Source organism: Halichoerus grypus, chromosome 2 (assembly GCF_964656455.1).
Source record: "Halichoerus grypus chromosome 2, mHalGry1.hap1.1, whole genome shotgun sequence".
Taxonomy (NCBI): Eukaryota; Metazoa; Chordata; class Mammalia; order Carnivora; family Phocidae; genus Halichoerus; species Halichoerus grypus.
The window spans coordinates 188,261,328-188,319,934 of NC_135713.1; the positions used below are offsets into that span (position 1 = coordinate 188,261,328).

General features: G+C 39.1%; 4 protein-coding genes across 4 annotated transcripts in view; all 4 read right to left on the minus strand.

Moving 5' to 3' along the window:
• The window catches only part of KRT24 (keratin 24), a 4,703-nt gene extending 835 nt beyond the window's left edge, over positions 1 to 3,868 (minus strand). Inside the window, exons 1-6 of the mRNA XM_036081473.2 lie at positions 3,248 to 3,868; positions 2,349 to 2,431; positions 1,656 to 1,812; positions 1,014 to 1,175; positions 790 to 915; positions 251 to 468 (exon numbers count right to left, since the gene is read on the minus strand). Of these exons, the coding sequence (XP_035937366.1) occupies positions 251 to 468; positions 790 to 915; positions 1,014 to 1,175; positions 1,656 to 1,812; positions 2,349 to 2,431; positions 3,248 to 3,868 (1,367 nt within the window). The remainder of the gene's footprint in view (positions 1 to 250; positions 469 to 789; positions 916 to 1,013; positions 1,176 to 1,655; positions 1,813 to 2,348; positions 2,432 to 3,247) is intronic.
• Positions 3,869 to 21,583: 17,715 nt separating this feature from the next.
• LOC118528850 (keratin, type I cytoskeletal 25) lies at positions 21,584 to 28,313 on the minus strand. The gene is made up of 8 exons (XM_036081477.2): positions 27,598 to 28,313; positions 26,989 to 27,071; positions 26,413 to 26,569; positions 24,145 to 24,306; positions 23,922 to 24,047; positions 23,340 to 23,557; positions 22,655 to 22,722; positions 21,584 to 21,822 (listed from the first exon to the last, which is right to left on the minus strand). Exons 1-8 carry the CDS (start codon positions 28,024 to 28,026, stop codon positions 21,713 to 21,715), a joined length of 1,353 nt encoding a protein of 450 aa, XP_035937370.1. The 5' UTR covers positions 28,027 to 28,313; the 3' UTR covers positions 21,584 to 21,712.
• Positions 28,314 to 37,097: 8,784 nt separating this feature from the next.
• KRT26 (keratin 26) lies at positions 37,098 to 41,794 on the minus strand. Its single transcript, XM_036081475.2, has 8 exons — positions 41,366 to 41,794; positions 40,817 to 40,899; positions 40,262 to 40,418; positions 39,973 to 40,134; positions 39,762 to 39,887; positions 39,182 to 39,399; positions 37,870 to 37,937; positions 37,098 to 37,249 (listed from the first exon to the last, which is right to left on the minus strand). Exons 1-8 carry the CDS (start codon positions 41,792 to 41,794, stop codon positions 37,098 to 37,100), a joined length of 1,395 nt encoding a protein of 464 aa, XP_035937368.1.
• Positions 41,795 to 50,042: 8,248 nt separating this feature from the next.
• LOC118528851 (keratin, type I cytoskeletal 27) lies at positions 50,043 to 54,502 on the minus strand. The gene is made up of 8 exons (XM_036081478.2): positions 54,070 to 54,502; positions 53,531 to 53,613; positions 53,020 to 53,176; positions 52,369 to 52,530; positions 52,154 to 52,279; positions 50,574 to 50,791; positions 50,301 to 50,350; positions 50,043 to 50,185 (listed from the first exon to the last, which is right to left on the minus strand). Exons 1-8 carry the CDS (start codon positions 54,481 to 54,483, stop codon positions 50,043 to 50,045), a joined length of 1,353 nt encoding a protein of 450 aa, XP_035937371.1. The 5' UTR covers positions 54,484 to 54,502.
• Positions 54,503 to 58,607: the final 4,105 nt, after the last annotated feature.

The following is a 58,607-nucleotide window of genomic DNA, read 5'->3' on the forward strand; positions in this document are numbered from 1 at the left end:
TATTATTATTATTATTATTATTATTATTATTATTATTTTAAGTTGGGCATGGAGCCCAACACAGGGCTTAAATTCACGACCCTGAGATCAAGAACTGAACTGAGATCAAGAGTTGGACGCTTAACCAACTGAGCCACGCAGGTGCCCCACTGTGACTTTGTAAACCAAGTCCAGCCCCCAGACCCCTTCTTGGTTTCATAACATAAGTACACCAAGGAATGCACTGATTGGGCTCATGACTTTCACTTACCCTCCCCCTCCATTGAGCAGGCGGCGGTAGGTCTCAATCTCCATCTCTAGGCGGGTCTTGATGTCCAGCAGTTGCTCATATTCTGCCTTCTGGCATTTGGTCTCGCCCCGGATCTGGCAGATCTGCTCCTCCAGGCTGCTGATCTGCATCTGGATTTCTGACAGCTGAGCCATGTAGCCAGCTTCTGTGTCAGCCAGGGTTCCTTCCAGGGAGCTTTTCTAAGAGAAAAAGCAAATCAAAACTCCATGATGAAAAATTCGTTTTTTTATAAGGTGCTCAGAGAAGTACACCTTCAAGTTACAACCTATGTTGTTCTATCACTGTTTCCTTAATTTTTGTTGACATGACTGTTTTTCTTTAAGCTAAATCTTCTATGGAAGTACATTATCTTTAACTGGAATGTCTTGGGCTTTCTACAGCCACAAGCGAGTTCTCCTAATGCTGCTTTCGTTATGTGCCAAGTGGAACATCTTGGCAAAGAAAGAAAATGGGATCGCTTAACTCCCTGTTGGAGATGTTGCAAACCTCTTTGCACTTACCGTGGCCATTTGGGACTGGAGCTCAATTTCCAGGGCTTGCAGAGTGCGTTTCAGTTCTGTTACCTCATTCTTGGCAGAAGTGGCTGCCCCCGCGTCCGTAAAAATTTGTGCTTGCAGTGATGCACTCTAGAGAAAAAGAAAATGCCATCGCTGCAGGCTGAAGAAATGAGAGGAGGTGGCCTGTGTGTGACTGCCGGCTCAGGCATCCAGCAGTGATAATCTACCTGTTTGTTGAACTGCTCCTCGGCCTCGCGGCGATTGTGCTCAGCCAGCTCTTCATACTGTGCCCTCATGTCGTTCAGTGACTTGGTCAGGTCAGTTCCTGGAGCAGCATTCATTTCCACGGTCACGTCCCCTCCGGAGCTTCCTTGCATACTCTTCATTTCCTAGCGTGGAGAGAAAAGGACAACAGTGATAACAACAGAAAACCAAAGACTTCTTAAAATGTGCGTAGCCAACAAAAAATTGAAACTAGGACACTAAAGGCTACCCTCGCTTCCCACTAAATTGAGAAATAATTTGCTCATGACTACTTTTTTTTTTTTTTTAAAGATTTTATTTATTTATTTGACAGAGACAGACACAGCGAGAGAGGGAACACAAGCAGTGGGAGTGAGAGAGGGAGAAGCAGGCTTCCTGCGGAGCATGGAGCCCGATGTGGGGCTCGATCCCAGGACTCCGGGATCATGACCTGAGCCGAAGGCAGATGCTTAACGACTGAGCCACCCAGGCGCCCATGACTACTTTTTTCCTTGATCATAGGAGTTGGAAATCCATTTAGATAGAACTTATTTTATTTTTACAGAACGGATGTGGGGGAAAATAGGTAGGCCAGAGTCATTTAATAATGTGGAACGTGTTCCTACCTCCTCGTGGTTCTTCTTCAGGTAGACCAGCTCCTCAGTGAGGCTCTCAATCTGCATCTCCAGGTCAGAGCGTGTAATGGTTAGGTCATCCAGAACTTTCCGCAGGCCATTGATGTCGGCCTCCACGGCCTGCCGGAGATACAGCTCATTCTCATACCTGGAAAGGACAGCAGGAGGACAGGATAGAGCATTTCAGAGTCCATCCATTCTTCCATATTCAAGAAAAAGATTTTTTGTCTGAGCTGTTTGTTTGCTTACTTACTTATTTTTGTAATCTCTACACCTAACGCTGGGCTTGAACTCACGACCCCAGCTGAGATCAAGAACCCCATGCCTCTCTGAGCCAGCCAGGCACCCCCTTCTGAGCTATTTGATAAACGAAGGCTACTAAGTTTTCTCTTAGGAATTTTTCCCCTGGAAAGAAAATTATGAACCGAATATTAATTCTGTTGACAGCTAATTTTTTTTAGAACAAACATTTCATCCTTAATTTGCCTCTTTTTTTTTTTTTTTTTTTTTTTTTGTTTTCTTATTGGAGTGGAGTGATGGTTTTTAAAATTTACTCTTGGAATGTTTGTAAATTTAGGTCTTGATCCCCTAAAAGATAGTTCTTTAAATTTAGACTAAATGAAACAGACAGATTGCATTTTATTTTTCCCACAACATTTGTTTGCAAGTCTTCGCTTTTCTTACTTCAGTCTGAAGTCATCAGCAGCCAATCTGGCATTGTCGATCTGCAAAACGATCCCAGCATTTTCAATAGTGGCAGTGATGATCTAGAAAAGGCAATAATAGTGAATGCATCATGGATGCTTTCTACCTGTGTCCGCATGCCCACCTGTGAGGGTAGATGGATGTCCTTGGAGTTGGCTTTTAAAGGTAAATTTAAATTTGAAAACTTGCTTAGTAATGACATCTTTATTGATAATCTGGTGTAGTTGGACTACATCTTTCTGCAAAAAGGAACAGTTTGCACATTTACTGGAATAGGCATGGAATGTTGTTTGACAGAGCACAGCCCTCTGCTTATTTCTCTTGCTTTGGAGAATCAGTTATTCTGTAAGTTCTTTCAGAAAATAGTACAGAAAATGAATTTTACTTCTAAAAAGTCCTTAAAAAAATACTTCCCATACAGCAGCGGCTAAACATTTCAGATTCTGCCGCATGCTCCTACAATATTTGCACCCAGATTTTCTAGGAAGAAAAACAGTTTGTAAAGATGATTTAAATCTAGCAAGACACGAAAATATGTCAACCTGCCAGAATTAATCATGAAAATATCAGATTAAGCTAGTGTTGACTCATTGCCACCATTCTTATATGTACATGTTCATTAGCTGCCTCGCACATGATATAAATTTTGCTCTTATGTAGAAATACTCAAATTTGAGATGCAAACAGATAATTAGTGTGGTTGGATGTCATATACAATACTGTCATAGTTAAAACACACCAAGTCCCATTTTACATATACAACAAGCAAATATGTCTCTAAATAATTCCTTGACTTGAAATCTTCATTACGGTATATGATCTGAATAAGAGCAAAAGATACAGAAATAATAGAAACTCAGTAGTGGATAGTGTCTCACCTGGTTCTGGAGATCTTCAATTACTGGATAGTATTTGCTATAATCTTTTCCAGATCCACCATCTCCAGACCCAGGCCCAAATTTCTCATACCACTCCCTGATTTTATTCTCCAGATCAGTGTTGGCCTCCTCCAGGGCTCTGACCTTGTCTAGGTAACTGGCCAGGCGGTCATTGAGGTTCTGCATGGTTTGCTTTTCACCTCCAGAGAAAAGCCGGCCATCGCCAGCACCACCTCCCATCCCACCCCCCATCCCACCCCCATAGCTGTAGAAGCCTCCACTAGCACCAATTCCAGAGCCCCCACCAAAGCCAGAACCCCCACCAAAGCCAGAACCCCCACCAAAGCCAGAACCTCCACCAAAACCAGCCCCAGAGCCTGGAGTTCCTCCCAAACCACCCCCTACTGAGCAGCTACCAAAACCTCCTCCAAAGCTGCCTCCAAATCCACTGCTTGATCCCCCACTCAGGCCACAGCTGCCGGTTCCTCCTCGGAAGCCCTGGGTAGAGCCACCCCCCAGACCACATCTGCTTCCACTGCTGAAGCTGCTTCCACCAGCAGACACCCTGATCAAGCCACTGCTTCCAGCCCTGGAAGAGGAGACACGAGACGAGCAAGACATGATGCTCCCGCAAATGTGTAGCTTGTCCAGGTGAAGAGGAGAGGTGCCAGTGAAGCATGGATTTGCAAGCTGCCTTTTTGGCCCTTATATACACACTTTCAGGGTGTTCCTTTTCTGTGTCACTTCTTAATCCCTCTTATAGTTTTGCTAATCTGCAATTGGATAATTTCTTTTTCGTGAACCCACTCTACTGGCTCTTTTTCTGAAGCTAGGTCAGAGCCTCCGGGCATTTACTATCTCCAGAAAAAAATAAGGTGGAGCAAAGCAAAAACTTTTTTTTTTTTTTTCCAGAATTACAGTTTTAATCTTTCAGAGGTTTCGATGACTTATAATTCTTTCCTGAAAGAGTAATTCTATTCATTTTGCTTCATGATTTCCCAATTGAAGAACACATCCCCAGATTAGCAAATGCAATTAAAATACTTAATATGATGAGAATGGAAATTTCCCATCAAACTCATAACTTTTGTTCATATTATCCTCTTAAAGTTGAAGTTAGCTTTAGCGTCAGCATTAGTTTTAGATTTACTTACTTGTCCTCTATGATTATTTCAATCAGCGTATTTCTAGGGGTACGTTTGTGTTGAAGTTTTCTTTGTATTCTGAGATCAGATCAGGTATTTTCACTGTTAAGAAGAAAAAATTAAATATAATAGTCTTCTCTGTGTGTACTATTAGATCTCAGCAACATGTTTATTTGAGCAGAGAATGTCCGGGAAAGATTGGAAACATTTTTAGATAGGGGTTAATTGTCACTGGTGTGATGGTACAAACATGCTTTTCATTCTGACTAAGGCTGAGATGGTGACACCAACTTCCTTTTTTGGAGTCAAATCTTAAGAAACTAAGATGATGCTGATTTCATCTTTGTTTTAAAGATATCTGTAGAAGGGGATCTGAATCCATTCCTGCTAACCAATGTTATGCCTGGAGTCATTGTGCAGGTACTAAAATGTGGAGTCCCCCCCACCCAGTCTACTTTCTGCTCATGTTTTCTCTGTTTTTGTTGAAAAGATATTTAGAAAAGATATGTATCCACTTCCCATAACTAATGTTATGATTGGGATCATTTTATAGATACTAAAATCTAGAATCCTCCCCAGTTCACTTTCTGCTTCCTGTTTTTCTGTCCCTTTGTACTTTAGATTATTTCCGTTTGCCTCTGCTGGTAGTTTCTCTGGTTTAAAAGTTTTGTTTTGTTTTTTGTTAAGACAACTCCTGTTAAGTAGACTCCCCTTACATGAAGTACCTAGCCTAGTCAATTTCAGAGACAGCAAACAGAATGGTAGCTGCCAGTGGCTGGGTGGAGGGGAAATGGGGAGTTGTTTAATGGATGTAGAGTTTCAGTTTTGCAAGATGAAAAGAGTTTCTGGAGGTTGTTTGCACAATAATATGAATGTACTTAACACTACTGAACAGACACAAATGTGAAGATGGTAAATTTTATGTTATGTTTGCTTTACCACAATTTTAAAAAAGTGTCTTTTAAAAAAAAAAAAAGTGTAGATGTTTCTAAAATCTTTCTTGGCCTCAGCTTTATGCTCAAGTAGCTGACTTTTGCTTATTTAAAACTGTTTTTATCTTGGCAGTCTCTGTTAAACTATGTGTGTGCTTTAATCTTTATCATCGATCTTCTGTTATCCAGCGTTATACCTTCTGTTAATTTCTCCGTGGACTGTCTTTGATTGGGACACACTATTAAATAGGTGATAATTCCCTTTGCTGTGTGGCTCTTCAGGATTTAGCTTTTATGTTTGCCTGCCCTGTTTTCACAGTAGTGGTGTGTTACTGTTCTTCTATGGAGGGTGCCATCTCTCCAAGGTGGACAAGGTGCTTCAAACACTTTTTTTTTTTTTTTAAGATTTTATTTATTTATTTGACAGAGAGAGACACAGTGAGAGAGGGAACATAAGCAGGGGGAGTGGGAGAGGGAGAAGCAGACTTCCCACTAAGCAGGGAGCCCGATGCGGGGCTCGATCCCAGGACCCTGGGATCATGACCTGAGCTGAAAGCAGACGCTTAACGACTGAGCCACCCAGGCGCCCCAAACACTTTAAATTGTTAAGCTGGGAGTAATTCTCATCACACCCTTTTAAGGTAGGTAAAAAATGCACCAGCCGTTAAGGTATGTTGGTCATCTTGCCTCACCCCTCCCCAGAGCTAGGAAACCAGGGAAGCCCAAGCACCATACCAAGATTAATGATATGATGGCAAATGTTGGAAATGAGAAACAATCACTGGGCTTTTCTTCCCTTTTAAACATATGAAATGTAATCTTTCCACGTTCATAAAGGCTGGCATTTGGCTAAAAGAAGGTTTAAAGAAAGGGACAATAGCTAAATGAAAGAAAACTAATGAAACGGAGACATTTCAGAGCCTAGGTAGAAAGAGCTTTATGTGGAAAGAATGAGAAAAAAACAACGTTCAGCAGGATCTTTGGCCTCCGAATTTTGCTTGGGACTTGTGTTTTTAGTGGTCATGTGAGTTGTATCTTTTTCATTTTGGCAGCTTTACTCACCTTCTCTTTGGCGATATCTGGATGTTTGGGTGTCCACTGAAGAAGCTTGTGATGACTGAGGTATTCCATTTTGTGTCCTATTTTTTTTTTATTTTTAAGCTTTCTTCTTGATATAATTTTTTTTAAATTTTTTATTGTTATGTTAATCACCATACATTACATCATTAGTTTTAGATGTAGTGTTCCATGATTCATTGTTTGTGCATAACACCCAGTGCTCCATGCAGAACGTGCCCTCTTTAATACTCATCACCAGGCTAATCCATCCTCCCACCCCCCCTCCCCTCTGGAACCCAGTTTGTTTTTCAGAGTCCATCGTCTCTCATGGTTCCTTGATATAATTTTTAATGCTGACATCTATTTCTTCTTTGTTTTTAAAATTGAGATTCAAAATTAAGTTCTAAGATACTTCTCTGATGCTCTATTTAGAGAGGACTGCTGGGAAGGGCATTTTATAAATAAAACGACCATTACTACCTCAAATTCCTTGCTTAATGAGGCAGTGTATAAATAAATGTAGACATAAACCCACAGGACTTTCTTCTATTCATTAGTATTCCCTTACATGCATTTTTAATACGTTCTTTCTATGGCTCTATGGGCATTTCCTTTTAAATGGGTAAACCTATCAAACAGACTTCTCTTAATTCTATGATTTGCAAACTCTAGAACATTGGTGTTTAGCGGATTGAAGGGTTTTAATCGCATACATAAATACAATTCTGTTCTTGCCTCAAGTGTTAGAATTCTTTAGTAAACACTGGTCCCCATTGTTTTAAGACATCCTCCAAATTTAATACTCATTTTCTTTATTTGAAATAATGACTTGCCAAAGCTCACAGATTAATTCTTGCCATTTCTTTCATTTGTAAAATGAAAGCTTCAAGAATCTGGTGAGTTTCCAGTGAAACAATGTTCAGAGATGCCAGCTTCAGTGCCAGGCATCCAGGAGTTGTTCAATATAAGATCCTTTAAAAGAAACAGAGTGAACCCCCGATGTCCGGGCTCCGCCTTCTCCACCAGCTTGTTTGGTGACACCATGTTGCCACGTTTTGATCTGGGGAGAAAATGACTCAGTTTAGTACTTGCTGAGATTGAATGCTCTAGAATCTCTTCAAACAGCTCAATTTTCTAGTTTTCCTGAAGATCATTGAGTCAGTAGATGGAGAGTTAAAAGAATGGGCAAGTGACTCTGTAGGGGCTGAGGGACTTCTGTCCTCCAGGGTCCAGAGCCAATACAGATTGAAATAAGGCAGAGTTTATTGATTATTTTTGCTTGAAAGGTCCTTTGGACCTTTCTTCATGCCAGAGAGACAATATCTTTCTATTCAGAGAACCCACAGACATATATAACCCAGAGTGTAACATAAGCAGCAAGGCCCTGTCTCCCGTGTCTCTCGCCACAGTGAAGTCCACCCGCTGGGCATTCTCCTCTCTGTCTCTCTGTCCTCAGTCTCCTTTGGCCTTCTGATCTCTGGAAGGCTGCACATCTCCAGTTAAGGAATCCCAGTGGTAAAACAATTGTTTCATAGCAAAGGAATGGATGATATTTGATCTCATGGGCTCAGGAGAAATCTCCACCTGTTCATGTCCCCTGACCTCTTTCTTTCCACTAGGACTGTAGCAAAATTTTATAAGAATTGTTCTCAAATTCTAGTTCTTTGGCTGTCTCTAGATGAGGCCACAGTTTCCCCCATCTGTAAAACGGTTCTACTGGACTATATAATTTTCAAGTTACCTTCAAACGCTCATATTTAGCGATTTGGTTTAGTCAATTACTTCTTGGTCAGATTTAGGAAATGTTTTATATTACAAATGAGGAGGGATTTTTGTTACTAATGTGTAGGCTGCAAAAGTTCAGCACTTGTACTTGAGAAGTGGCTCGAGAGTACTGCTTATTTGGTAGAAATTGTGCCAAATTAGAGGATAGAGTAGACTTAATTCATCTGAATTAGAGGCCCTCCTTAACTGGCCCCTGAGGGAAGGCCTGATAAAGGCAGCTGACTGAGGAAGAGAATGCTGAGGAGGAATTCTTCCAAGGCACTGTTCTCCAATCTATCGACCGATTCTAGTTGGCTTCTCTCTTTCCTACACAAAACTGGGGAAGAGAGAAGCCTAACTAGAGTTTGGTCAAGACAAAGCGGAGGGTAAGAAATGGGCTACTGTGAGCTCTTGGTCAAAATAGACCAACCTCTTTGTGAGCCTGGTTAAAGCAAAGAGAGAAGGATTTGAAATACACAAGATTGGAAACGAGATCGGAAACACAACTGTAGTACAGAAAAGATTAAAATAATTAGAAGAGAATACCATATACTAATCAATGGCAACACACTTGGAGAACTTTTTAGTACTTAGCCAAATTATTACTACTCTGTGAGTGATCTCAGTGCCCATGAGACCAGTCCCTTCAAGGCTCATTCCGGGGACAGGGACTGGCGCAGGCTCAGGCAGACAGCCTATCTGTACTGGCCCCGAGGCATGCTGGGGGAAAGGGGGCACAGGGCTCACCCCAGGAAAGCAGGGATGTCTGGAAACCGGGGCAGAGCTGTGGCCTGGAATGAGAAAGGCTCATGGAATAAGGCAAGTCTGAGTAGATAGCTCACAGTTTTGAGCCAGGCTTGGGAGGGTTGGCTGTGGTGTTAGGGCCCAGGTGGTCACAGGGTGGGAACATGGAGGGAACCCACACAGTGGGTTTGCAGGAACACAGGTTATGAAGCCAGATCTTTCCAGGGAGGGGAAAAAAATGGAGTTTTGCTCTGATATGGGACCTATATTGAATGAGGAGCAGGTCCCAGAAAATAATTGTTCTTCTCTGGTGTCTGTACCCTGGAGGAAGACAGAGGAACTGGGTGCCCAGGGAACGTTGGTTGAAGGGTGCTAAGTAAGCCTGTGTTCCTTCCAAAGTAAGTCCAGGCTATAGAGAGACACACATATTTCTAAAAAGGGCTAATGTTTATGTACTAGCCAGTGACTTATTCACTGTAGGTGACTGATTGTTTCTAGAAGCACTTTGACGTGATTAGTCCTAGAGCCAAGGACCTAGACTATGCCCTATTTTCTTCTCTCTGTGTATCCAAAAATTTTTTTAAAGATTTTATTTATTTGTTTGACAGAGAGAGAGAGAGCGCACAAACAGAGGGAGCAGCAGAGGGAGAGGGAAAAGGAGGCTCCCCGCTGAGCAGAGAGCCTGATGTGGGGCTTGATCCCAGAACCCTGAGATCATGACCTGAGCCGAAGGCAGATGCTTCACCGACTGAGCCACCCAGGCGCTCCTGTGTTTCCAAATTTTACTACCTTTCAAGGCCTGCCTCTTCTTGAACACTTTTCTTGCCCCTCCTTACCAACTCCTAATTTACCAGCTTCCCCATCTCCCCACATGCTTCTTCCTTCTTTTGTTCTAATAGTTTCTACCACTTACTTACCACTTAGCTATTCTTTTATTTTTCCTTAAAATTAAAAAAAGGAGGGGCACCTGGGTGGTTCAGTTGGTTAAACATCTGACTCTTGATTTTGGCTCAGGTCATGATCTCAAGGTCATGAGATCGAGTCCCGCATCGGGCTCTGTGCTGGGGGTGGAGCCTGCTTAAGATTCTCTCTCTTCCTCTGCCCCTCTGCCCACCATCTCTTGGCTTGCATGATCTCTCTAAAGAGAATAATTAAATAAAATAAAAAAGGAGCATATTCATTGCAAAAACACTTAAACATACAGTTTTTCTTTAAAGATTTTAAAATTGGGCACCTGGGTGGCTCAGTCGGTTAAGCAACTGCCTTCGGCTCAGGTCATGATCCCAGGGTCCTGGGATCGAGTCCCGCATCGGGCTCCCTGCTCTGCGGGGAGCCTGCTTCTCCCTCTCCCACTCCCCCTGCTTGTGTTCCCTCTCTCGTTGTGTCTCTCTCTGTCAAATAAATAAATAAAATCTTAAAAAAAAAAAAAGATTTTAAAATTGTACAAGTAGTACATGTTTTTTTCAGAAAAATTGGAAAATGCATATAAACATGTAGCAGAAAATAAAGATCACTCACATTTTCACTACCCACAAACAGCCACTGTTCACATTTTGATGTACATTCTTCCAGTTTTTTAATAAGCATGTATGTAATTTGTGAATAATTATTTTCTTACAAAAGTAGATGATACTGTATTTATTGTCTTGGAACTCTATTTTTCATTTTTCTTAAGAGATGACTGACATCTTTTCAGGCCAGTAGACCAACTCGAACATTCTTATTGGCTGCATGACACTCCTTCAATGGACCTTGATGTGTGTTTGGTAACAAGTCTATTGATTCTTTGTTGTGGGATATTTTATCATGTCTGGTTTTTCAGTATGATAAGACATTGCTAGAAGGATGGGCATATATTAAATAACTGTCCTAGGAATGGAACTGCAGGTTCTAAGAACATACTCTTTTCTGAAGGGCTTTTGATACCTGTTGCTGAATTGTTGCTAATTTCCACTCCGTCTAGCGGTGCCTTTCCCTACACCTTTGTAAAAATGGGTATTATCATTAAACAAAACAGACCCGTTTTGATGTCTTTCTTTGAATACGAGAGATGTTGGGCATGGGTCACTTTGTAATGTTTGTTGGCCATTCATAGTTTATGAATTGCTTATGGGTATCATGTATCCATTTCTTAGCACGATGGTTATCTTTTATTTATGGATCTGTTCATGAGTTTATATACTGGGGACATCAGTCATATATGTCATATATGACAAGGACAGTGAAAACCCGTGGTACCTTGTGGCATTGCTGGAAATTTAGACATAAAGTGATTGGCTGTTGGTGCCGCTTCTGCATCCAGCCTCCAAGAAGGTGGGCTAAAGTTCTTATCTTCTTGGGTGAGATGGGGAGATGTGGCAGGTAGACAGGGAGGATTGGGGGCAGTGTTTAGGGAAGGGGAGTTTGGGGAATAGGAGGCTGAGGATGAGTCAGGCCAGTTAAACAGGCTGTGGATTCCTGGAACTACCGCTTTGTTGGAAGTTGGCTGGTCCCAGAATCCTCTCTTAATTTTGGACAGAGAAGACAGCTGCCAGCAGGTGGCGCCAAACTGCAGCTAGGACAAGATTGAAATCGTGTTGTCCAAATCTGGAGCCCCTTGGCTGGCTGCTGCAGAGTCCCCTGGGGGTTGGAATGGATTTTGTCCATGTTTTATTAAGGTTTAAAAAAATTTTTTTTTAATTTTGTGCTTCTCACTGTATATATATATATTTTTTGATACAGATCTCTCTTTCCCTTCATGCTTTTGTAAAAGCGAAATCCTCTTTGGATTTCTTTCGGTTAGCAAAATCAGGTACAAATATATGTCTTTCGCGGTGCCTGGGTGGCTCAGTCATTAAGCGTCTGCCTTTGGCTCAGGTCATGATCCCAGGGTCCTGGGATGGAGCTCCACAGGGGGCCTGCTTCTCCCTCCCCCACTCCCCCTGCTTGTGTTCCCTCTCTCGTGGTGTCTTTCTCTGTCAAATAAATAAAATCTTTAAAAACAAAACAAAACAAGAAAACTCCCCCAAAACCAAATATATGTCTTTCATAAAAGTGAGGTGGTATAACCGTGAATTTTTGAAAAGTGAGGGATACTTGTATTCACTTATGATTCTATTATTTATTATTCAATTTATTATTATATTCATTTACCAATTATTCTATTTATTCTATTATTTTCTTTTTATAATTCTATAACTTATCATCCTATTATTATCTTATTGTTCTCTTCTGTCATTTATTCTGTCATTCTTTTATTATCGTGTTAGTTTATATTTTACATACCAGTAGTAAGTCAACTTTCGTCAGTTATTATTTGAACATCTTGCAGAAACCACTCTGCTAGATCTTGGGCATCAAACTGACAAGTCACAGTCCCTGATCTTAGAGAACTTGTGTATAATTTTTGTTGTATTTTATATGATCATAGCAAATCTTCTCTTATGTAATTTTCACAATGTTAAGAAAGTGTCAAAAAATAATTTACATTTTTTTGTTTTCCTACTGAGAAACAATAGAGATTATTTGCTGTCCCAGTGGTTGACCTAGTTGTAGACTCTTGGTTGCTGCTGGCTGTTTTATCATCTTCCCTTGTTTACAGATGGTTGCCCTAGTTAGAAACCCTGTTTCCATGTAGCTTGGTTCTAGAAGCTCATACCACCTTCTGTCACAGACTTATAGCCATATCCTGCTACCCAGTGACAGAAATGATGCTTTCCTAGTTTTGCTGCTGAAGTTCTGTGCTGCAGCCCCTCCTGCGAAAACCAAGATCCCATCGGTCCTCTGCATCCAAAGACCTGTGCTACTTCCATAAGGTCCAATCGCCCAAATTCCTTTTCATCACCAACTGTTCAGACCGATGTAGGAGATGCTGGAAAGGAGAACATCCATGTTCCGGCTGTTGGGCCTTCAAGTTGTCCTAGAGCACTAGTGTTGTAAGTAGGGGTATCTGTTCTATATAGAATCCAACAAACTTTTATCGAGCCCTTATTCTTTGACTGATATTGGCTGGGAAACAGGGATATGTTTTGATTGATCTACAGAATTTAAGCTCAGCTACATGCGGTTAAAACTGGCTATGGTGGAATTTATAACTATTTATGACCTTATTTCCGTAGGAAAATGTATTCAAGTTCCAAATGGTCAGCATGGGGGCGCCTGGGTGGCTCAGCCGCTTAAGCGTCTGCCTTCGGCTCGAGTCATGATCCCAGGGTACTGGGATCGAGCCCCACATTGGGCTCCCTGCTCAGTGGGGAGTCTGCTTCTCCCTCTGCCGCTTCCCTTGCTTGTGCTCTCTCTCTCTCAAATAAATAAAATCTTTAAAAAACAAAAACAGTCAGCATGGCATGCTGCGAAAGAATCCTTGAGCCACATTTTTTTTGTACTTCTAGTGCCCCAGTTACTATCTGGCTGTTTATCAGCTGTGTGATGTTGAGAAAATTACTTAACATCTTTGCACACTGGTTTTCCCAGGTATAAAATGAAGACATCGGCTTCTACTTCATAGAGTTACCATGAAGATTGAACAAGGTATAGTTGTAAAGAACCAGGAGTAATTCTTGGCATATGGCAAGTATGAAATGTGTTAGTTAGTCAAATAGAAAAATGTATTAAGAAACCTCTTGGAACATAACCCCCTTTTGAACTGAAGACTGCTTTTGCTTTTAATGACAAATTAATGTAATCAATAACCATTATGTCTTTGCTCATTTAAAAAAAGTTCTGGGATTTTAATCCCTAGGACCAGTTACCTAAAAAATAGAAAGCAAGATTTTGAATATGTTGCAATGCATTATTTTTTATTTTAAAAATCCCACAAAACTATCACCTATAAGAAAGGTTGAGGAGTATAGGTTTCTTGCTTGACTCATCCATTCTTTAATTACTGGATAATATTTGCTGTAATCTCTGGCTGGACCAACTCTGTATTGATTTTGATTTTCAAATCAGCAGCTTGTTGATGCTGTATCCTGGGAACTGAGGTTCCAGATGGTATCCTTTTCACATGGGAAAAGCCCACCGTTGTAGCCTCCGGTCTTTCTATCATGACACCTACCTTAACTGTAGGTGTGTTTATCACCATGGAAACCTATACTTACACCTACACCACTATCTCTAATCTGTGTTAAGTATCATTTCTCAAAAGTTTGTTCTAATGATTCATCACATTCAAGGCCTTTTGCTCCTTTAAATAAGACATCATTTTCTTGTCTAATCTCTCCTGCTATTCATACTTGCATTTCCACATCATGTTTGCAGTTTTCAACCTCACTTACACATGTCAATGTAATCAAATGTAATAATTATTAGAGTTGTGAGAGGCAGTCAGGACATTTCACAGAGAAGGAAACCGAAGTTTGAAAATTATGTTTCCCCAAGACAAGTTAATAAAGAAAAAAAAAAAGAGAGAGAGAGAGAGACAAACCAAGAAACAAGACTCTTAACTGTAGAGAACAAACTGGTGGTTACCAGAGGGGACAGGAGTAGGAGGATGGGGGAATAGGTGGAGGGGATTAGGAGTGCACTTGTGATGAGCACTGAGTAATATATGGAACTGTTGAATCACTATACTATACATCTAATAAAACTACTATAACACTGTAAGCTAACTACACTGAGATTAAAATGAAAAACTTAATAAAATTTAAAAATTTATGTTTTCCTTTATGTAATACAATTCGTTGGTGCTAAGAAACCAGGGTTAGAACCTGGGTCTCTTGATTCTGCCCAACACTCATTTCACTACATCAAATGCTCTCTGACTGTTGACACGCTCTCTTTGTGTTGTCACCTTCACTGAGAGTCTCTGGGAGGGTGTCCCTGACCACCCATTTACCTTGAAGGGATCCTAGGCTGATAGGGGTCACACCTGAAGAGAATGAAGTTTATGAGTAAAAACCATGGATGTCCTCATTTTTAGGATCCCTTACACTTGAAATTCAGTGTTTCCACCTTAAATTCTGACCCTTTGGAGCAGTTTAAAAATTATCATTGGATATTTTATATTTTATTATATTTTCTTTCTTTGGGAAAGAAAAAACCCGAGAGAGGGAGAGAGAGAGAGAGAGAGAGAGAGAGAGAGAGAGGGAGGGAGGGGGAGAGGTATGTTAAAGCAGTTTTTTACAATTAAAATTTTAATCTTTTTAATGAGTAATATTTTCTTATCATTTACCCTAATTCTGCCAGGTTTGCTTCGAGATGTTTACTGTGAAACAAGTTTGGTGAAAGTTACAATTAAGCAAAACTTCCCATGAAATTTACCAATATTCCTGTGACTCCCAGACAATCACACTTGTATCATTAATCTAGAAGCATTCGGTCTTTGCTTTAGTGAATTCTTCTTTATTTTTTTTTAAAGATTTATTTATTTGAGAGAGCGAGCGAGAGACAGAGCGGGGTGGGAGGGGCAGAGGGAGAGGGAGTGAGAATCTCAAGGAGACTCCAGGCTGAGTGCGGAGCCACCGCCTGGGCTGGATCTCACGACCCTGAGATCATGACCTGCACGGAAACAACCAAGAGTCTGATGCTTATCAGACTGTGCCATCCAGGAGCCCCTAGTAAATTCTTCTTAATGAAATGAATATAATTTACTTTCTGTTCATTTTGTATTGATTGGTGACATAAAATTAAGCATGTTAGGTCCATGTTGAAGAAAAGAAGTTTATATGTATCAGTTTCTCTGTTTCCCCACATGTTTTAAAACATTTTGTATAAAATCACCTTTTGTGGAATAAGTTTCAAGGGACTGAAGTTTTTGAAATCCTTGCCAAATTCATAGGGTAGTGTGTTGGGTGTAGAAAGAATTAGACTGGCAGTTTGGAGACCTGAGTCCAAGTCCCATACTGTCACTTAATTGCTATGAGACCAAGGACAAGACAGGTGACATCTCTGAGTCTGACTCTTGATCTATAAATGGTCTTCACACTTCTTATCTTCTAGGGTTTCGTGAAGATCAAATTCTTGTTATGTATCTGTATATTAAAATTCTAAAGTGATCTATAAACAATGTATAATCACCATTCAATTAATTGTGATGCTAGTTTGTTTCCTTGAGTTCTATCTCCAGGCTTTAAGAAAAATCGATATTCAAGGTGAGGAGGAAGGGAGGAGTGAATTTTATGTTTGGAAGATGAATTTTTATATCAGAGTTAAGTAAGTACCCTTTGTATTTTCTCTCTCCTCGAGTTTCTAGGCCTAGAAGCTGAATTGTAGCAATAGGTTAGAAAATGCTATTTTCTGAAATGTCTGAAACATGCCTATTTGTATTGATTGAATTTCCTGTTTTTGCTTTAATTGCCTGGAAAATGGTTTCAGTGCATGTCAATTTTTATTAAGCTTGCCTTGTTTCAAGTATTCTTCACACACACACACACACACACACACACACACACACATCTATCCCTCTAATATAGTCAATGCTTCCAAACACTATTAAATCCCTCTGATCCTGAGCGCAGATTTAGGTACACCCAGGGGTAATTGTTTCCATCTTCTGCTTTGTGTGGGAACTGAGGGGCCTTCTGTGAATGTGTCGCAAGTCTTCTCTGTGACTGGGTTTTGGATATATGCCAGCGCAGATCAGCGGGGACCTGACAGATGCTAAGTATTAAAGAAGGTCTCTCTAAGATAGAACTCATTTTAAGAAAAGATGGACTCTACCATGAGCTGCACTTGACTACAGAGGCTGGATGTTCCAAGGGACGTGGAGGTCTTGAGTGTGGACTGCTCATGCATCCTAGCAGTTCAGGGGTAAGAGTTGTAGGGAATGATTGCTCTGAGCTGAATGCTGAAGTGTCTTGGGGCTCTGCTGTGGGATCCCACAGGCGGTGAAGGGTTGATGTGCCCAAACCCTGCACATTCCAAAGAAAGGTCTGGCCCTTACCCAGCTCCTGAGAGATTACCTCTAAGCCTTGGAAGATCTTGCCTGATTAGAGTGCCTTTGTAGATGCCAGAGAGTTTATGTAACAATGGGATTTATGGTGGGGTCCTTCGGCTATCTTATATCAGTGTGGCCTCTGAAGGGGCTGGAAATTGAGAAACTAAGGTGTGTCACATGGGTCTCCCCTGGCAACATGACCGACCCCCAGTAAAAACCCTGGACACCAAGGTGTTGTGAGCTTCCCTTGTTGGAAAAGCTATATGTTGTCACAAGTCATTTCTGGGAGAAATAAGTCCCAGTTTGTATGATTCTACTGTGCCTTGTCTCTTCTATACCTGGCCCTCTGTGCCTTTGCCTTTGTGGATTTTAATTTGTATCCATTCACTATAAAAAACCATAACCATGAATATAACAGCTTTTCTGAGTTCTGTGAGTCCTTCTGGGGAATTGTTGAAGCTGAGGATGGCCTTGGGGCCCCCAACACACCTACACAGAGCAGAGCTCCAAGAAGAGAGGAAGGGGTGTTTCTTTTTTCATATTCCGATACAACTTCCAAGTCCTTGTAGCATCTTGAGATTTGAGATTATCTACAGCCTAATGCAGAGCATTAAATTATAGTGGAAAAGGTCTGTATGTAGTTTTAGAGGTGGGGGTTAAAGAATTAGAAAAACTAGGGTATAAATGTTAAGGAGACTTCTCTGATACCTATATACTTTTTTATGTTTCAAAGTTACTAAAGTTTTTATGTTTCCAAGTTACTAAATCTCCTAGATAATTAAAAATTTATAGCTATATTCTCTCAGTACTGTGTATAAATATATCCATTTTTATATCAAGCAGCAAGAGGGCCCTAATGAACCAAGGCAGTGATGTTCTTTTTCCCTTTCTGGAAAGCTTTCAGCTGCTTCCTTCCTAAGACACTAGTTCAAGCATGTTACCCACTGCGCCAGGTTGTACCTCCCACCTGAGCAGGAACATCCTGGCCACGCTGGGCACCGTGTTCCTGCAGGCATGAGCATCACAAAGGATAGGATCGGGAGCTGTGCTCTGTTTTCTTTGCAGACTTGCCATTTTGGCAACACAATCATTGGAATTAGGTCATTTTTTTCCTGAATGCTTTTGTTTTAGTTGGCTGATTTATTAAATTCATTGCCCGAGCCTTATCGAAAAGTAGGGAGGATTATTGTTCACCTTTAAAAGGACTGATATGATTATATCTCTCATTCTGAGTACCATGGATGACTCTGAATCCCCTTGGGGACTCAGTAGCCTTTGGAGGAAACATGGACTTGATCATCTCTACGTTTTCCTATGTCTTTAAAGTTCTTGGATATCATGAACTTAATTTTTACATTTCTATTTCTTCATCATGCTAGCTACATTTATTGAGGGCTTAATATGAACCAAACACTTTTCAAACTACATAAATTGAATATTTACTCCTAACAACCCTCTGAAGGAATTATTATCATTATTGTCACCATTTTATAGGTAAGGAAATGGAAGGATAGGGCAGTTAGATAACTTTGTCAAAAACACACAGCTGGGGAGCACCTGGGTGGCTCAGTCGGTTGAGCGTCTGCCTTCGGCTCAGGTCATGATCCCAGGGTCCTGGGATTGAGTCCCGCGTTGGGCTCCCTGCTCAGTGGAGAGCCTGTTTCTCCCTCTGCTTGTTGCTCCCCCTGCTTGTGCTCTCTCTTTCTCTCCAATAAATAAAAATCTTAAAAAAAAAAAAAAAAAAACCCAAAACACAGAGCTGGAAACAGGTAGAGATTATTTTGAATTCAGGCAGTTCAGGGCCTGACCCTTTAACCGTGCTTTGATGTTACCGTCTCTAACAAGTGAGTTAGAGACTGTTTTTCTTTAGTTTGGTATGTTAGTTGGATTCGTTAGTGAGATGAATAGGAGGAGAAGGTATAAGCCATGAGGCTCTGACCTGCCAGGACCACTCAGTTCTAGTCTGAGTTGTCACAGAGGTCTTGGTCTGGTCACTTTTTTGTGCCCTGGAAACTGACCACCCGGAATTGTGGAATATGGTTTTATATGATACAACAGACCATTCCTGAGCCTATAAATAAAAGCTCCTGAAGGCTTTTCTACGGATGTACACAAGAAAACAAAGAAACAAGCAAAGGAAAAGGGCTAAAACCAGGTGTGCTATTTAAAATATTTAACAATCGGGGCGCCTGGGTGGCTCAGTCGTTAAGCGTCTGCCTTCGGCTCAGGTCATGATCCCAGGGTCCTGGGATCGAGTCCCGCATCGGGCTTCCTGCTCAGCGGGAAGCCTGCTTCTCCCTCTCCCACTCCCCCTGCTTGTGTTCCTGCTCTCACTATCTCTCACTATCTCTCTCTGTCAAACAAATAAATAAAATCTTTAAAAAAAAAAATTTAACAATCATATGGCTTGGGCCTGTGGACAAGGCAGGAAAGAGTAGTTCTAGGGGGTTAATTTTCTATTTCCTGATCCAGATAGTGGTTACATGGGTTGTACATTTAATCAAAATGTGTGGAGCAGTACACCTATGATCTTGCGTACGCTCTCTCTCAGATAATAAATGCAAAATAAATGCATTCATTCTTTCATTCATTCAGCAAATATTTAATGTGTATCTACCAGACGCCAGGTACTGTTCTAGGTGCTAGAAATATGATCTTCAACAAAATGGATGACATCCCTGTCATTATTGAGCTCATATTCTAGTTCAGAGGAAGGAACACCAAACAAGAAATAAAACAAAACAAGATAATTTTGTATGGTGATGAGTGTTCTCAAGGAGATAATACAGGGTGATATATTAGTGACTTTGGCTAGAGTGGTCAGAAACAGCTCTTCTGATAGGAATGATAAAAAGGAACCAGCCATAGGGGGATCTGGGGCAAGTGCATTTCAGGCAGAGGGAACAGTTAGTACAAAGGCTCTGAGGCAGGATGAACTTGTATTTAAGGAATAAAATAAAGGGCAATATGGTTAGAACTGAGGGGGAGGGTCAGAGTGTAAGATTTGAGTAGAGGGATGAGAAGGGCCAGGTCATAGAGGTCACATACTGAAACATTAAACATTGTGTGTAGGCGCCTGCGTGGCTCAGTCTGACTCTTGATTTTGGCTCAGGTTGTGATCTCCCTGTCGGGCTCCGCGCTCGGCGGAACAGTGTGGGTTTTTTAAAAAAAGTCATTTTTATTGAGGGGCAATCAATGATGTGCTAGTAAATATTTAATAACCAACTCTCAAGGGAGGAGGGATTCCTGATTTGTAGTGTTAGCCGATTTCTCTGGTGTAAATATCTTCTCCATGGCTGATTTCAAGCTACCAAGGTGACATCACTAAGTGGGGAGTTGGGAAGAGATGTACAGAATTGGTTCTTCTGAGATGGAGAAACAGCTCCCAGATACCACTAGGTGTAATTTACAGAAATTTTTAAATTTGCCCTTTTTATGTGTTTGGGGCTATAAATTTTGACAAATGTGTCAGAATTTACATCTGGCAGCATCATTTTAATGAGGTGGGATTTGATGACAGGTAGGAAAGGTGGTGTACGTTCCTTCAGCACTTAGATAATTACAAGATATTTTTTCTAAGTGGAATTTTCTCCAAGACTATAATGGTTTGTTTCACATAATCTGATGGAGGATACTGTTAGGCATTTTGACTGTAGTGGCCTCTGGCTAAGATTCATTAGAAGAAGATAATAAAAGTAATTCAAGGATAATTCTAGTGTCCTTGAAGGATCCCAGTATCTTTTCTGCTTAATTTTCAGATGAAGCCTGAAATCAAATTTTCATGGATAGATTACAATATGGATAGTCCATCCACAGAAGACCGAGAGTCAATAAAGTATCTAGGGGCAATATTTGATCTGAGAAAATTATGTTTTCAGTTCATCTGATTTATTTCCCTTTACTAGAGATGGATCCATTGGTCAAGAGAGTTATAAGCATCAAGCATACTTTGTAATACAAGTGAATGACTCCATTAATAGAACTGGAATTCTAAACCAGAACTTTTGCTTAACCTCCCTGTACTTGGAATATTGTTTAAATACATATTCAAAAAGGAAATGAGATTTGAAAATTCCTCATTATAAATATCGAATATGAAAAACTGAGTTAGCATTTATTGAATGCTTGCTCCTTAAGTGCATGATCCAATAATTTATTTGTTTAATCTTTACAATAACCACTCGAGAGAAGTAGTAGTATTTGACAGATGAACCTGAATTGCTTACATCGTAGCTATTATGAAAGAGAAGAGGCTTGTTATTATATCACAGCATGGCAGATTGGAGATTTAAGTGGAAGTATTTTTATTCCTTCTGAGTTTGTCTTATTTTGAATTATTGGGAAATCCTCATGAAAATCTAGGGGGAAGCCTGTCAATTTTTTGTAAAAATTTTCATATAAATTAAAAGCTATTAGATGTTCATACATCTGTACCCCAGACACGAGCATTTTATTTTATTTTATTTTATTTTTTAAAGATTTTATTTATTTATTTGACAGAGAGAGACACAGCGAGAGAGGGAACACAAGCAGGGGGAGTGGGGAGAGGGAGAAGCAGGCTTCCCGCGGAGCAGGGAGCCCGATGTGGGGCTTCATCCCAGGACCCTGGGATCATGACCTGAGCTGAAGGCAGACGCTTAATGACTGAGCCACCCAGGCGCCCCAGACACGAGCATTTTAAAGATAAGACAACACCACCAGTGGTAGCTTGCTAAAGGAAGAAGGTTTATTGAATACAAAGAACTGACATTTTCTGTCGGGCAATCAAATGACTCATCAAATTGGTATGTGACATTCTTCCAGATGAATGGGGAGATACCACTATTGATTGCCCACACAGTGCTTATATTTCAGTAACAGAAAGAAAATAGGACAGTCATTTTTTCTTAGGCTTGCTCATTTTTCCAGACATAATGCTCTCTTTTCTTAGAGAGTATCTGGCATATGCTCCCTCTTGTGTCTTAAATTAATTGTTTTGAGATTTCTCTTCCAGGGAGTGGAGCCTGGTGGTGAGTATTTTGCTTCGTTGGTCTACCTCCTCAAGAACTTTTTTAACCACTATGGCTTTGGCCAGATCTAAAAATTAAAATTTAAAAGGAGATTTTAGAGAGTTGAAAAAAGATGAATAAGATCCCGCTAGCTAAAATGTGGAAGCAACCCAAGTGTCCACCAAAGGATGGCAGATAAACAAAATATGGTATATACATTCAATGGAATATTATTCAGCCTTCAAAAGAAAGGATATTCTGACACATGCCATAACATGGATGAATCTTGAAGACATGATGCTCAGTGAAGTAAGTTATCAACAAAAAGACAAATATTGTATGATTCCACTTATAGGAGGGACTTAAGAGTAGTCAAATGCGTAGAGAGAGAAAGTAGAGTGGTGGTTGCCAGGGGCTGGGAGGAGGAGGGAAGGGGGAGCTATTGTTTACTAGTTACAGAGCAAGATGAAAAGAGTTCTAGAGATGGATGGTGTTGCTGGGTGCACCACAGTATGACTGTACTTAATGCCACTGAACTGTCCCCTAAAAATGGCTAAGACAGTAAAGTTTGTGTTCTGTGTATTTTACCACAATGAAAAAATTGAAAAAAAAGATGAATAAGAAATTCTATAAATTAAAGGAATAATAGGATTTTTAATAGGATGGACTATGCAGTAAGCACAAAGTAGATGATTTTTTGGTGAATTTTGATGTCTTGGTTAGCTAAAAGCCTGGTGACATATTACTTTGTTTAAAATTAGTGCATATCACTAAAGTTAGACATCCATTGCACGCTGATGTGTGTACTATAAATCTTTATCATTACCTATTCTTACTAAGCCCTGGGAATATAAAAACAACCAAGCTGGACATTGCAAATGAAATAGTACAGCATACAAACAGAATTTCATTTTAATTACCTTTGACTTGATTTCCCATGTTTCCAGATCCATAATCTTTAGACTTGTAACCTCCAGACTTGCAAGCCCTGTGAACACATATTGTTGGAAACTCACAAAAGAGAGTGATTTAGCGAGAACTCCTTCTTTCTTTCTTTTTTTAAAAAAAGATTGTATTTATTTATTTTAGAGAGAGAGTGCGAGTGCATGAGTGGGGGGGGGGAGGGGCAGAGGCAGAGGGAGAGAGAATCTCAAGCAGACTCCACACTCAGCACAGAGCCCGAAGTGGGGCTTGATTCCATGACCCTGGGATCATGACCTGAGCTGAAATCAATAGCTGGATGCCCAACCAACTGAGCCACCCAGGTGCCTCTAGAGAGAACCTTTTCAATTCTAGATTCACTCTTGCATTTTCTTTAACTGTTTGGTGAGAACAGTTGCAGTGGGTTACACAGCTGGAACTATTCTGCTTTAGCATTAGCATCAAGAGGCGATATTTTTAATTGTCATACCTTTAATACAGGGCTTGTCCCATTTTGGTTTTGTGAGATGTTGTTAATTTGTACCTTGGCGGTCACGTGTTATGTTTAATGTTTAGCATTCACGATAACAGATGCAGTCTTGTCAGTTTACGTTCACTTTCTAGGGATCTAAGTGTCAAGTGGACTTCACTACGGACATCTTCCCCGTAACTTATTTCACCTACCCATCCTCTCCATCAATCAGGCGGCAGTAGGTCTCGATTTCCTTCTCCAGGTGGACCTTGATGTCGAGCAGCTGCTCGTACTCCAGCTTCTGGCCCTCCGTCTCGGTTCTGACCTGGTGCAGCTGTTCCTCCAGGGCCCCAATCTGAGCCTGGATCTGGGCGAGCTGTGCACAGTAGTTGCCTTCGGTCTCGGTCAGGGAGCACTCCAGGGAGTGTTTCTGTCAGGAAACAAGAACGAACCTGAGGTGCAGAACCCGAGATATGCAGACGTTTGCTCTGATAGATGACTTCCTTCTCTTGTTAATTTCGTCTCCAACTGAGTTCGATTTCACGTGGACACGTAGTGAAGAAGACTCCATGGCATTCTTAAAAAGGAGCACATCTCTCTTTTTGGTGGAATAAGCTAGAGACATTAATGTTGCTGTTTTAGCTGTTCTATGTAAAATCCTATTCTTATGTTCTAGGTTCATTGCATAAATATACATGTGGATATATTCTCACTGTGGTTAAGGGCTTTAAAACCAACTGGCGCATATTTAAAACGATACTCTGGGAGATGGTAAGAAATTGTCCTTTTCATACCGTGGCTAAGAGAGATTGAAGTTCAATTTCTAATGTTTGGAGATTGCGCTTCATTTCGGTCAGTTCATTCCGGGCTGAGGTTGTGGCCCCAACGTCCTCAGAGATCTGCTGTTGCAGCGAAGCACTCTGAAAAGGTAGGAGTGAGGGAGCAAATCTTAGTTTTGTGACCATCACTAAGATGCAGAGGAATTGTTTTTTTTTTTTTTTTTTGGACAGGACTCACCTTCTCGTTGAACCAGGCCTCTGCGTCCCTGCGGTTCTGCTCGGCCAGGGCCTCGTACTCGGCCCGCATGTTGTTCAGCAGGATGGTGAGGTCCACCCCGGGCGCCGCGTTCATCTCCACGTTCACGTTCCCTCCGGCCGCGCATTGCAGGACCTGCATTTCCTAGAGGTAGAAAAGTGTACAGCTCAGGTATGCAGGGATCTCATAGAAAGTCTGAGGCTTAGCTTTGGAAGGCTTCTTAGAGTTCGTCTGGCTTCACCTCCCAGGCTGTGCAATGACCCTCCTCTCCTTTTTATATTTCTTTCCCATCTCACGAAGTAGCCTGCTTCATAATGAGAGAGTTCTTCAACTGCTCCAGAGCTCTCCCATCCGGTGAACCAAAGTCCTGCATTTATGACTCCAATTCACTGGTTTTAGTTCTGTTGCACAGAAAGTCTTAATTCCTTTTCCGAATGAAAACCTTAACTTAAGATATTGAAAATGAATTATCCACCATCTCTTATTCTATTCATTTACAGCTGAAATGTCTCCACCTTGGTGGACTGGTCTTCAATCCACTTAGCAAACAGCTTTGATGTGTTCTTGACTCAGCCAGATCCTGAACACAGCATGAACAGGGGCGAGGGGCTGAGTCTGAGTATTTCTGAACAATTGAAATAATTATAAATAAATATTTATGTGTATATATTTATTTATACTTATAAATATATTTGTTTACTTCTAATTAATAAAGGAAGAGTACCATCCTCTAAAGAATTCTAGCTGTTTAAGAAGCTATTAAGCTTACACAGGGACATTAGACACATCTCTATGTGAATTCTGGTTCTGCCTTGTGGCTGGATGAACTTGAGAAAGTTGCTTAACTTCTTTAAATCTCAGTATTGTTATCTGAAAGTTGAGGATAAAAAATCCTTCTCTGGGTTGTTGAAAGGGGTGAAAGAACTATTACTAAAATGACCAACAATATACCTGGTGTATAAATACTAAATAAATGCTAGTTATGCTGCTCATTGTCATCATCGTAGAAGTTGGAATCAGTTTTGCAGTCAAAGTCCACACATGATTCCCTATGCAGTATGTACTGTTGGGATGGAGTGAGTTTCTTCTCTCAGATTGTGGCTGGCAGACATCACTGCTAAGACTGTGTGCGCTGAAATCGTACGGGTCAGCTTCTGTCCCTACTGCAGAAACTCTCCTCTCCACCACGTCCTTATGACGATCAATAATGAGGTTTTCTTTCCTTCCTGCCCCAAGTCCCTCGAGCGATTCTAGCATTCTTTCCTCCCTGGTAGCCCCAGATCTTCTCTATTGTCAGATGTGGTTTTTACTTCAGAGGACTTAGTGAAAACTTCCCCAGTTCAAGCAGAAAAAGATAAAAGAGATGCATGTGGGTTTGCCTGTAAAAAAATCAATGGTATGCGATTTATCAAAAATTTATTAACTACCGTGGATGGGCAACACCCATGCTTGAACCATGGAAATGTTGTTCTTCAAGTAGTTATTTTTATAAGACAGGCTCATGCCTAATCAAATAGCATTTTTAGCCTGATTTCCTGCTTTAAGTATTTGGCTTGACTGTAGAAGCCTTTTGGCTGTTTAAAAATATCAAGTTCATTTTCAAAGAATAAAGATTTTTTTTTTTCAGAAAACAGTGGTTCTAAAAGCAGTCCCAAAGACGTGTCTGGAATAGTGGCTGTAGGATCCGATTTTGAACCCAGCTTCCAATGGTGACTGCTTTGAAGTATATTCTTTATTTGGAAGAAAAGATTTTGATGTAACGATTTATTTTCAGTCTCCCTTTTTATAGACACACCTATTAAGAATATGCATTAATATTAAATGTATATATGTAATGTATGTACAAGGTAAATGTTTAAGTGTTTTGAATCTGCCACTATTATATAGGAATTTAGATCTAGTTTTTGTAGGATGTCCTTACAGTATATTTATTTTATGTAATTAGATGTAATCTCTTAACTGTCCCATTTTAACTTAGCTATAATTACCTAGCCAAACACTACTCTTATAAACCTGATTGATCTGGAAAACAGGATTCTTTTTTTTTTTTTCCCGTGGGAAACTTGATGAGAGAGCAAGGGTGGATTTGTACAAATACTTTGCCATTTCTCAAGACAACTCATGCCTCATTGCCTATTTGACAGTGGGTCTTTAGTACCAATTTCTCATTTAAGAAGTCAAATGCATTATCTTCCGCAAGATGGACGGTGTCTGCAGAGGGATAGCAAAATGCACATAGGCAGTTCTTACCTCCTTATGGTTCTTTTTCAGGTAAGTCATCTCCTCACTGAGGGTTTCATACTGAATCTCCAGGTCTGTTCTGCACAAGGTGATTTCATCCAGAACTCTGCGTAGCCCATTGACATCGCTCTCCACACTCTGGTGAAGCGCCAGCTCATTTTCATACCTTAAGGAACATTCATGATTTTCCGGTATGTCATATGGTGGGAAAAATAGTCACTTATCAATGATCAAGGGCTAGAATTCTGGGATTTTGAAGTGGCAGATTTGGCCACAAGAAACATTTTAAAAGTATACTGCATAAGAATAATTATTTTCTTTAATTTGAGGTATTTCTGTCACAGAAAATGAACTAGGGGATTGGACACTGCTTTTAGAGCAGTTCATACTTTATGTTTCACAGCCAAAATATAAAAAAGTAGTAACATTCTGTTTAGTTTATTTTACATTCTGTTTTAAATCCAAGTGTTTTACCAGTGTTGGAATAAGAGTTGGTAATAGTTAATGGAGGGCTCAAAAAATAAATTCAATTTAATGCTTCATGTTAATTCCCATGTATCTTTTTCACTCTCTGAGTTGACTTACTTGAGTCTGAAATCATCCGCTGTCAGCCTGGCATTATCGATCTGCAGAATAGCATGAGCATTGCTGGTGGTGGAAGCAATGATCTGGAAATGGGGAGTTTGACTTTTAAAGGGCAATTTAGCACAACCAATAAAAAATAAGTTTTTTTTTTTAAGGTTAGGGAGTGGGAATAATAAAAATTAATATAGTTACTAGATAGTGACATTTTTATCATGAGGTTCACAAACTAAATCTACTTAATACTTATTTCCAATGCTACATTGAAATTCCCTTTAAGAAATTAAATATAGGGGGACTCCTGGGTGGCTCAGTCGGTTAAGCGTCTGCCTTCAGCTCAGGTTGTGATCCTGGGGTCCTGGGATCGAGCCCTGAGTAGGGCTCCCTGCTCAGAGGGGGAGTCTCCTTCTCCCTCTCCCTCTGCCCCTCACCCCACTAGTGCTTTATCACTCCTCTCTCTCAAATAAATAAATAAATAAATAAATAAAAATCTTAAAAAAAAAAAGAAATTACACATAGGGATGATCCATGTTTTTAGTATTCAGTGAAGAAAGGAAAAGAACATTTAGAAATGAAACTATGTAAAAATGATCATGAAGTGTAATTTCTTACCTGATTTTTCAGATCCTCAATTATCGGGAAATATCTACTATAGTCGTGATCAAGACCACGGCAAGAACCAGGCCCAAATTTCTCGTACCAGCCCTTGATCTTCTGCTCCAGGTCGGCGTTGGCCTCCTCCAGAGCTCGCACATTCTCCAGGTAGGAGGCCAGGCGGTCATTGAGGTTCTGCATGGTCACCTTCTCGTTGCCTGACAGGAGGCCCCCCTCATTCAGCGTAAAGCCAGCACAGAGATTGCCTCCCCCTGCATTTCCGCCTGATGAACTGCCCCCGAAGGCGCACGAGAAACCGCTTCCAATTCCAGGCAGGCTGCAAACATTGCCCACTCCAAAGCTGGACCCCCCGCCAGAGAGCCTGAGCGATCCTGCAGTAGGACGGGGACAGGCCCTCCTGGATCCACTGGAGAGTCGAAGAGACATGGTATCAGGGCCGATGCGTTGCACAGCTGTCTTGGAGAGAGCCAGAGTGGAGTGCCTCGTCGTCTCAACTGTTTTGTTTGCCTTTTTATAGACAATTCTCAAGTGTGTTCTGGATGAAATTCTGCCTACATAGAGTAAAACATGGCTTGCCAGCCTCAGCAAGTTAGCATAATTGGGTGATTTTTCCTAATTAGTAACTAACTTAGCTGGGCTCCTTTCTGTAGGAGGGCAGTTGCCCTCAGGTTGGTGGTTATCTGAGAAATGGGTCTGGGTGGAGCCATGTCAGTTTCCTTATTGCCTTTTTAAATTGCGAGTGAGTCATTCTTTACTTCCATCCTCAGAAGATAAAACTCATCAGTCCACCACACAATAGAAATCTGGCGTCATGGTTTTGGGCTATTATGCTAATAGATATCTACGTTTCTGAGACTTTTTCTACTTTTATTTTCACAGTTCTTTCCACAGAAGTAGAGAACAGTCCTGTACTTGTTACTCCCCCCAAATTGTCCTTCAGTCACTGGTTTTCCCCTCCCTCTTGGTGCTGTTTCTAATGGGAAGTTAACTTCCATTTTGGCTGACGTGCCATCATCTTCTGTTGACACTTACTTATGCTTGGGGATAGTTGTCTTCTCTTATCCATTTTGGCAATTAGGAACACACCCCTAATTGCTGTTATGTGCTGTGGGACTTCCGAAGGACATTAACATTTTTCCTGACCCTGCAAAATCTGAGGCAAACCTGGAAGGAAATATTTCATGTGTTTTTATTTCATTGTGGGTTAGCTTAGGTGAAAGTCATCAGTAGACTAATTATTTACTGGGTGTGGATTCCCAGATATTTATTGAAAACCCTGAATATTTTGGAAGTTTTTGAGACATCTGGAAATTGACTTGTGGACAAAATTTCCCTGAATATTTATTATGGGTGTGAGGCTGTTACAGATTCATTCATTCATTCACTTAACAAGTATTTATTAAACACCTATATGTGCCAGTCACTGTTCTGGGCACTTGGGATAAGTAGATTCATACATTATCTGTCTTTTGGTGACTGACTTATTTCATTGAGTTTAATGTCTTCAAGGTTCAACCATGTTGTAGCATGTGTCAGAATTTCTTTTCTTTCTAAGGCTAAATAATGTTCCATTGCATGTGAATACCATATTTGGTTTACCCACTCATCATTAGGATTGTATTCACTTTTTGGCTGTTGTGAATAATGCTACTAAAAACATGTGTGTACAAACATCTGTTTGAGTCCCTGCTTTCATTTCTCATGGGAATATACACCATGGTGGAATTAATAGATCATATGGTGATTCTGTTTTTAATTTTTTGAGGAACTGCCATACTGCTTTCCATAGTAGCTGCACTATTTTATGTTCCCATCAATAGTGCACAAGGATTCTAATTTCTCCACATCATCACCAACATTTGTTGTTTTCTTTTTATTTCTTTTCTTGATAGTGACCATCCTAATGCACAGCAGGTGGTATCCCCTTGTGGTTTTGATTTGCATTTCCTTAATGATACATGATGTTGAGCATCTTTTCATGTGCTTGTTGGCCCTTGGAGTATCTTACCTGGAGAAATGTCCATTAAGTCCTTTGCGCATTTTTAGAATCATGTAGTTTGTTTTTTTTTGTTGTTGAGTTGTAAGAGTGTGTTATATATTCTGGATATTAACCCATTATCATTTCACTGTTAAGCAGGTTGAATTTATTGCTCTTTTTATTTTTGGATTGTGATTCTTTTATCTTATTTAAGAAATGACTAATTCTCCAAGATCATATACATATTTTCCGATGTTGTTTTCTAAACATTTAATCATTTTGCCTTTCACATTTCAGGCTTTGGTAGTTGGGAAAATTTTTAAGTATTATTTTTTTAAATTCTTTGATATAGAATCAAATTTCATTTAAAAATATAGATAGTGATAATTTCGTCATATTTACTGAATGGTGCCATACTTTCCCTGCAGTGCCATATTGTCATAAAGCATGTGTTCAATGCCTCCTCTGTCGTCAGTAAAATCTTCATATAAGTGAGGGTTCAATAGGTATTATTTTTCTATCTGTGCCAGAACCATGACATTTTAGTCACAGTTGCTCCATAATATAACATGATATTTGGTAAGGCAAGAACTCCATCAACTCCACGCCATCAAGTCAAATATTCTTTCTCCATTCTTCTTTCATATAAATTTTAAAATCAGCTTTTTTATATACAATAAGATCCCAAGATTTGCCTTAAATCTATAAAGATATTGAGGAAAATTGTCACCCCTATGATATGGTGTATGTCTAGCCAAAAAATTGAATATCATTTCCATTTATTGAGGCCTTAATGTTCTTTAGTAGAAAGTTATTTTTCTGTATGTGCTTTCATGTTGTTTTTTAGAAAATTTCCAGATATTTATCTAATATCATTGTTAAAGATATCTTTTAGAAATCACATTTTCTAGATAAATTTTACTATATAAGAAATGCAATTAATATTCTTTTTAAAATTTTTTTATTGTTATGTTAATCCCCATACATTACATCATTAGTTTTAGATATCGTGTTCCATGATTCATTGTTTGTGCATAACACCCAGTACTCCATAAGAAATGCAATTAATATTTATGTAGTCATTGTGATCAATTTTGCTACATTCTATTCTTTTCACCCCAGTTTTTATTTTCTCCAGGTTTATTGAGGCATAATGGACAAAGAAAATTGTAATATATTTAAACTGTACAATGTGATGATTTGATATATGTATACACTGTGAAATGATTCTCACAATCAGGTTAATTAGCACATTCACCACTTCACATAGTTACCTGTGTGTGTGTGTGTGTGTGTGTGTGTGTGTTAGAGAAAGAGAGAGAGAGAGAGAATTGGTAAGATCTACTCTCAGCAAATTTCAAGTATGCAATACAGCATAATTAATTTTAGTCACCGTGCTACATGTTAGATCCTCAGAACTTACTCATCTTATAACTGAAAGTTTGTACCCTTTTACCATCCTTTCCCATATTCCTACTTCCTAGTCCCTGCTAACCACCATTCTGCTCTGCATGAAAACATTCTTGGTATAAACAAATCTAGCAGTATCTAAGAGTATAGAGTAAAATGTTAAAGTCTTTCCTCACTTTTGTCCTCCCTCCCCTCCCAGGTGACTAGGTTACCCTTCCAGATGTTTGCAACCTTCCAAATGGTCTTCTATTCATTGCACAATCCATAGCGTGTAAACACACAAATGCCATACGTGAATGGTCTGTGTTATATGTACTGTTCTGTAACTTGCTTTGTTCACCTTACATAATATGTCTTAGAGCACAAATAGGTGCCTGATATGGCAGAAACTCTTGGTTGACCCCCAGTTTTTACCCAGTTTTTATTTCACAATAAAGACTAGTTTCTCCAGCATTCTTTGCTGCTCACTGTGGCTATGTGATTAAGCTAGCCAATGTGATGTAAGTGGGAGAATGTGTGGCGTGTTCTAGGGACTTTATCTAAGAAGAAGCTGACACCAGTCTTTGTCCCATCTTCTCACTTGCTTTCATCCTGCTGGCATGGGTGTGATGGCTGAAGCTGATGGTTGGAACTTCATCTTGGACCATGTGCCAGGGCCATATCCTGGCTATGGTAGAGTGGGAAGCTGAAAACAACCTGGGTTTCTGATGGTGTTCTGGTTCAGAGCTGTCATCCTAGCCCTGAGTGCTCTACCTCTGGAGTTTTTGTTTTGTTTTGTTTTGTTTTTTTGTTTTAAAGATTTTATTTATTTGTCAGAGAGAGAGGGCACACAAGCAGGGGCGGGGGCAGACAGAAGGTGAAGCAGGCTCCCTGCTGAGCAGGGAGCCCGATGCGGGGACTCAATCCCAGGACCCTGGGATCATGACCTGAGCCGAAGGCAGACACTTAACCGACTGAGCCACCCAGGCGTCCCTACCTCTGGAGGTTTATGTGTGAAAGAAATAAACTTCTGTGTAAAGTTCTGTTATTCTGTTACTGTCACTCAGAGCCAAACCTAATATTAAGTAATTTGTCTAACCACTAGCTTATTAAATAAGGACCTTCAGATTGTTTTCAGCTTTATTGCTGTTATTGATGATGCTGAACATGTTCACATTTTTCTTTAGGATAGATTCCTTAAATTTTTTTGCCAGTTCTTTTTAATCAGATTTATTGAGGTTTAATATACATATAATACAATTCATCCTTTTTAGCTTACAGTTCTATAAATTTTGACAAATGCATGGATCATGTAGCCACTACCACAAGATATGGAACAGTTCCCTAACTACCCCCTCCCAAATTCCTCTGTATCCCTTTCTAGTCAATCTCTGCCCACAGCCCCAGCTCTAGGCAAACACTGATTGCTTTTCTATGCTCATCGTTTTACTCCAGAATGTCATATAAATAGGATCAGACAGTATGTACTCTTTGTGTCTGACTTCTTCACTTAGCATAATTCAGTTGAATGCATTCATGCTGTTGAGTGTATTAAAAGTTTGTTAATTTTTATTGGATAGTTCCCCATTTTTTTGATGTACCACAGTTTATCCACTCACTAGTTGAAGGACATGAGTCGTTTCTAGTTTTTGATGAATATGAATAAAGCCACTATAAATATTCACATCTAGGGTTTTATGTGAATGTAAGCTTGATTTATTTAATATAAGGTAGTGGGATTGCGAGGTCATATATATAGATGTTTATTTAATAATATAAGTAACTGGCCAAACTGTTTTCCAAAGTGGTTGTACCATTTTGCATTTTCTTTCTTTTTTTTTTTTTAAGATTTTATTTATTCATAAGAGAGAGAAAGAGAGAGAGGCAGAGGGAGAAGCAGGCTCCCCGCCGAGCAGGGAGCCCGATGTGGGACTCGATCCCAGGACCCTGGGATCATGACCTGAGCCGAAGGCAGATGCTTAACCATCTGAGCCACCCAGGCGCCCCCATTTTGCACTTTTATCAACAATGAATGAGAGTCTAGTTGCTCCTTATCCTTACCAGCCCTTGGTATTGCCAGTTTTAAAAATATTTTTTGTGTATTCTAATAGATGTGTGATAGTATCTTACTGTGGTTTAAATTTTCATTTCCTTAATGACTCATAATGAGGAGCATCTTTTCATGTGCTTATTTGCCGTCCATATTTCTTCTTTGGTGAGTCATCTGTTCAGTTCTTCTGCCCATTTATGTATTAGGTTTGCTTTCTTACTGTTGAGTTGTGAGGATTCTTTATATATTCTGGATACAGTACTTTATCAATAGGCAATTTGCAGGTATTTTCTCATAATCCGTGTCTTGTCTTTTCATTTTCTTAGTGTCTCTCAAAGAGCACACATTTTAAATTTTGATGAAGTCTAAATGAGTATTTTTCTTTCAAATCATATTTTGGATGTCGTATCGAATGAATCTATGCCTAAACCAAAGTTACAAAGATTCTTCTTCTATATTTTCTTCTATAATTAAAAAATTATTTTGAAATAATTATAGATTTACAGAAAAGTGCAAAGTGTGCAAAGAAATGTTCAGGGAGGTCCTGTGCACCTTTCACCTAGGCCCCCAGTGTTAACATCTTATATAACTGTAGTATAGTATTAAATCCAGGAAATTGACATTAGTACAATCCATAGAGTTTATTCAGATTTTGCCAGTTATGCAGATATTTATTGGTGTGTGTGCATGCATGTGCATGTGTGTGTAGCTCTATGCAATTTTATCACGTGTGCCTTCATGCAACCACCACCATAATCAAGATACCTAACTGTACCATTTTCATGAGGCTCTCTTGTGCTAACCCCTTCACAGCCACACCCACTCCTCCCTCCCAATCCCTAACCCCTGGCAACCATGAATCTGTTCTCCATCCCTGTAATTATTTTATTTCACAAATGCTATATAAATGCAATCATGCAATATGCATTCTTACGGATTTGTCTATTCTTTCCACTGTATTAGTTTTTGCTTCATGTGTTTGGAAGATTTCTTGTTTTATATATTTAGGATTGCTTTGTCTGATATTAATACAACCACTCCTGATTTATTAAAAGTAAATTAAAATTTATTTTTTAAAAAGTGAGATATAATTGACATATAACATTGTATTAGTTTCAGGTGTATAACATAATGATTCCATATACGTATGTATTATAATGATCACCACAGTAAGTCAAGAACATCCATCACCCCACATATTTACAAATTAAAAAAATTTTTTTTGGATTAATGTTTGCATGATATATCTTTTTCTATCCTTTTACTTTCAATCTACCTGTATTTATGTTTGAAGTGAATCTTTTGTAGATTGCATATATGTGGGTTGTGTTCTAGAGAAACTCATGCACATGTAGTCGGTGCCATGTACAGAATGTTTGTAGTAGTATTGTTCATACTAGTCCCAAACTGGAAGCAATTCAACAGTAGAATGGATAAATTGTGCCAAATATTTTAAAAGTTTTGCCAAGCTGGGAGTTGTGTAATGATATCTCCTGTGGTTTCAGTTTCTATTTCTCTGATTGCTAGTGAGGTTGAACATTTTCATACATTTATTGGCCATTTAGGATTTCTCCCGGCACATCGAACATACTCTACTGTCCTTTGGATTCCACTGTTGATGTTGAGAAGTTGCCATTCATTCTTGTTGCCACTCGTTTGAAGGTAATAATTTCCCCCCCATTTGTCTAATTTTAAAGATATTCTATTATCTTCATTGTTTTGTGGTTTCACTATGATTTATCCATATGTGGATCTTTTTATCTTGTTTTCAGCTTTACTATGATCTGATCCATATGCATTTCATTTTATTTTGATGTGTAGGACTTCTTTAATCTGTGAACTGGTGTCTCTCATCAGTTCTGGAAAGATTTCAGCTCTTTATATCTTCAGATATTGCCTTACTCCAATTGTCTCTGTTTTATCCTTCTGGAAGCCAGAAAGTGTTTACTTTCTCTCTTCTGTCTTTAAACCAATTGCTACGGGGAGATCCAGGGCCTGTTCTGAGGGCCTGAAGCTTATTCAATGTTTGGTCCTCAGATGGTAGTGCTGGCAGAGGTACTATAGGAATTGAAAGGCAAACCTATATTTGAATGAACTAAGTGTTACTTCTGTTAAGGAAAGTTTGCTGTTCCCTCCAGGATAAAGGGATTCAGTAGAGTCATCCTGAGAGCATGTGGTTAGTTTTCCTTCTAAAAAAAATGGTACCATCTCAAGGGCTCAGTTTCTATGTCTGCTGATGACAGCTCAGTAGCTTGACCAGCCTTAGGGAGATGGAGTCTGAAGTATAGATTTCATATCTGTCACAATGGCCTCTTTGACGATGGGCTCATTGTGCAAGCATTGAAGTGGTGAAGAGGGAGACTGGCTGACCTCCACAAGATGAATCAACTTGTCCACATAGTTTCTCTGGGGTGGGTGTTCTATAGAGGGCATTAAAATGAGTCACAAAGAGCCATATGCCTTGTGCTCGCTCCCAGAGGAATGCAATTTTCATAACCATGGACTTGTCATATGTGAAGATTTTTTATAGGAATTGCACAAAAATAAAATTTATAAAAATTCTTGTGTATAAAGAGCATAAAGCAGTACTAAAAATAATAAATATGTTGCATTACCCATTATATTCCTGTCAGGAGGAGATTTTTGTCTTTCGTAGGCATCAGCAAAAATGAATTCTCTACAATTTTACACATCTGATGACTTAAAAGATTTTCCATAGACTAGCTTCTGGTTCCACATACTTCATACATTGTATCTCTTCTGTTATTTATATATTTCTGGTGCTGTGTTTTATAAGATTTGTTCATATCACAATTTGCAGCCTGGTAACTTTATGATATGATACTGCATGGGCACAGTGGGCAGTGGGAATATTCCTAGAGGTTTCCATGGAAATGATGAGAACCTCATTAATATATTTCACTACACTCATCTCAACTTCCTCTTGACTTAGGGTGACTTTATGTCCTTATGCCTACAATAGGTCAGTTCATGTCTGCTAATATGCCTGGTTAATAGCATCCTTTACTCTCCCTCAAATGTTACATTTGGATAATAAATTGTGATCATACAATTTAGTGATAGATCACCCCCAGACTTGAGGGAAAGAGTGATGGAGGAGAAACTGGAGTGGAAAGAGATAGCAGACTTAACCGATGGTGCTAAAATTATCATAGTTTTGCAAAAGTTTTCTAAAAATGGCTATACAAACATAACGCTAGGGCCCTTCCTGTGCTAATGAGGGACCTGAAGCTTATGCATTGTTAGTGTCATGGTAAATTCACCTGTCAATCACCCTGCCCTCAGCTTAATCCGTTAGCCTGGTTCATCATCATACTTGGTTCTTCTAAGTCCTGAATCTCTCCTGGATTCTACGGGGTCAATCAGTTCCTTGAACATGTATAATTGTTGTTGTTGTTGAGGATTCTTCCACCATTCTGAACCAATGGGCTTTCTCCACTGGGGTAGGAGTAGAGAGATTAATGTACTGCAAAATGGAAAAACAGCTATCCAGATTCAGGTTCAGCAAACTCACATTAACTGATCACCCATTCAGGCTCGTCACTGTAAGGGTGAACAAATACTAGTGATCAATGCGGATACTCTTCCATCCACAGAAACCCAAACCCAAGGAGATCTAGTCATTTACATGGTTGACTGGGGACAGATTTGGGACCAGAGATGATGTCTGGTGTTCTTTCCAACTTATCTTAATCATGAATTGAAGTAAATGTGACTGTATGAGGCACTTTATTTTACCAGCGTATCCTTAGTACTGTCACATTGAGATCAACTGTAGAAATTCAAAAGCACCAGATTCATCAGAAATAATTTGCAACAGAAAAATTTTTAATGAATGGCCAAAAAGTTCCAACTAGAAACAAAACAATGAGACAGAGCAAGATTTTTCCTACTCCTGAAAAGGATTACATGGAAAGAATGTGAGAAAAAAAGAGAAAGAAAACAAATTCTAGCCCTTGAATTTTTAAGAACAGACATGAATGATTTCCTTGGTTATTTGGCCAATGGGATTTTGCAAAGGCAGGCTTTTTTTTTTTTTTTAAATAACTTGTTTCCTCACTATGGTGCTTTAGAAGGTACTCGTTGCTCCATTGTAATGTTGCTTATTTTAGAGGATTTTTCTTCAACTGAATGGACCCTTAGTGAAAGGACATTACCAAGTTGATCTAGTTCCTCAACCACTGTTTTGACAACAATTTCTTCTTTTGAGTCTAAAATAAAATAAATGCAAATTTAGTGCTCGTTCTTAACAGGCTGAAAGGTACTTAGTCATAACGGTATGCTTCTAAAAAATAGTATTTGCAATAACCTGAGATACAATACTGTGTTTGAAGACAAATACTGTGTTTGAAGACTTGCTTAGCAAGGCCCAGAGCTATCTTATACTTACCATTGTTTTTAGAACAATGGGTGTTTGATAAACAGAATGGGTGTAAATGGGTGTAAACAAAAAAACAAATGGGTGTAAATAAAACATAGATTAAAACTAGAGCAAGTAATATTGTCTTCCTTTAAATGCCAACTTGCCCTATTTTTGTGGTTTAAAATACAATAGCTCTTTCACCAAAGCATTGGAACTGGGACAATAATAGGTTCTAGGTAAGAAAAATGTTTGGGGATTGAATCCCCATTTCAGAAATTTCACAATTTGACCACGTCTGTTCTACAGGAATATAAAATACATTAAGAAGTTGCCATAATGACTCCTGATTCCTTCATTCGATTTGATTTGATTTAGTTTACAATTTGATTTAGTTTACAAATAAGTGACTTATTTAAAAAAATTGCTTGAGTTGAAAAGATTTATGCCAAGTAAAAAAACCTTCTGTACCTTTGACTTGATTTTTGGAATGTATAGGCCCACGTCCTTTGGATTTGTAACACGTGGACTTGCTTTTTCTGTGAAGAGAAGAGTAAATTGTCTCATTTCTTTTTTTTCCTTTCAGGAGGAAGCTCAGAAATAACTATGAGTTGGGAATAAAAGTTTAGGAATTCTAGTTTCTGCAAGATTAAATTCCTTTTATGTTTAAGAGATATATAAGTAAGCCTTTCATGACCTCAGTGTTGTGAAGGGAGAGATTAAATGAGTGTTTATGATCAGAAATTCCCTTGTGACCAGCTATCATCTCTTTTGTGTTGCTCTCTGGAGACTCCAGTTTCTGACTCTGACTTTTCAGTCAATCACCGGGGCAATGAAAAAGTTCAGGGTGCCACAATGCAGAAGGTGCTGGGCTAGGTGCTGTAGAAAATATAGAGTGATGATACAAGCAGTTTATACCATTGAAAATAAAGCATATGCATGTAAAAATTTAGCTGGAACACAGCTTGAAAAGTGTAATGAAAGAAGGGACTAGTGAATGCTGTAATGAGTGCTTTGTTCGAAGGAGGGAACATCACGGTTGAGTTCCTATGAGAATAGATTGTAGAGGGCTGACACTAGCCTTGGCAGATGCATGAGATGGTACAGACTCCTGGTGTGACCATGGGCAAGCATTTAGTAACAGACACTGATTACCGAGTACCTTTTGTGTGCAAGCCACTCTCCTGAACACTCTACCTCCATAGTGATGCACTATGGTCATGGATAAAGAGTGTGGTTTTGATGTTCTCACAATCTTACCAATAAGGAAAATGGGATTTAAAGAGGTTAAACCATGCGTTCAAATTCACCCAGTCGTGTGATCTGCACCCAGAGCTGTTGCTCTTGGCTAACAAGCCATGGTGACTTCTCCAAGGAAACTGTTATTGTTCATCTTTCAAATGAAAACATAATAACCCACCTAATACAGGGTGCACGTGTGGTCACTAGTGAAGTACCGATAAAATAGAGTGTGTTTTTATAGGAAATGTGCTTCAACATTAAATCACAGAAAGCAATCCCCTCCCCATGCCTCCCCCCTGGAGTACAGGAATTGTTTAACATTTGGTATTTAAATGTCCTATGTTATTATAGATATGCACACTTCACATACTTGCACATTTGATTTGGCTGCCCGTTTTCATGTCATTTGGATGCAATAATAAATTCCTGAGACCAACAGATGAGTATGATCCCTAGAGTAGGAAATTCTAGGATATGATACTGGTGTACGTGGATACTGAGAAAACCTAGTTGATGGGAGAGGATTCTTTTTAGTATTTACCTTTCTTCTCCATCTATTAACTTGCAATACGTTTCTATTTCTTTCTCTAAAAATATTTTGATATCTAGAAGCTGTTCGTACTCCAGCTTCTGGCCTTCTGTTTCCGTGCGAATCTGTTGCAGTTCTTCCTCCATCGCCCCAATCTGGTCCTGGATTTGCTGGAGCTGGAGGCAGTAATTGCCTTCTGTCTCGGCCAGAGAGCATTCATAGGAATGTTTCTGAAGGAAGAATAAAGCAAGTGGGGAACGGATAAACAGCACGTTCATAATTGAGACATTCTCAAGGTGGAAAGAAGCATTTGTACAAGGTCTAAATCTTTTCGATCGAAAAGCAGCATAAGCCAGGTTTCTTTAAAAAAAGAAGAAAAAAAAAAAAAACCCAACCATTTTCTCTCTGTTGAGAAGTTTGATTTTTAAGTATTGGGATTGGTAAGTCAGAAGTAATGTTTATGGACAGCATTCTTACTATTTACCACATTTTATACTTTTAGTTATATGTAATTAGTTATATATACTTAGTTGGATGTGCATTTACCTACGCACACACACACACATTCAAATCAGTGGTGACTTCTACGAACCATGGCCACAACAGACTGAAGTTCTATTTCCAAGGTTTGCAGATTGCGTTTCAGTTCCGTCAGCTCGTTCCTGGCTGTGGTGGCCGCTCCCGCATCATCAGAGATCTGCTGTTGAAGTGAATCACTCTGTAGCATAATCATCAGAAGGGTTAGCGACCAGCGTGGTGGTCTACTGACCAAGCCCTTGGTGTGTGATCTGCCACAGACGTACCTTCTCATTAAACCAGGCCTCCACGTCCCTGCGGTTCTGCTCAGCCAGGTCCTCGTACTCGGCCCTCATGTTGTTCAACAGGACAGTTAGGTCCACGCCTGGGGCTGCGTTCACCTCCACGTTCACATCCCCCCCTGCCGCATACTGCAGGACTTTCATTTCCTGGAAGAGGGATCAGTATTAACCTTCAAGGTAGAGTTTTGACTGATCTTCCCACTCTGCTCTGAAGTGAACAGCTGGCCAGAGGAACGAAATCTACTATCGGAAGCTACGCTGGGGGGTCCTTTACCTCCTGGTGATTTTTCTTGAGGTACGCCAATTCCTCACTGAGTGTTTCAAACTGTATCTCCAGGTCGGCTGTACAAAGGGTCAGCTCATCCATAACCCTGTGAAGACCACTGATGTCGGCCTCTACGCTCTGGTGTAGAGCAAGCTCATTTTCATACCTGAAAGGGTTAGTAAAGTGCTTGAGAATTGTGACCGTAGGCAGGTGCAAAGCATAACTTTCTCCGACATCTGGTATACTGAATGATAGGATGTTCTGTCCAGGCTTCTAAAGCTTATTGCATCGGCAAAGAGACGACACACTTTGGAATACCTATGGATTTAGGATGACTATTTTGGAGGAGTTGTTTTTTCAGAATTTTTATCATCCAATGTGCTTCGTAGTTGAATCAAAATGTTTAAAATTTGGGATAGCTCCTTTTGTAATGGCACATTTAATTTTTTCAGTGATTTAGTCTGACTTCATAAAAACATGTTGGTTTTTAAAGCAAAAGGTCTGTTTTTTACTCCAACTGTAGTATTTACGTTTATTATAGTTAATTACGTTATTTTCACCTACTTCACCCTGAAGTCATCAGCGGTCAGTCTGGCATTGTCATTTTGTAGAGCAATGCTGGAGTTACAGGTGGTCACAGAAATAATCTAAATAGGGTAGATTGTGCAAAATAGTTAGGTGCTGAAAGTCACGGGAGAGTCCAGATTTCAGTGTGATTCTTATCTTCTCAACCCATCAAATATCTACTTTAATATCATTTTTTCTATGTGAAAGGGATCTGGCTTTTTTTTTTTTCAGACCGTGAATGTCCAGAGCTTAAGAGCCAAAGTGTAAGCTTTTATAATCACAGATACTTTTATTACTCTTGATAAAAAAAATATGAGCTAAATATACGATCAGCAAGGCGATTATATCTGTTTTGAAATTATTTGCCTTTAATTCTACAACTTTTTTTTTTTTTTTTGGCCAGACATTGCTTTAATAAGCACCGGGAATGGAGAGTGAGCAAATTCTACATCATGTCAAAATTTTAAGCACATTTTATATTTTGTCTTTTTTAGGTTATGTACACCAAAAGTCTATAGTAAAAGTAAGCAAATCCATATTTCTTACCTGCCTTTTAAGATCCTCAATGACCGAGAAATATCTCGTGTAGTCATGATCTAGTCCTCGGCAAGAACCAGGCCCATATTTCTCATACCAGACCTTGATTTTCTGCTCCAGGTCTGTGTTGGCCTCTTCCAGAGCTCGTACATGGTCCAGGTAGCATGCCAGGCGGTCATTGAGGTTCTGCATGGTCACCTTTTCATTCCCAGAAAGCAGGCCATGCTCATTTCCAAGAAAACCAGCACAGACACCCCCACCACCATTACAGAAGCCACCTCCAGAAGAAATGCTCCCAAGAGTATAAGAAATGCTGCTTCCTGCTCCCGATCCATGGCACACATTCCCAGCCCCAAAGCCTGGACCTCCACCAGACAGCCACCCTGGGCCAGCTCGCGAGCAGACTTGCCTGGATCCACTAGAAAGTTGAAAAGACATGGCGACAGTACGGCAGAGCGACCCTTTCTCAGCGAGGAGCGAAGCAAAAGCACACCATCCATAGAAGTGATCTTCATTGGCCTTTTATAGGACTCAGTAGGTCATTTCAGTCTTGACTTTCAATCTGTAATAAAATATTACTCGTTCCCTAATTGTTGTTTTTCATAATTGGGTGATTTTTAAGAGTGTCCAGTCTGTAGGTGGAAAGGTGCCCCAAGGATAACTTGGTCTATGAAAAGGTGCCTGGTGGAGTAATACTAAATCATAGTTTTAAAGGTCAAAATTAAACATTAGTAAGCATATATCTTTTTGACTTCTGGAAGAAAGTCTAGTTTTTTTCCCCCTAGACAATAAAAAATTAATAATTTACAAGAGAAATGTCCACTGCTTTTGTCCTGCAAATGTTTATGGAGTATTTCTATGGGCATTTCCTTCCTTACTAATATCAGATACTCTCAAAATATAGTGATTTGATATTGAGGTATGTACCCTCTATCCCTATACTCTGAAGAGTTTTGATCAAGAAAGGATGCTGTACTTTGTCAAATGCTTTTTCTGCATCTATTGAGAGGATCATATGGTTCTTGTTCTTTCTTTTATTAATGTATTGTATCACATTGATTGATTTGTGGATGTTGAACCAACCTTGCAGCCCAGGGATAAATCCCACTTGGTCGTGGTGAATAATCCTTTTAATGTACTTTTGGATCCTATTGGCTAGTATTTTGGTGAGAATTTTTGCATCCGTGTTCATCAGGGATATTGGTCTGTAATTCTCCTTTTTGATGGGGTCTTTGTCTGGTTTTGGGATCAAGGTAATGGTGGCCTCATAAAATGAGTTTGGAAGTTTTCCTTCCATTTCTATTTTTTGGAACAGTTTCAGAAGAATAGGTATTAATTCTTCTTGAAATGTTTGGTAGAATTCCCCTGGGAAGCCATCTGGCCTTGGGCTTGGAGGGTGGTGGGAGGATGGGTTAGCCTGGTGATGGGTATTAAAGAGGGCACATTCTGCATGGAGCACTGTGTGTTATACGCAAACAATGAATCATGGAACACTACATAAAAAACTAATGATGTAATGTATGGTGATTAACATAACATAATAAAAACAAAGAAAAAAAATATAGTGATCTGTTGGTAGTGGGAATTTTTTAATTGATTTTTTTAAGTTGAAAACTGAAGTAACAGAAGTCCTGCAATACTTTGCTTATCAATTTAACTAAAATTAATGAATATGTATCAGTGACAGAAAATTATTTTTACTGAGATTTCTTGGTTTAGTCCAGGAGCAGAATATCCATTCAACAAACTTCTGAGTCTCCACATTTTCATTTTTCTACCTCAAAAATATTGTTTACTGTATTTTAGTTTAAATTTATGTATTTAAGGTATTAGGAATTATTTTGAGAACTGAACTTCCTATTGATAGTTAGGGAGTAAAATATATGAAGGAGAGATGTGTTTTCATCCCTACCTAGAACACCAATAATTATGGTACTCGAGATGGAAGATTAGCTGTTATAGGTAAGCAACCTCTTCATGCTCTTTCCTTGATGCCCATGGGAAGTTATCCCATTTGGTTATGCTTCATTTTCCTGCTGGGTGAATGAAAATAATAACACTGAATGTTGCGCAGTTTCAATAATTAATGACTATAAAACAGTCTGAAGGGCACAAACATTTTGTAAATGTTAATTATTTAAATTATTATAATAAAGTGAACATGTCAGACAGGGTCAGGTCTCTATGACTTATAATGGTACAAATTGATTGGTTACTGATTATAGGTTTAGATTGTTTTGAAACAGTAATTTTTTTCTGAATGAGATTTTTCAATGTGGTGTGTATCACATACTTTGAAAAACACCCAACATTACTGCTCTTAAAAGATATGTAATAATGGTGGGCCAGAATGTCTGGAATTTTTTGACTAAAATATTTTAAGATAATTAATATAAAACTGTAATTCAGACCATTGCTACAGGTTTAGAATAATGTGTGATAAGAGTTGTAGCTCGCATTCAGAGACTTGTTATTGATGTTGTTGTGACCTGGTCACAATTTTAATCTTTTGTCCAAACTTCCCATGAATAAAACAAGAAAAACAGAGTATGGGGTCAGTGTAATCTTGAGTCTCTTGGATAAGAGGTATTATGAGGCTGCAAAGTATTATTAACATAATCTACTTATCTCTAGATATTTTATAAATACTAATTAACTTGTAATCTTTTGGGGAACAAGTTAAGCATATATTATTAGAATCTTCTGGGGATGAGTTGGCTGTGAAGCTAAGCGGCAACACAGATCACAAAGCATTTTTATATCCCAGCAGGACTGGAATGAATGATGCTTAACTCCTTCCAAAAACACTGTCAATCTGTTTACTCATCAGGGCAAATCTCTTGACTTTTCTTACTCATAGATTTCCTCTACACTAACAATTGTTACAGAAGTTTAGGTATACTTTAGTCCTTTCCAGAAGTGGGAGATAGACTTAATGAATTCTATCCATACATTTCTTCCTTGAGAGTGGCTATTTTATTCATAGTAAGAAACACGTATTCAGCCACATAACATTATCCTTTCTTCTATTAGGTATTATTAGAACTGTATTAGATATTAGAACATTCATTATATAACGTGCATATTTTAGGTACTCAGAAATAATTGAATTAAACTGTAAGTTATGCAGTGTAAATGTCTGCTCACCTCAGGATAAAGACATTTATCACTTTATCTTATTCTAACAATAGTAGGCTAATTTGCCCCCAGTAAATTTAGTGTTTAGTTTCAAACATTCTTAAATACCTTTTTAAAAAAATTTTATTTAAATTCAATTTAGTTAACATATTCTGTATTATTAATTTCAGGGGTAGAATTTAGTGATTCATCAGTTGCATATAACACCCAGTGCTCATTACATCAAGTACCCTTCTTAATGCCCATCACCCAGTTACCCTATACCCTCACCCACCTCCCCTCCAGCAACCTTCAGTTTGTTTTCTAGAGTTAAGAGTCTCTTATGGTTTGTCTCCCTCTCTGTTTTCATCTTATTTTATTTTCCCTTCCCTTCCCCTTTGTTCATCTGTTTTGTTTCTTAAATTCCACATATAAGTGAAATCATATGGTATTTGTCTTTCTCTGACTGACTTATTTCACTTAGCATAATACCCTCTAGTTCCATCCATGTCATTGCAAATGGCAAGATTTCATTCTTTTTGCTGGCTGAGTAATATTCCATTGTGTGTGTGTGTGTGTGTGTGTGTGTGTGTGTGTGTGTGTGTGTGTGTACCACGTTTTCTTTATCCATTCATCTGTCGATGGACATCTAGGCTCTTTCCATATTTTGGCTATTGTGGACATTGTTGCTATAAACATTGGGGTACATGTGCCTTGAATCACTATTTTTGTATCCTTTGGATAAATACCTAGTAATGTAATTGCTGGGTCATAGGGTAGCTCTATTTTTAACTTTTTGAGGAAGCTCCCTACTGTTTTCCAGAGTGGTTGCACCAGTTTGCATTCCCACCAACAGTGTAAGAGGGTTCCCCTTTCTTTTCATCCTCGCTAACTTCTGTTGTTTTCTGAGTTGTTAATTTTAACCATTCTGACTGGTGTGAGGTATCTCATTGTGTTTTTGATTTGTATTTCCCTGATGCTGAATGATGTTGAGCATTTTTTCATGTGTCCGTTAGACAATTTGTATGTCTTCTTTGGAGAAATGTCTATTCATGTCTTCTGCCCATTTCTTGACTGGATTTTTTGTTTTTTGGGTATTGAGTTTGATTTTGGATACTAACCCTTTATCCAATATGTCATTTGCCAGTATCTTCTCCCATTCCATAGGTTGCCTTTTAATTTTGTTGATTGTTTCCTTTGCTGTGCAAAAGCATTTTATCTTGTTGAAGTCCTAATAGTTCATTTTTGCTTTTGTTTCCCTTGCCTTTGGAGATGTGTCTAGCCAGAAGTTGCTGTGGCTGAAGTCAAAGAGGTTGCTGCTTGTGTTCTCCTCTAGGATTTTGATGGATTCCTGTATCACTTTTAGATTTTTCAATATCTTTGGCTGTTGTTTAAAATTTACATTCTACATTTCTGTTACCCAAGTTGAAATGGTATTTTTCTCGGACATGAATGAGGTTTGTTTTGTCATTAGATACCTAGTTTTTCTAAGAATCAGAATCTGGTGTGCTAACTCTTCCCACAAAATGGCTTCCCTGGTTTTGATATTCCCACTCTGCACTGAAGGGAACAGCAGACCTGAGGAATGAAATCAGATACTATCCAAAGCCACTCTGCAGGGTCCCTAACTCTGATAATGGCTTAATCTTAGATTGAGTGGAGTTTAGAATGCACTTAGTTTTTACCTCCCTTCTCTTGCTAGAAGGAAGGTGGAATCATGAGGTTCTCAATAACATGGTATTATGTTGGAGTCAAGCACAGACTATGAGCCAGAATGGCTGGATTAGCGTTCTAGCAACTCTAGTTATTAGCTGTGTGACCTTGGGATAGTTACTCAACTGCTCTATGCCTCAGTTTCCTTATGTATAAAAAGAGGATGATAATAGTATCTATCTCATAGGGTTGTTCTGAGAATTAAAATGATGCTTAGAATAGAGTTCAAAGTGCTGGGTATCATGATTATTGATTCTTTCCTGGAAGTTATATAAAAAGTCCTGCATATACTTTGGTTTTGTTGCCTTTATTTTGGTGTCACATCCAAGAAATCATTACCAAGACCAATGTCAAGGAGCTTTCTCCTATGTCTATGGCCATACCACCCTGAACACATCCAATCTCATCTTTCGTGTTTTCTTTGAGGAGTTTTACTGTTTTGGGTCTTATGTTTGGGTATTTAATCCATTCTGAGTTGATTTTTGTGTATAGTGTGTCATAGGGGCCCAATTTCACGTGGGACCCTTTTTACATGTGGATATTCAGTTTTCCCAACACCATTTCTTGAAGAGACTATCCTTTCCTCATTACATATCCTTGGCCCCTTTGTCAAAGGTAAGTTGACTATATATATGGATTTATTTCTGGGCTCTCTATTCTTTTTACTGTGGTAAAATACACAGAACACAAAATTATTATCTTATCTATTTTAAAGTATACAATTCAGTGGTATTGAATACATTTATAATGTTGTGCAACCAACATACATCACTATACTGTTTTCATCTTGTAAAACTTAAACATACCCATTAAACAATAACTCCCCATTCTCTTCTCCCCAGCCCCTGGCAATCACCATCCTACTTTTTCTCTTTATGAATTGGTCAACTCCAGGTACCTTATATAAGTGGAATCATATAGTATTTGTCTTTTTGTGACTGGCTTATTTTACTTAACATAGTGACTTCAAAGGTTCATCCATGTAATAGCATGTGTCAGAATTTCCTTCCTTTTAAAGGCTGAATAATATTCGATTGTATGTATACACCACATTTTGCTTATTCATTCTTTGTTGATGATCACTTGGGTTGCTTCTACATTTTAGTTGTTGTGAATGATAATGCTTGGAACATGGGTGTACAAATATCTTTTCAAGATCCTGCTTTCAATTCTTTTGGGTAAGTACCAGGAAGTGGAATTGCAGGAACATATGGTAATTCTATTTTCAATTTTTTGAAGAACTGCCATACTGTTTTTCATAGTGGCTGAACCAGTTTGCATTCCCACCAGCAGTGCACAAGGGTTCTAATTTCTCCATATTTTTATGTCTTCCATGCTGTTTTATTTACTGTAGTTTGAAAGGTATTTTGAAATCAGGAAGGGTGATTTGTCCTTTCTCAAAATTGCTTTAGCTATTAAAGGTCTTTTTTTGTATCTAGATGAATTTTAGGATTGTTTTTTCTATTTATGATAAAAAATGTCATTGGGATTTTGACAGGGATTGCATTAAGTCTGTAGATTGCTTTGGTCGAATGGCCCTTTAAACATTATTAATCTTTGGGTTCATGAACATGGGATGTCTTTTGATTTGTTTGTGTCTGCTTTAATTTCTTTCATCACTGTTTTGTAGCTTTCAGTGTACAATCTCTCATCTCCTTAGTTAAATTTATTCCTAAGTATTTTATTCTTTCTGATGCTATTATAAATGGGATTGTTTTCTTAATTTTCTTTTTGGATAATTTATTGTAAATGTATAAAAATGTAACTGATTTTTAATATTGATTTTGTGTCCTGCAACTTTGCTGAATGTATTTATTAGTTTTAACAGTTTTTGGGTGAAGTCTTTAGGGTTTTCTATATATAAGAGCATGCTATCTGCAAACAGACAATTTTGCTTCTTCTCTTCCAATTTGGGTGCCTTTTATTTCTTTTTCTTGCCTAATTGCTCTGGCTAGGAATTCCAGTATTGAATAAAAGTGGTGAGTGGACATCCTTGCCTTATTCCTGGTATAGAGGAAAAGCTTTCAGTTTTTCACCACTGAGTATATTATCTGTGGTAATTTCATATATGGCCTTTTATGTTAAGTTACATTCCTTCCATACCTAATTTGCTGAGCATTTGTATCATGAAAAGGTGTCAATTTTTGTTAAATGCTTTTTCTGTATCTATTGAGATGATCATATGATTTTTACCCTTCCTTCTGTTAATGTGGTGTATCACATTTATTGCATCCCAGGGATAAATCACATTTGATCATGGTATATGATTCTTTTATGGTGCTGTTGAATTTATTTTGCTAGAGTTTTGTTGAAGATTTTTGCATCTATATTCATCAGGGATATTGGCCTGTGATTTTCTTTTCTTGTAGCATCTTTGTCTGGCTTTGGTATAAGAATAATGCTGGACTTATAAAATGAGTTTGGAAGTGTTTTCTCCTCTTATTTTTTGGAAGAGCTTGAGAAAGATTGGCATTAATTCTTCTGAAACCATCTGGTCTTAGGCTTTTTTTTTGTTGAAAGGGTTTTTGATTACTGATTCAATCTCCTCACTCATCATTGGTCTGTTTAGATTTTCTATTTTTCATGATTTAGTCTTGGCAGGTTGCATGTTTCTTGGAATTTATTTCTTTTAGATTATCCAATTTGTTGGCATATAAATGTTTCAGTATTCTCTTATAATCCTTTGTATTTCTCACATCACTTGTAACGTCTCCTTTTTCACTTATAATTTTTATTTGAGTCCTTTCTCTCTCCCTCTGGCTGGTCTAGCTAAAGATTTTCAATTTTAACTTTTCAAAAAAACCAACTATCAGTTTTGTTGATCTTATCTATTTCTTTTCTAGTCTCTATTTCATTTATTTCTGTTCTAATCTTTATTATTTCTTTCCTTCTGCTAACTTTAGGCTTAATTTCTCCTTTTTCTAGTTCCTTGATATGTAAAGTTAGATTGCTTATTTGTGAACTTTCTTCTTTCTTAATATATAATTATCACTGTAAAGTTCCCTCTTAGTACTGCTCTTGCTGCATCCCATAAGTTTTGGTATATTATATTTTCATTTGTCTCAAGATTTTTTTTTTTTGATTTTCCTTTTGATTTCTTCTTTGACCCACTCATTGTTCAGGAGTGTGTTAATTTTTACATATTTTTGGATTTTCCAATTTTCCTCCTGTTACTGATTTCTAGTTTCATACTATTGTGGCCAGAAAAGATACTTGATATGATTTCAGTTTTCTTTAGCTTGTTAAGATGTGTTTTGTGGCCTAACGTTGTGGAATTTCCCTATCTTGCCCTATCTAGTTCCCATATTTCTCTCTCTTCCTTTCTACCTTCAAATATCACCATTTACAGTTTTTTCCCTTTATTTTTAGGATGTTTTTGATTCTTCTTATTTCCACTTCTATAAGCATGTTGCATTCAGGAATTAGATTTTATAGACTATTTTATTCTCATTGCTAGCACTTAGCAAGTGCGCTTAACAAGTATTTATAGAAGCCAGGAGGAAGATTTAAAATTTTACAGAGATGTGAAAAAGACTCCAACCAGTTTACCTGTTAAACTTACTCCTAACTTGTGAAGGCCACTGAATTAAACAACAACAACAAAAAAATTAAAATCAGATTCAGCTCCCCTTGTGGGTATGTTTAAAATGCAAAGATTGACCAGAACCAGTGAAGATGACTTGCAACAGGAAGAACTTTTATTGACACACCACCATAGAGAAAGTCAAAGAAATGTTACCATTCTACAAACAGCTTGTCTTAATTCATTGGAAGAAAAGCAGAAAAATAAGAGGGCTTTTATTTAGGAACCTAGCTTCAGTTTGGTATTTTAATTCGGGGGCTCTTCTTCTGGGGCTCAGGAAGGCACCCTCTGTTCACTCTTCACGTTGTTGGCTTTGGCTGCTTTCTCTTCCACAGTGTGAACTCTGGATGAGAGAACTTTGCCACGAGGATCTAGTTCTTCAACAATTGTTTTAACCATGGTGGTTTTAGATAACTCTAAAATGACACATGAATTGTTAGAATTTATCAGATCCACGAAGGGGAAATAATTAACTCATCATTTGAAACTTATACAAGTACATTTTGAATGCTCAACACAGCTTTTGTTTACCTTTGATCTGATTTCCTGGTCCTCCATAGCCTTTTGATTTAACACAAAAGCTGTAACAATATAGAGAGCTTGCATTAATTATTTCACTCTATTTTGCCGAGGAAACTGGAAAACAAGGATTTAAGATGGGAGATCTCTGGATTCTGAAATAACACTAGAAGGGGTTTAGTTATACATGATATAGGTCACAGATACTTTGTACTTGATTTCTAAAAACGTTTAATAACCTTAAAATAAAGTATAAAGTGTTTTCTCAGTAGAAGCTGTGCTTACCCATCCTCTCCATCAATCAGGCGGCAGTAGGTCTCGATTTCCTTCTCCAGGTGGACCTTGATGTCGAGCAGCTGCTCGTACTCCAGCTTCTGGCCCTCCGTCTCGGTTCTGACCTGGTGCAGCTGTTCCTCCAGGGCCCCAATCTGAGCCTGGATCTGGGCGAGCTGTGCACAGTAGTTGCCTTCGGTCTCGGTCAGGGAGCACTCCAGGGAGTGTTTCTATGGACCAGGAAGACATAGTTTAGTAGAAAGTGTCACAGTGTTGGCAGAGCACTTAAGAGATATTTAAAAGAGTTATCTTACACTATGCAAATAACCATATTTACCCCCAAAGAGTCCCCCTTGTTCAATATTAATTGTTGCCTTTATTAGATGTCATACTGTTTTTCTGTTTGAGAGTGATACAGTTGGTGGTGAATGTCACTCATAAGTCCAGGAGTGTTAGCAAAGATGAACTTGTTTCTTCATAGGGCACAGTCTAAATATGCCCCTGCCCCACCTCTGCTTCGAGAGTCTGGCACAATTTGCCACATTTCCCAGGAATAAAAGTCCCCCTACAGTTTGCTACTTTGTTTCTAATCACATGACAGTCTTGTCTCATGGAGATTGTAGCTCTTCTATAAAAATTAATAAGCCCATAGTGAACTGGATAAACTTTCCCGAAGTAGACTGACCCAAAGAAAAGAACGACCTTTTTAAACTTTAAATGGTTTGTGAATCCAAATGGGTTTATAAAGTGTTTCTCCTAAAGAGGGATGCTCGCTATACTTTTAGATGGAATGAAGATAAAAGTGTCTTCCTCTTTCAGCTGCAAGAATTTTTATGCCACGTCCTAATTTTATATACATTCATACCCTCTTTTGTGGATAAACTCTGAAGGTTTGTGTACTAGCCATAGCGGGAGAAGTATAGACGTGGGAGTTAGGTAATTTGGAGAGAAGTTCAGGTTCCTTCGTATTCAACTGTGGGGCTCTGGGAAAACTGCTTAACTTCTTTGAATCTCAGATTGTTCTTTTGAAAATAATGATAGGAATTATAAAGTCTGCCCTGCCCAAGCCCCAGGGTTATTGTGGACTCAAGTGGGAGAAAGTGCTGGGCAAAACCTTAATGAAAACGTTACTATTATTATCAAGGGTGTTTAGCTTTAGAGGCAACATTCATGCCTCCGCTTTGCTTCTTGTTTATGCCACTTAAAAAGGAACTTCTAAGTGTTCTTAATTAAGTGGCCCAAAGGAATGCCAGATGAAGAAGATAGGAGGGGTGCGAACGCATTTTTGCATTCGGCGGAGAATGGTTTTTTTATCTTTTGACTTGGGAGAGAAGATTCAGGGTAGAAACTATTTTCTTTTCCGAGTACCTCAAAATAACTGTACTTGCCAATTTCCAATGTTTCATAATTATGAGCACCTAGGTCTACTTTTCAGGCCAAGAGGGTTCTGCTGTGAAAAATGCAAATGTGTCTTAAGTCAAGCCCGGCAGTTAACGGATAAAAACGAAGGTAAGTAATATCACGTGGAAGAAATGCTCTTTACATTTCTTCCCCACTTGTGAAACCAATCTTTTTTGGTACTTTTTACTGACCATTGCCAAGAGGGACTGGAGTTCGATCTCCAGGGTTTGAAGAGTACGCTTCATCTCGGTGAGCTCATTCCGAGCTGAGGTCGTGGCACCGGCATCATCAGAAATCTGCTGCTGCAGGGAAGCGCTCTGAAAGGTTGGAGAGGTGGGGGGTTAGGGTGCTGCGGGCCTTGCGTCAGCGCCCAGAGCCCCGCAGGCGCGCCCTGGCGGGGTGTTACCTTCTCATTGAACCAGGCCTCCGCGTCCCTGCGGTTCTGCTCGGCCAGGTCTTCGTACTCCGCCCGCATGTTGTTCAGCAGGACCGTGAGGTCCACCCCGGGCGCCGCGTTCATCTCCACGTTCACGTTCCCTCCGGCCGCGCACTGCAGCGCCTTCATTTCCTGAAAGAAATTTGTCCGACCACGTTAGGAGCTGAATATTTTCAGAGGAACCAGACCGACAGGATGCATGAGGTTAGAAACTTTTTTTTTTTTTTTAAGATTTTATTTATTTATTTGACAGAGAGAGACACAGCGAGAGAGGGAACACAAGCAGGGGGAGTGGGAGAGGGAGAAGCAGGCTTCCCGCCGAGCAGGGAGCCCGATGCGGGGCTCGATCCCAGGACCCTGGGATCATGACCTGAGCCGAAGGCAGACGCTTAACGACTGAGCCACGCAGGCGCCCCGAGGTTAGAAACTTTTTAAAAAAAGGTTTGCTTCTTTGGAGGCTTATGGATAGAAACATTTCCAAACAATCTAAGCCACGCAGAGAAACTGACGAGTTCCTTCTGGAATATTGGTGGCGGACATTGTTACACTTGTCACCTGAAATTCATTTTTAAGTTTTGGGAGCAAGGCGGATCGTGGAATCGGGGGAGACAGAGCACCTACCTCCTCGTGATTCTTCTTGAGGTAAGCCAGCTCCTCGCTCAGGGTTTCCAGCTGGATCTCTAGGTCGGTTCTGCAGAGAGTCAGCTCATCCAGCACCCTGCGCAAACCGCTGACGTCCGCGTCAACGCTCTGGTGAAGGGCCTGTTCATTTTCAAACCTTAGAAAATATTTGACAGTTGCATCACCTTAGTCCCATCACTTTCTGGGTCATCATAAAACGCCAACCATGTTTCAAGGTCAAACTGTTAAAATACACTCAAACCTTCAGTTAGACTGCCCATAATGCAATCGGCGAATTTCTTTCACTCAAAATTCTTTCATATGATCTTGACATTCACTTGTGTCAGTTCCTAAACTTCCCAAGTAAAATATATCATTCAGCCGGTCATTCTTACATGCATTTGGTTTAAAGCAAATAAACAAAGTCAAACAATGGAGGGGACCTCCAATAGCTTAGATTAAAGGGGAAATGTTGAAATAACTTCTTTAGTTTCTCTTCAGCTCTACTTACTTTAGCCTGAAGTCATCAGCCGTAAGTCTTGCATTATCATTTTGCAGGATAACGTTGGCATTGCTGGTAGTTGCAGAAATGATCTGATAAATGGAAAGTTAGTTAGGAGTTAGGAAATGTCACATTTCCTTGAAAGAAAGTCACCTATGAAATTATAGTAATCTTTCTGGCATTCTGTCTCCAATAATGATTCTTTTGCAAATGGGAAATTAAGTATAGCCTCATTTACCCTTCACCCCACCCATAAAAAACCCTTTCTATGGAAAAAGTTATAAATAATATAGCAGGAGATGGTGGGCAGTTTTTGATATTTTCTTCTTACAAAAAGCATAAACATGCATACCTCGTACCAGCTATGGGTGAGCCATGTTCAAAGATTAGGATTTGAATAGAAATTATTTTTAATATTCATAATGCACTACGGGAAATCCGAAGCTGAGAGCAAAGCCCTGCTGTGTGTGACAGCTTACACACTTGTGGGTGCTTGTGTGGCTAAATATTCTTAGCGGTATTAACCCTCACGATATTGTGCTTCTTACCTGGTTCCTAAGGTCATCAATTATTGGGAAGTATCTGCTGTAATCATGATCAAGACCACGGCAAGAACCAGGCCCGAATTTCTCATACCAGCCCTTGATCTTCTGCTCCAGATCGGCATTGGCCTCCTCTAGCGCTCGCACATTCTCCAGGTAGGAGGCCAAGCGGTCATTGAGGTTCTGCATGGTCACCTTCTCGTTGCCCGACAGGAGGCCGTGTTCATTCCCGGTGAAGGCAGCGCAAGAAGCACTTCCCCCGCCCAGTCCCCCACCATAGCCTCCTGCAGATGAGCTGCCCCCAAAAGCGCAAGAAAAGCCACTTCCAATGCCTGGCGCACTGCATGCATTTCCAGCCCCAAAACCTACTCCCCCGCTGGAGCCAAGCCGTCTGGATGCAGAAGAAAAGCGCACAGACATGATGTCCAGACCCAGAGAGCTTGTTCCTGGAGTGAAGCTCTGATGGCAAATGTCCTGCTCAAACAGTTGAGTTTGTCTTTATATACACATTATCAGGGTGTTTCTTGATGAACCTAGCTACCCATAGCAAACTGGTGTTTGCCAGCTCATCATGAATTATTCATAATTGGGTGATTTTTTTTTTTTTTTAATGAATGCCTTCACCCTACTGTGTCCATTTCTGTAGGTGGATAGTTACCTTGGGGTTATTATCTCCAAAATGGGATAGGGAGGAGTATTATCAAGATTATTATAGTGATGCATTTCAAATTTAGTATGAGCAATCCTTCCTGTCTTCCAGGTTTCAGGACTACAAAACTCCTATAAGAATAAAAAAGTGTGATAGACAGATTTCTCTTTCTCTTGCTCAAACCAACGACATTACATTTTCTCCAGCAAGTGAGCCATCATAGTCATGGGTCTCAGTGGATAATATGGTCTTTCTTTCAGATATATTGAAAATGATTTCAAGGCTATGGGCTCATAGTACCAGAGGAAGGAGGCATCTTAAATGAGAAATGAGGATTTAAATGGACTCTTCTTTGGGGACAGAAAGTCTTCCTTGATCCTTATCCCTCCTGAATTACCATTTCATCTTACTGGTTTTCTGTCTAAGGTATAAATAAAGGTATTGGTTAATTTCTCTGGGCCCAGTTTTCTTATCTGTAAAATAGTCTAGTCTATGGCCTGTATGTTCCCTTTCTATTTCTAGATTTCTTGTATTTTTACATTTCTTCCTTTCATTATTTCTAGAAAAATTTTCTGCGTTCACTTCCCATCCTACTCACTCCTGAATTGTGGTCCCAGCACTTTATTGAAATTAACTCTCAGATTGCTAATTATCCCACATCCAATCCAGTCTTTATTTCTCATGTTTATTCTCCTACACCCTCTTGGACACATTTGGTACTGACCAGGCTTACTGAATTCTGAACAATTGCCTTGTAAAAATACTTCTATTAGAATATTTCTGTTTCCTCCTCTTCTTTCTTACATTCGGTGCATCTATGCTCTAGATCTTGTCATTCCTTATAGTTTTGTGATTCGCACTCTTGTTTTCTACACATTCTCCTTTGGTCCTGTCATCCCTTCTTGTCACTTTGACTGTAGGTGAATCGTTTCTAAATATACATCTTTAACACTGACCTGTGTCCCATTCTAGACCCACGCCTCACCATGCCCACCAGACATTTCTACTGGATGATTTCTAGCTCAACACTCAATCACCTTGTCATCAAACTTTGATCTTTTGTATCTTTTTTTCATTACCTGTTGGTGGAATTACCCTGAGTCATGCTCATGATTGCTAAGAAATATATAATTTCTATCATCTTCTACTAGCCTGCATCCAGTAAGTCATTAGGTCCAATTGAATCTACTTCTGCAGTGTCTCTTGAAGCATTTTTCTCTTTTCTGTTTTTCTTCTATCATTTTTTTTCAGCTCATGGATTGGATTTTTGGTTCAAGTCTTTTTCCTTTCCATCCTAGTTAGGCAGAGCAGTAAGTTAAGGTACCATTGCTATAATAATACACCACCATTCATGTAACTGAAAGAATGTGAGTTCTTGGATCAGCATTCATATCCCAGTTCTGCAACTTTCTGGCTGTGTGACCAATGCAAAGTTCCTTCTCGCTAAGCCTCCATTTCTAAGATGGAGACATGACTTGTGTTTTTGTGAGGCTATTAAATGGTAGTTACATTTGTAAAGCAACTATGCTTGTCAATAATATGTAGTCAGTAAGTATATCTTTCCTTTTCCCACTTTCCTACAGTTTAAAATCAATGGCCTATAAGCTAGATAAAGCTTCTTTGCCTGACACGTAAGTTTCTTCTTGAGGGAGGTCGTACCTACCTGACTTGTTCATTCTTTCATTTTACTGTTCTTCTCCCCTCCCTCCTTTTGGTCTTTGCCTGTGTTGTTCTCTCCAGTTGAGATTATTTGAGATCTTGCATTTGCCAAGAACAATGGACATCACTTTCAATTATATAGATTGAAAATGAAATTGCTAAAAATATAAATTTTCATGACCTAATAAGTGAATTTGCAGAAAAGCAAGCCAGAAAAATCTGTTGATCAATCAAGAAATCATAATAATAAAGCATTAGAATTTATTGTATTACATGAAATTATGACATCAAAAGTGTTATTTTTTTGCAATTTATAAGATTATATTATGTATGTATTACTACCACCTCTACTACATGTTTTAAGTAATAAGATATTTTTAAAGAAAAAAATGTATGTGTTAGTACCTCTAACTGAACTTCTTCCAGACTTTTGAACAAGGGACCTGACTTTTTCATTTTGCACTAGGCCCTACAAATTAGGTAGCCATCTCTGGTTGTTGGGTCCTTCTCTGGGGTAGCCGAAGAGTTCTAGAGAAAAGACCTGCAGATACTTGAGTGTTTCCCACAAAAGAATGCTTACTACCCTACCCATCCACCCTGGAGTGAAATACACACACACACACACACACACACACACACACACACACACACACACACACACAGAGCCTCCAAATATTTTTAGGGCCTTACTCTTAAAGATGAGCAGAATTTTAAAAATCACCATACATTAAAAAACACTCCAATATGAAAGACAAAGACTCAAAGAAAGAAGCAAAAAAATGGCACTTGAGAAATAGACAATAAAGGAAGCTGAAGAAAACTTAAAAAAAAAAAGAAACAACCAGGGATGCCTGGGTGGCTCAGTCGGTTAAGCGTCTGCCTTTGGCTCAGGTCATGAACCCAGGGTCCTGGGATCGAGTCCCACATCGGGCTCCCTGCTCAGCAGAGAGTCTGCTCCTCCCTCTCTGCCTGCCGCTCCTCCTGCTTTGTGTTCTCTCTGACAAATAAATAAAATCTAAAAAAAAAAAAAACTACCTATGATTAATGCTCTTAGAAGTAACAAAAATACTACATATTCGAAACATGAATACAGTATCGTTAAAATTAAACAGCAGAGCACAAGAATGGGCTCTCAGAATGAAAAAAATAAGTCCTAAAATAACTTCCAAAATAACTTCAATGGCTGGGTTGGAAAATAAGCTTCAAAAAAACCCCACAAAAACCAAAACTCCCTAACAGTTGAACAAAGTTCAAAAAGATGGATAAAAGAAAGGATTAGAAAATTAGAGGCTTAGTCCAAGAAGAGCAACCTTAAGTAAATCTTTCAGAAAGAGAGAAAGGAGAAATGATGAAGAAATTATTTTATAAACATATCTTCTAGTACTACTTGGAACTAAAGGACTGAGCTTCTAAATTGAGAGAGGCCATCAAGAACTATGAGTAATAAATGAAAAAGAATCACAGCAGAGCATGTGCTCAGTTTATTTCAGAGAACCATGGAGAAAAAGAGAACCCTTAAAATGTCAGAAGAAAAGACAACACCCATTCAGTGATGGGGAAATCAGAATGGCTCTAGACTTCTCAACTACCCTGGAAGCCATGACTCCAGTGAAGAATGTTTTGAAATTCTACTTGAAAATGATGTCCAACCTAAAATTCTCTACATTGACAATTGATCATGAGTGAGGGTGGAATAAAACTATTTTCAGACACAAAAGGTCTCAAAAAATCAATTTCTCTCACACACTTTGTCAGGAAACCACTAGAGGGAAAAATGAACAAGAAAAGAGAAAGCTTAGAATCCGAGAAATGGAGTCCCAGTACAAGTGTACCAAATGCATGACCCTGATGATAGCTGGGTAGCAAGTCGGAAAATCCAATACAAGATGGGAGGATTCGGAGTGTGAGGTCTGCAGGGGATAGATGAAAATGATCGATGGTTTTGTTCATGTAGGAAAGAGGCATGAGAGATTAAGATATACAGGAAACCAAGTTAGTAAAAATGTTAGAAAAATATTGCTCGTATGAAGAACAAAAAGTTGTACAAGAAAATGTGGCATATACTGCTCAACACAACAATGAACAATATCTACCTAGTCATAATGGTGAGACGACTGAACATTGATTTAACCAAATATTGTGGTATAGCTATGTTAGGAAGAGAAGAAAAGTGGTAAAGGCAAAACTCTCAGCTTTCTTTTAAGAGCACAATATATAATATGTAAAACTGGTAAAT

Coding starts and splice junctions, on each gene's coding strand:
- LOC118528851 (XM_036081478.2), bottom strand. CDS start 54,483: ATGTCTGTGCGCTTTTCTTCTGCATCCAGACGGCTTGGCTCCAGCGGG. Junction 50,351..50,573: donor CTGATTGATGGAGAGGATGG/GTAAGCACAGCT, acceptor ATATTGTTACAG/CTTTTGTGTTAAATCAAAAG. Junction 50,186..50,300: donor ACCAGGAAATCAGATCAAAG/GTAAACAAAAGC, acceptor GTGTCATTTTAG/AGTTATCTAAAACCACCATG.
- LOC118528850 (XM_036081477.2), bottom strand. CDS start 28,026: ATGTCTCTTCGACTCTCCAGTGGATCCAGGAGGGCCTGTCCCCGTCCT. Junction 26,570..26,988: donor GCGGATGATTTCAGACTCAA/GTAAGTCAACTC, acceptor ATGTTCCTTAAG/GTATGAAAATGAGCTGGCGC. Junction 21,823..22,654: donor CATGGGAAATCAAGTCAAAG/GTAATTAAAATG, acceptor TTTAATTTTTAG/ATCTGGCCAAAGCCATAGTG.
- KRT26 (XM_036081475.2), bottom strand. CDS start 41,794: ATGTCTTTTCAACTTTCTAGTGGATCCAGGCAAGTCTGCTCGCGAGCT. Junction 40,900..41,365: donor TTGAGGATCTTAAAAGGCAG/GTAAGAAATATG, acceptor TACCCTATTTAG/ATTATTTCTGTGACCACCTG. Junction 39,400..39,761: donor TTCAGTCTGTTGTGGCCATG/GTTCGTAGAAGT, acceptor TTCTTCCTTCAG/AAACATTCCTATGAATGCTC.